The sequence below is a fragment of the Mustela nivalis genome, assembly GCF_964662115.1.
Source record: "Mustela nivalis genome assembly, chromosome: 1".
Classification (NCBI taxonomy): Eukaryota; Metazoa; Chordata; class Mammalia; order Carnivora; family Mustelidae; genus Mustela; species Mustela nivalis.
Window position 1 is genome coordinate 62,632,986 of NC_139020.1, and position 72,089 is coordinate 62,705,074.

General features: G+C 37.9%; 1 long non-coding RNA gene across 1 annotated transcript; it reads left to right on the top strand.

Moving 5' to 3' along the window:
- The first annotated feature begins 29,614 nt into the window (after positions 1-29,614).
- On the top strand, positions 29,615-56,618 carry LOC309846975. Its single transcript, XR_014302224.1, has 3 exons — positions 29,615-29,757; positions 41,534-41,705; positions 54,089-56,618. It is a non-coding gene; the product is annotated as an uncharacterized lncRNA (long non-coding RNA).
- Positions 56,619-72,089: the final 15,471 nt, after the last annotated feature.

Below are 72,089 nucleotides of genomic sequence, written 5' to 3' on the forward strand. Positions count from 1 at the left end.
ATAACTTTTCTAATAATGCCCATCATTTGTCTTTTTTAGCTATAAAAAACCACGGGGTTCATACCACTAATTTACAATTAGTTTTCAGTTCCTTCTGCTTCAAGAGCAGAGGTTTAGAACTCATCTTGTTTACTAGTGTTTTACATTTATATTTTTATTGCCATCAATTATCTTAAGTAGACCCTTTTTTGTACCCTAGAGCTATTTTTAAGTTCACACACAAACACTTTTGAAGACTTCCTGAAAGCTACATCCACCGACTAGGAAATGTTGTTCTGTCTTCAGAACAACTTATTTGGGGAGGTTGCATTGCTCCTACTAAGTCACTGAATCCAGTAGGAACCCTTTGCCTGTCCAAAAAGATATACCTGTTCCTTTTTACCCCGTATTTCCTGTCACTGGAACAGGAAATGGAAACCTGAAGGAAATGGGGAGGAAGAGGGCAGAAGGCAATGATACATTTTTCAGAACAAATAGACTATCTAGAGATTATATGAAAAAAATATCATAGCAGAAGTGAATGGAGTAGAGAGAACCCTAGGGGAACTGATAGTTAACCTCAAAGTTAGCAAAGAACGGAAGAGTGAAATGCACTCCCGCAGCCTCAGGATAAAGGGAAATGCAGTCTGGGAAGTCTAATTTCACAATTCAGCAACAGTTGCATTAATTTCATATATATTCTGTCTAATAAAAATAAGTCAACATGAACTGGGGATAAATAAATAGTTATAAAGTAAATTTCCTGGAAATTATTTACCCAATTCAGATTCTTTTATGAATTTGTTTTATTGGGTGTGTAGGTACAGTGACAAGGAAGGGACACTCAGTTCAGTGATACAAGACTTAGGAGACTTGTGTTTAAAATAAATGCTTAGAGAGGGCAGTGGTAATGTCGGCGCCATGTGTTATGTTTTTGGAGTACCCAATACATAACATAAATTCAGTAAATATTCAATACTGAAAAAAATAATGATAAAGACCTTGCTTCTCCCTGTAATGTGTTCTATAACCAAGTCAATCTGCCTTATGGTTTTGTTACAAGGATTTATAATACACTTAGAATTCCTTGCAAGATGAAGGATGCCATAATATAAGGCATAATGGGAAACAAAAGTGTGAGTTGCATAAAGACCAGGATCTGGAAACTGCCTGATGTGGGGAGGGGGTGTATGGAAGATTTCTAGAAGACAGAGCAAGGTGCAGGTCCAGCTTTACATGACAGATAGAGTACAACCAGATAGGGCACAGTATTCGAAGACAACGGTGAATAGGTAGAAGGCGGTGTGAATCAAAATGATGAGTCATGCAGCACACTGACGATTTTTATCATGTGCCTACCCTGTTCCAGGAGCTCTACCAGGTACTTTGCACATGCATCTTACTTCATCCTTGCATCATTCTGGGATTAAGTACCACTTAGGTAGGTGACCTATTTTCCATTTCACAGATAAGGAATTAGAGGCACTAGAGAGGTTAAATAAGTTCCCCACCAAAACACAGCTAGTGGTAGAATCAAATTCAGTTCCTCTTGCACGTTAAAATCCCTTCTCCCTCCCCATGTAACAACCGACATCATGCAATCTCAGCGTGAAACGCTTCCATAGTTCTAAATGGGCGTGGGTGCAGGTAAAACGAAGTGCAGAAATCATTCTTACTGACAAATCCAAGAGAGAATCCCTGGAAGGACTCCAAGAATTAGCTCACGGAAGGAACATCATCACAGCAATGTTATCATTGACTCAAGCTTTGAAGGCAGATACACCTCGTTCAATGTCTGATCTTGAGCAAGTCTTCAACGTTCAAGACCTCCACTTCCACACACGCAGGATGGCAATAATAACAATAACAATAACAATGGGGATGATTCCACCACATCTGCAGGATTGGAATGGCTATGAAAGCAGGCACACAGAGAAGGCTGGGCTCAGTGCCTGACATGTAGTATTTTCAATAAAATTTTTTCCTTGACACCAATCATGCTACTATTATTATTAATGTTACCACACCAAAGTGATCTGAGCCACTCCCACCTTTTTTTTTTTTTTTTCCTCCAATATGCTCATGTGTTAGAACTCATCCAAGAAAGGAAGCAATTGAGAATCACAGGGCTGGTGATACAAAGCTGACCAATTACAAATTCCAGAAGAGCATCTCCAAGCATTGGTGTGCTTTGTGCTCAGTCTTGAGCTAGTATTATCTCATCTAGCCCCACGGTTTTAATATGCTGAGGACTCCTAACTTTGAACCCTCCACCTAGACCCTTCCCTCTAATCCCACAGATCTAATTCCTTGTTTGACATCTCTCCTTTGATAGGCTAAAGGGACTCCAGTGTCTTGAGCAAAAGCTCAAGGCCTCGTGAATTGTTTTAGGGGTTCCTTTCCAATTCCAACTGTTGCTGCCTCTCTGGCCCTGTCTCCCCCCACCCAGGCCACAATGGCCACACCAGCCTCCTTAAGGTCCACACATACCAGGCCCTAGTTCCTCCCTCCCCCTAAGGATCTCAATAACTTATTCTTCACTTATTTCAAATCTTTTACTCAACTGTCACCCTATTAGGGAGATGTCTAAAATATCAGGCAGAGAATCTGAAAAATTTTCCATACCTGATTATTTCTGTCCTTTTCTTCTTCATGTTTCATTTTTTTTTAAATCACTACTAACACACTATCTAGTTTATTTTGTTGTAGCTTCCCTAACCTATAAGCTCTTGGAGGGCTGGCTTTTTCTCTGCTTTTCTCACTGCTTTTCCCTTCACATCTAGAAGAGTGTGTGGCTCAACAATGAACAAGTACATAATTTTGGTTCCAAATCATACCACTCTCTTCAGTTCTCCCCATATTTTGTTTTTATGCCATTGTCTCTATATCTGTCTCCTGAAAAGAGGTTTTATGTATATACATATGTGCACATAAGCATATACGTACAGGTAGGTCTTCTTGGCTGGGATTTGTTTAACTATCTGTTCCAATGTATTATGCTAATGTTTTTTTGAATGCATATAAATGCTTAATAAAATGTTTATAATTGATCTAGAAGAATCAGCTACAAGCAAACTTCTTCATTGCATGATGTATGTTCCCATTCTCTCGATAAAAATAGGGCAAAAACCATAAACACATTCTCCCATTAGTCACTATGAATAAGACTTCACATTTGCCTCATCTTTCTTCAATCTCCCTTCACGTTTCATTCACTTTTTTTTGTTGTTGTTATGAAACTAGTATTTATAGCCAAGGCAGGGCTGAGTAAGATGCAGTGATTATGGCTGATTTTATCACGGCTGTATTACTTAGCTGCAAGGTGAAGCGCCGTGGTAAAATGGATCATGAATCCTTGAAATTGACTATCCGTCACCTTTATAATCCTGATGGAAAGGCAGGTCAGATCAGGCCTGACAACTTCCCATGTAAACGAGAACACCAAAGCAATGCTCCTGACTCAATTTGTCTGAAAAAGTAACTACTCAACAATAAGCCAAAGACAAAGAAGAAGCCACAAGAGAGAAGATGGGGAAGACGGTGTAGAACTTCACTCTAATACAGGGACTGGCGGAAAGTCATCTGAGTTATACAAATGTGAACAATTCAGGTATTTAAGACACCTACATTTAGAATTGCCTCAAAAAGTATTGATTAATTCCTGCCTTTCCAATTCTTGCCTAAACTCAGAACTTCTATAAAATTTTTGAGTTGACTGTATCTTTGATATATCTAGCTTAATATCCCTGACACATAAGCAAGAACCCAATAAGTATTTGTTAAATAAATGCATGACTGAATAAATCAATGAATGGATACTTAACAGTCATCTAGTTTCTGCTTTATCTTTACAATGATGAAGAGCTCCTTGCTTCATAAGAAAAGTTATCTCATTATTGAAGAGGGTTTTAATTTTTAGCATATTTTTCCTTATAATGAACTAAAATCTTCTTTGTTGCAACTTCTATTAGAAATCATCATGGCTGGGAGTCAATATTTTTTATCTTATTATCTCTTCTGTATATCGGCTTATTGAATTTCTTACTATGGAATTACCTACTATATTTAAAATTCTTTCTCTCTACCCTTCATGGGATGCACTCTTCAAATGTTTGGAAGAAATACCATGAGAGTAATGCAAGGTCTCATTCCTAGTGACTAGAATGGGTGCTAAAAAGGGACTCTCCAGATCCCCTAATATTAGAAATCTTGTATTTTTGTTTGTTTGTTTCTCACTTGTATGGTACTACATTTTTTTCCTCCCCTTTCAGCTGAGATTTTTGGGATGTACTACATTTCTATTTTAATGTTCTCTGGGAATTCAATTCAGCATTGATTAGCAGGTATGCATTTCAACCCTGAACAATTTCTCTGAGAGCCCTGATCTCTCCGTATAAGTTTCTGGGTTTTTCTGCCTTCACCTTGGAACTTTTGTAGAGATTAATTATCTCTCTCGTTCTCTCTTTTTAAAAGATTTTATTTATTTGAGAGAGACTCAGAGAGAAAAAGAGAGAGTGAGTGGGATAGAGGGGCAGAGGGTGAGGGAGAAGCAGACTCCCAGCTAAGCAGGAAGCCTGACAGAGCACTTGATCCCAGGACCCTGGCAGACACTTAACTGACTGAACCACCCAGGTGTCCCAGAGATTAATTTTCTTAATCCAAGATTTGTTTGTACTTATCTGCTATTCAAAATCCAAGATACTCCTCTGATGGGAATGTACTGGCTTTTTGAGACAATAACAATGCTGTGAGGCTCAATCTCATCACATTTGTGAGGTACGGCAAGTTTGGCTCCATTTCTTCACAGGAAAAAATATAGAACTTTATTATGTGATTGGGCCACCAATTACTTGGAATACAGCCTATTCAAATAATGATGCAACAATAAGCCCCATTACCCCAAAGGTACCTCTCATTCCTTTATTCTTTCTCTCGAGAGGATGGTTCAGTTGTCTTCTTGTGTGTGTGTATGTGTGTGTGTGTGTGTAGGATTAACTGTCTTTGCAATTCATTTGTTTCTTGCTAATGAAACCTCTGTGTCGGTTGCTAACAAAGCAGAAAATAAAAAAAGGTAAATAGCACTCCCCAGAACAATTTGTTTCTTGTTACATGCACTCTTGTTAAACACCAACTGAGGGACTTTTTGCAGATCCAAAAAGAGGAAAAGGCTGCAAACACAATTAGCTGAGTCAAAAAGAAATAATAATTACCGTCACACTGCATCAAATGGATATTGAGACACAATGCCTGTGGGCCAGAAAGGAAATGGAGCATCACAGTTAGGGATTACAGAAACGATGGTACATACCCAGTTATAGAAAAGATGGTATATGAGCATGATATATATCACACCATAGGTGCTGTTTACCAGGAGAGTCTTCGTACTGATCTCATTAAAGGTCACAGGGGGCTCTGTTATTCCTGACCCTCACACCCAACCACTTGAGGTCAAACCAACCCTGCATACCATACCCAGCAGGAAGAAATTATTCTTAAAATATTACTGAAATCTATTTTTACTGAACTACTATATGCAAAGCAATGGGCTGAAATCTAGTGACAATATGTCAGGATAGCAATGCACTGGGAAAAAAGGAATCAGATAACATAGTTATGATAATTACAACAAACATCACATTCCTCAAACATTAATTGAGAATTGATGACAATTCACCATGTTTGGCTGAACACAATTCATAAACTCTTTAAAACAACGGAAGCAAAATGGCATTACCTTAAACCCCACAGATGAGTGAAGGAAAAATGTGGATATGTACTCATTACACCATGTTTCCTGATTAGTTATGCATCCAGAATGGAATCTTTTAATGGCTGGAAGTATGAAACTAACACTCTACTAAGTTTGAAATACTGTATTATGACACATTTTTAAGAACTAAAATAATCAATACCTTGCTGCCCATATTTGGAGCCAGGACTAAGTTATAATCTTTTAGATCACAGAGTGAAGACAGCAGTAATGAAAATGCTTCACTTCACCTAGGGGCACAGGAGGCCTACTCAGAAAAAGGTTGCTGCTGGAGGATATTTGCCGCTTTACCAGGATTTCAGGAAAGAGTATTCTTCATCTTGTTTCTACTTTACTATGAGGTCCTATAAATGGAATCTGTCCAACCAAGGTTGTGATTCTCTTCCTTGAAGGTACAGTATCTTTTTTCCTAGTGCTTCCATAATGCCTGACAATTAGCATGGTCCTCCATTCATTTGGGGAAAAATATACATCATTATTCACAGTCCTAAACCATATCATTTTCCATAAGTTTTTTTAAAAATGTGTGTTTCATGGAAATCAGTGAACATTTCAGTCTTTGTTAGGACTGAGTAAGCTGAATATCAGCCAAGTTTTAAAATTATCAAGATAATAGAAGAACTCAGTATGTACTCTAGTACTGAATTCCCAATCACTGTCATCAAGAACGATATTTTGGGGGCACCTGGGTGGCTCAGTTATTAAGCGTCTGCCTTTGGCTCAGGTCATGATCCACAGGAAGTCTGCTTCTCCCTCTCCCACTCTCCCTGCTTGTGTTCTCTCTCTCACCATCTCTCTCTTTGTCAATGAACAATCAATAAATAATAAAAAAAATTTAAAAAATCTTAATCTTAAATCTGAAAGAGAGAGAGAGAGAGAAAGAAAGAAAGAAAGAAAGAGCGAGCGAGCATTCAGTTCCTGGGACACTTAATCCTACCCTAAACCTTCTGCCACATCCCACCACATCCTACCTGCCACTTCCACAATAGGGCCCACTGGGTAACTTGAACAGTAAATAAGGAAATCTATGCTAATGTCCCTGTCCTAAAGTTTTGTAGCACATACAATGAATGACTTGCTAAACATCAATGCCTATAACATCCTGGCAAATAAAAGCTAAAGATCTTAAAAAAAAAAAAAGTCTTGGTTTTAGGGCTAATAATTTTATGCAGCTTCCTGAAATCATTACTTCCTGATCAAAGCAGACTGGGGGCAGTTCTGGTGCTGGCAGCTGTGATAACAGCTTCCTAACTGGGTAGGTAGCTTCCTGATTCAGCAGCTTTCCAGAATCTAGATCATAGCAAACACAGCCGTTCACTTGATGACCTAGTTCGATGGTATGATTTTAGAAGTCATTCTTGGGAATTCAAACTGGAATTTGTTTCTTTAGGGTTCTCAACAATTCTGAGCTATTTTTATCTTCCAATAAATTCCTAACATGCTTTAAAAAAGGTACACTGGATTCTTCCGTATGTAAATAAGAGTACTGATCACAACATTTTTCTCTATCTGCCTAGATGAGGAGGGGGATTCTCTTCTCAAATGTCTTTGAAGATATTTATGTAAATAGGATAGCATTTCCTGCAATACTGGGTTCGGACTCCAAGTCTCTTCTTGGACAGCCTTTTTTATTTTCTAGAGAATTGTAATAGACTCAGTTTGGTACAGACTCAACATGGTAACATACATACCAAGATGATAATTATTACTGTTATCTCTATTTTCAGAATTCCTGAAATCTAATAAGGCTAATTCAGTTGATCTCTGCTTACATTCATTACTGGGAAAATAATAGTATAAACCCAGCAGGATTATTAATAGACGCTGATCTTCTAAAATGGCTGATGGTGAATTTAAACAAGACTATTATGGATTATTTACTTATATCAAGAGATTTCTGATCATCCCTTATTGATAAGAATCTAGTACCCATATATTGAGCATTAGAGAATCAATGGCTTTAGTACATTTAAAATAGTTTCTCAATAATTTCAGTCACTATTCATACTTTTCAAATTTATTTACTATTTCTGGAACTCTCTGCTTCACTTTTTCTTCATGGTTATGCTCATATATAGTTTCATTCATTCAATTTTCCCATTTAAGCTTAGCGTAGCATTTTTGGAAAAGGGGTAGAAAAGATCACCATCCTAAGATTTCTATCCTTTTAAACATGTTATTCAGTGACTTTTTCAATTATTTACTCTTTACCCATACCAATGGAGTGCTGACATTTTTTATTCTTGTCATCAATAATTGCCATAAGACCCAACCAAGTGTTTGACGTCACTGTCTTTTTGGACTTAATGAAACATAAAATGTTAAACACCCCATTTCTCCAGAAGGAATTTTTTTTTTGGCAATTATATTTCCTATGTAGTTTTGTTCTGCTTTTACAAACCATTCCAACATGCTTATACATGTTCTCTGGTAACACTTATTATCAGCAAAAATGAACATAGAGGATGAGAGGTGTTCTTATTCTACTTTATAAAAATACCATTTTCAACAATAATTGGAACCTTGGATATCTATGTCCCACATTAATATTTCCTTTTACCATAAGTTATTTGGACTATATTAAGATTGGCAAGGTAATCCCATGGAATATAAAAGATAACTTAAGGGAGTAAAAGCATTAACATGAATTTAACATCTAATAATTGCTCATTAAATATTATTTAAATAACTATTGAGCTTTGTAATTGCAGAGGCAAAGTCATGTTAAATATATATAGATATATATATATATTTTTTTTAACCAGAGGAGGCTATGGTCCATATATCAAAAATAAGTTTTGCGCATTTCTATACCAGAATTTTTTTATTGTTAATTGTACTTTCTGAGATATGCTGTAATATCTCACTTCTTAAAAGCAGCTTATGGAATACACCAGATAAACACCTTCTTTCATGCCAGCTGTAGTTTCCCTTAAAATCTCTTGATATTTTCAGATTCAATTCATTTTAATGAATGGTGTGGGTTAATTTAGTCAAGCTTGTATTAGTTAAAGTGAAGGCTAAGGTGTGGTTAAAAAAAAAAAAAGAAAAGCTTAAATAGTGGCTTTAAGGGGGGAAAAAAAAGTTTGTTAATTGTTCACAGAACAGTGAGGTAAGTGGTCCAGTGTGGTGAACAGCTTTGCTCCTTGCAGTCATTCGAAGATTCAAGTTCCTGTGGCTCCTAGATGGTATAGTTGGTTAAGTGTCCAGCTCTTGGTTTCAGCTAAGGTCATGATCTTAGGGTCTTGAGATCAAGCCCCAGTTGGAGCACAGAGTCTTCTTGGCTTTCTCTCCCTATCCCTCTGCACCTTCCCCACACACTCACACACATACAATGCACTCTCTCTCTCTCAAATAAATAAATAAATATTAAAAAACAACAACAAAGATTTACACTCCTTCCATTTTGTTACTTTGCCCTTAATGTCCTATATTCATCATGAGGTCATAGACTTTTCCATGTTTTGCTTGTGAGAAGAGAGTGGAGAGACCATCAGGGAAAACACAACTGATGTCTCACGGCCTAGACTCAGGGAAGGCACCCATCATCCCCTCTCATATTCTACTGGCGAGGAGTTAACTGTGGAAATGCAGGATGGGAAATATGCTCTAAGTGAGCAACCACGTATCCAGCCCCAGCACGGGGGTGGAAGGAGAACATGAGCTTTAGCTGACAAGGAGCCGTCTCTGCTACGTCTGCCATCTTATCAATCAGTTGACCTAGATCAGCTGGTTCCCCACAATTAAGGGGAAGAGATTGCTTTTTAACTATCCCTAATTCATAGTTGGATTCTATCCTTTATAGTTTCCCCACAAAGATACTCTGCTGACGAATGTTTAAAGAAATTCCTTCCATCTTCTTACTAACTTGTTAAGAATCTGAATAGTCCTTATTTTACTTATAAAGCATGGAAATGAATTTAAAGGATAAAGTTATAGGATTATTTATTTTTCTACTACCTCCCTACAACTCATAATGGTTCCAGAGAGGAGAAGGCTTGAATTGAAAAGGATATCCCTTAGCATACTCACATCAGAAGGCTCTCAGGCCTAAGCTTACTCACCACTGCTCTTTTGGCTCTTTAAACCACTTTAGAAAGGTTATAAAGGATGTGCTTTATGAAACTTGCTGCAGCACTGCAAAATTTTTAATAACAAAGCAACCATAACAATGCTATTAAAATAATTAATTATTCACTCGGTCCCTATTTAACTCACCATAGCTGCCTAACTTCACATAAAGAGATGGGTCTTCAGAGGTGAAACGAGGCATTAACAGGTGTTTCAGGATCAGAAAGGTGATTTGCCATTAGCTACATGGTAAATGTCTTGGAAACAGCAGCAGGGATGCTGCAACTCAGTGCTGCCTGTGTATCAAGTCGTTATGTTAAGTGAAATTATTATTTTGGTTAAATAAATTCTAAGGTATTATTATAAACACATTAATTAAAGTTGATGGTGTAATGAAACAGGTTTACTGTTAATTTCTCACGTTATATAGGTGGAACCTGGAACAATTTAGCTTGAATAAAGGTCTCAAAATGATGCTTTGCCCATTAAAGGGCACTGCACCTGAGACAGAAATGTATTTTCTGTTTGGACAGGGACAATGCCCAGACCCAGAGTTTGTAAACTTTGGCCAAAATGATTTAGTACAATGATGAAGAGTGCACAGATTTTTAAATGAGAATGTTTTAATTTTATTTTTATTTTGCAGAAGTTCTGTTACTTATTTCTTTATGACCATAAGCAGTATCACTTAGCACTTCTAAACCTTAATGTCAACATCTGCAAAATGAGGATATTAACTCCCTTATACGATTGTTGTGAGAGTTAAATTAGAACTCCTATGTCAAGCATTTTGCATTGTGTCTAGAACAGTAAAGGACTCAATAAATGTTAACACTTATCATTGTTATTATTTGATTCCCAAAATATTTATATTGCCTGTCCATTCACATTGTTAAACACTGGACTTATGTTTGAAACAGATGAAGAATTGCATTTTGTTGTACATAACTGACAAGGATAATAAACATTAATTTTTTTCCCCAAGGGGAAATATATTATAACCATCAGATAATGGAATGGAGGCACAAGCAGTCTTTAAGACGGGAGATCAAAATGGAGGACATAAATAGATGACATATGGATGAGACTGTGTTTGAGGAACCAAACCGCTGATTCTACAGACTATCAGAGGCTATCCAAGAGGATGATGCATAGTTTTTCACTTCTAAATGGGAACCGAGGAAATGAGCTTTAAAGACCAGTGAACCATACATGTGGAGAAAAACTGTCTATACATATCAATAGAGGAAGACAGTTTGGACCATACATGTTTAGCATGTTTGAAGAAATGGTCATTGTGCAAATGCCTTCAAGAACTGACCTCACTAAAAAATGAATAAATAAAAGTAATTGAGACTGTTAAAATATATATATATTTCGCCTCTGGGTTTGCTATAAAAGGAACTCAGGGGTTATTACCATCTTATCAAATATTCCATTAAGACTAACAGCCCTAAAAGAGAACTGTCATTTGCCAAAATTTCCTCTGAGCTCTAGGAATCCTTTTTGTCAGTGTCATGCCTGGACCAGGATTCAATACAGAGAAGAATGAAGTCAGAACCTGGTTAATATATAATTAGCAATAAAAGAAGTTGGGGCATTTCAATAATACATCACATGGTCACATGAGAAGAATGCCAAGAAAATAGAGGGAACATGGGCTAAAGATAAATCATGTATAAGTGGTTAAAAAGGGAATTAGATGATAAGTAGAAAAGAGATGACAGCAAGTAGTAATAATGTCTTTTATTTGTATCTACTCTTTCTTAAAAGTAGTCCTTTGTTAATTCTTATAGAATCTGTGAGAGAAGTCTGGGATAAGTATCTAAATCTTTATTTTGGAAATAAAAAAAATAGGACAATGAAATGACTTGTATTGGGTTTTGCTAATGAATCAGGGCTTGGCTGGCACTTGCACACGACCCTATACTATAACAATTAAAACTCGCTACATCTGAATAGTCATAGGGGAAACTCAACTACTCCCCCCACATGCAACTGTATCCATGTTTTTCCTAATCCTATAATATTGAGGTCATAGGAAAGTTTAGAGGTTTCTCTTCACCATTTCTCCCTGTATACTAGTGATCCCATTTTCACCACAAAATGGAATATTGCTCTAAATCTTTGCTGGTACAATCTCAGGAACAGCAGAATTCACATTGTGTGAGGCTTCTTAGAAATGTTGACTTTTAGATCCCACCCCAGACCTACTGACTCAGAATCAGTATTTTGGCAATATTCCCAAGTATTTTCTATGCTCTAAATCACTCACAGCCAGTCTTCCTTTGGGTGCACCATTCAAAGCATCTCAATTCATGTTTCCCCATTTTAACTTATTTTTACTTGCACTGATACCAGGCAGAGGAGTAAAAATATAAATTTTGAAGTTTACCTTTTCTGAGATGCTGAAAGGTGTGTCAACAGCAGCCATTGGGTCTGGCTTAACCCAGCTCCTCAAGAGAATTTTCCTACCGATGCTCTGAGAAGTCTGGCCCAGTGGTACTCCCCCTGACTCTCCATTGTAGTCCTATTTCTGAGATTTCTCCAGCACCAGAGGCCTTGAAGGGAAGGTTGGGAGAAAGGGCACACTGGGACTGCTTCCCTATCATCCCGTAAGGAGAACAAACTTTATAAGTATTCATCTTTCAACAACGACAGTAAACTTAGCAATTGAGCTTGACTATGTAGTCAGTGAGATATGTGAAAATGCACGTTTATAGAATAGATTAAGAGTGGCCTGGCCTGAGCATTCTGGACTTCCCTCAATGAAGAGGATGAGCACAAATTTGTAATCTCTCAAAATTCTGGAGAAGTCAAGTGGTCTGGAAAATATATCACAGTGTTCTGAAAATTTAAAATGGGTAACAGCAGGCTATTATGGAAACTCTAACAAAAAGATATGTCAGATAAGTTTGGTTAAGTGATTCTGCTTTCAAGGAGTTTAATATCAAATTAAACAGTATCATAAAATTTCACACATGGAAAGCACACTAGGTATTAAGAGAAGCACAAATAAAGTGCAGTAGAAATTCAGACACAACTCATGTTCAAGTGACCCCTCTATAAATTGTTCCATACATCCTCCTGAATGTCTGTCTAGCCCATTCTACTTCTTCATCCCAGATTCAGCAAGTAATGTACTTTCAGCCTGAGAACAAAATAGATTAAGGACTCAACTCCCATTTGCAATTAAGTTAATTAATTAAAAAATTATTGAACTTGTGGACTTGGGCTTCCATAGATGGATGAGGAAAGGAACAACAACAAAAAAAAATCAGTCCTAAAAGTTAGATAACAGCAGTTATACAATAGCTTATTTGAAGGTACAATGATAGTGTGCTCAGGACACAACAGCTTGCTCTTTTCTATTTTTAAAGATTTTATTTATTTATTCATGAGAAACAGAAAGAGAGATTGAGAGGCAGAGGTAGAGGGAGAAGCAGGCTCCCCAAGGAGCAGGGAGCCCAATGGGGGACTCAATCCCAGGACCTAGAGATCATAACTTGAGCTGAACCATCTGAACCATCCACGTGTTCAACACTTCACTCTTGATGGAGAAACAGAGTGATCAACTGAGAGAGATTATGCTCTTCGTGATTCCTGTTAACTCTACGTGGACTCTTCCTTGCTGTGGTAGGCAGAGTAATGGCCTCCCAAGGATGTCCAGGGCTTAGTCACCAGAACCTATGAATATGTTACTTGACCTAGCAAAAAGGACCTTGCATTTGATTAATTTAAAGACCTTGAGATGGGGGGCACCTGGGTGGCTCAGTTGGTTAAGCATCAGACTCTTGGTTTTGGTTCAGGTCATGATCTCAGGGTTGTGAGATGGAGCCCTGAGTTGGGCTCCAAACTCAAAGAGTAGTCTGCTAAAGTTTCTCTCTTCCTCTGCCCCACCCCTATGCTCTCTCTTTCAAATAAATAAATCTTAAAAAAAAAAAAAAAAAGGATCTTGAGATGAGGAGGCTGTTCTGTATTATATGGGTGGGTCTATTGTAAGCATAAGGGGCCTTAGAAGTAGAAGAGAGATAACTAGAGGGTGTCATGCTTAGCAAAATAAGTCAATAGCAAAATAAGCAAAATAAGAAAGACAACCATCATATGATCTCCCTGATATGAGGAAGTAGAGATGCAACATGGGGGGTTAAGGGGATAGGAGAAAAATGAATGAAACAAGATGGGATTGGGAGGAAGACAAACCATAAGTGACTCTTAATCTCACAAAACAAACTGAGGGTTGCTGGGGGGAGGGGGTTTGGGAGAGGGGGGTGGGGTTATGGACATTGGGGAGGGTATGTGCTATGATGAGGGCTGTGAAATGTGTAAACCTGGTGATTCACAGACCTGTACCCCTGGGGATAAAAATATATTATATGTTTATAAAAAATAAAAATAAAAATAAATAAAAATACTAAATTTTAAAAAAAAAGAAGAAGAAGAAGAGAGATATAGAAGAGTATATGACTCCAGGAGGGAAGGTCTGAGTGATGGAAAGTAAAGAGGCTTCAACCCCAAATCCTAGCTTTGAAGATGGAGAAATGAGCCCTAAACCATGAAAAGGTAAGAAATGGACTCTTCCCTAGAACTTTCAGGAAGAAATGGAGCCCCATCAGCATCTTGATTTTAACCCAGTGTGACTTGCATCGGACTTCTGACATACTGAAGGATAATAAAATATATTTTGTCTTAAGCCCCTAAATTGGTGATAACTTGTTAAGGGAGTAATAGAAAAGGAATACATTTGCTTAGCCTATTATACTAGCAAAGAGAGGGCTCTTGCATTACTTCCTAAGATCTAGGTCTCTACTTTTCAGTTAAAAGAAAGGGAGTGTGTGTTAATACACATTGTTCCTATTTCTACTAAGTAACATCAAGGAGTGTTAGAAGAAAACACACAAAAGGGACATTTACTTAACGGAATTCATAGTTAGAAATTTACATCTTTTTGATCCAGAATCCAGTTAACTCATCAAAACATTGATGTCATATTTGAGTAAATGTGATAGAACAAAATCTTTGAATAAAAAAGATGATATAAATTACCCTACTACTATAAAATGACTTTCTAGTCATATGAGATTCCCATGAGGTTACATGGCTATTCAAGATTATATCCTGTTTTCTGCTCTAGTAGGCCATGCCCAACTAGATTACACCATGGCAGATACAATCTGGTTTAGATTCATTTGAATTGTAAAATTGTTCTAGAGAGTGGTTAGTCCTATGGTACACCTGAGAAATCCATAGCATTCAGCAATTGGGAATAATGGAGGAAGACATATGCAAGTCCTTACAGTACTCTAGGGAGGTCGTACAAGAAGAGCTAATTTGGGACCAGATGAGATCTCACAAGGATATACCAAACAGAAGTAACATTCTTGAGCTAATTCGGGTCTGAACTAGACTCAGAGGAACTTTGGATGAAGCCCAGGCATCAAGAATAACTAAATGTAAGACATAGAATTTTTATGACAGATCTTTTCCTCTTAGTTACTCATGCATCAAGCACTATGTTCAGATGACAGTCCCAGTAAAGAAATCAGTAATATTTCTAGAAACAGAGACAGACATATTAAATTATATGCCATAACACAAATATTCTGATCATATTTCAGGCAATTTTTCAATATGAAAGTAAATTGCATTTTAGCAAAGCCCTGATCCCAGGTATTTAACAATATCTGATCCCAGGAAGATTTTGTATAAAGATTCTAGGAAATACAAGAACTGTGCTACAATGAGGATGAACTGTTCGATTAGAAATACCATCAGTGAATTCAAAATTAATGTTACTTAATGAAAGAAAACACTGCAAAAAAAGGACATACTGGAAATGAGAGATCAAAGTCCATATGATATGGATGTCTCAGTCCATCAAGGGTCCAGCTCTTGATTCAACTCATCAAGTCCTGAATCAGGCTCCATAATCAGCAGGGGATTTACTTAAGATTCCTTCTCTCCTTTTATCCCTTATCCCTGCCCCCTCTACCTTGTGTTTGCTCTCTCTCTCTTTCTCTATCCATATATATATATATATATATTATATGTATATATAATATATATATGTGCATATCTTTAAAAATTATTACATGTCATAAGTAGTGATGCCGTCCTCAGATTTTATTTAAAAAATCTTCAGCCTTACGGCATATTTAACAGTGACTGGTATATTCCCAGTGAATTTCTGGAGAGTTGATAAAAGAACAACATTTCTCCAGCAATGAATTAAAAACAACAACAACAACAAAAACCTCATTTCTTTACACCAGAAAAACTCAATAACAGAAGTGATCCAAATTACAGAAAGCCTGTAGCCCTCTGTAGAGTAAATAACACATCCCTGAACAACATTCTTGGAAGTCAAAAATCAGAATGTATTGATTTATCTTAGAGTAATAAGGTAATTTCTGTCATTTTTTCTTAATTTATGAAATTCCATTTCTGGAGTCAACAGCAATTTACAAACTGGGCTAAAAAGGACTTATATAGAGACTGGCCCAGCCTAAGAGGAAGAGAGAAGTTTTTATTGAAAAGGCATTTATTTAAAAGATCATTGAAGATCTTTTAAAATAGCTTCACTCCTTTTTTCATCCAAATTTTTCCCTTTTCTTGAAATCATTTATAGTGAGAAGTTGGTTGGTACAGATAGGAAAACACTTAACATATAAATAAATATGGAGAATTTTGTCCAGAATATTTTTGAGATTTCAAGATAACTTCACATGTATTTGGAATCAAATGATATTTGTCTCGTCCAGGGGGTAAATATAGTTTGTATGTATGTGCACATATGCATCAATATTTTTAAGTCATTTGTCCTTATTGCTCTCCAAAGATGGGTTGCATGCTCTGATATGCTATGTAGTTCTGCCTGATTTCCATTGTAGTTTCTCCTGTATCATCTTCAGCACCCATAATGAATATTTATGGAGTAAATATTGTATACATTGTATGATTTTTGCACTAACTTGGTCAGAGGGTCCAGGTCCAGACAGTGAGTTTTACAACAGAAAAAAAAAAAAAAAAAGTGATAATTTATTAGTTTCCTGGTCCATTCAGTGCAAAACTTGTCTAAGACAGATACCCCAAAGGCCTGTGTGAACCGGCCTCCCGTGACTTAAAACTGACCAAAATTGCAAACACACTCAGCTTATCCTAAGAAGTTATAGTTCTGAATAATGAAAAAAAAATAATAACCTAGTAGTTTGGCATAGGAAAACATAAGGTCCAATCATTCAGAATTGTATGTCAGTTCTAAGTCCTCCATATACTTGTAACTAACTGCCCTCAGACTAGACCACACATTCTTAATGTATAAAATGGGTTTGTGAATACCTCCCTCATCTGTTTATAGGTACATGAGTATACTGTCAATCACAGGGCCTGTTGCCTAATATTATTGACACTTAATATTAGTTTTCTTCTTTGTCTCCTTGGCTTCCTTTAGGAAGTATTATATCACTAACTGATCATTTTATATACTTTATTCCTCTTAAGTAGGACTAATTTTTGTTTCTATTAAAAAGAGTAATATATTAAAAGTAGTTTCTAATTTGGGCAATTGGGTGGCTCAGTTAGTTAAGCATCTGCCTTTGGCTCAAGTTGTGATCCCAGGGACCTGGGATTGAGCCTCATGTGGACTCCCTGCTCAGCAGGGAGTCTGCTTATCCTCTCTCTGCCTCTCCCCTCCACTCACTCTCCTTATCTCTCTCATAAATAATTAAATAAAATATTTTTTAAATAGCTTCTAATTTTAGTTTAATGGAAATAGCAAATACATAAATAATGTTTCATGATTTTAATTTGTCTTATCTTTCAATACTTATATTTCCAAACTAAAGAGTAATATCTTCAATTATGCTCAGAGGAATATTCTTTATTTTCATTGATCATTTTTATTGGATTCCTCAAACAATTCTCTTTTGTCTGTACTTTTCTTTTCCATTACCATATATATTTCTTGTAAAGTAGAGACATGAACTATATGAGAAATTTAAGATATAAACTCCACATTTAAAAGATGTTAAGGAAATCATTCTTCTAGGTATTTTCCAGTTCTCTTCTTCAATTCCTACTACAGAAATTTATTGCCATATTGACTAATCTAAACTTTATTCTTTTTTCTTGGGCTCTAATTCTTTACTTCTTAGTACAAACAATTTCTTACCTGTTCCTTTTTTTTTTTTTTTTTCCATTTCCACTGTGCACTGTAGAATACTTTATCTAGCGGTAGTAACTACATTTGTCTTCAGTCTTTTCCTGAAAGTATCCTTCTATAGAAGAATTAGGCGTGGCATAAATGAAATTTAGCATCAGAGTTGTTCTGTCGTAATAATTTGCCCCAAAAGGATCCATAAGCTAATTAAAGCACATGGGTAGAGCAGAACAGAAGAAAGAGATGGTAGACTTGGCAGTGATAATAGTACAGGTAGATAGTTGAGAACAGTGAGGTACTGAGTTAGAAATCAAATAATAGTTCAGTTACTGAAGGAGGAAGAATCCAAAGCCCAAGACTAAAATTTTAATGGAAGATGGGAAATTATACTTTTTTTGAAAAAGATTTATTTATTTGAGAGAGAGAGTAGGGGGAAGGGGTATGGGGAGAGGGAGATAAGGTCTTAAGCAGACCCCACACTGAGCACAGAGCTTGACGTGGGGCTTGATCTCAATACCCTGAGATCACAACCTGAGCCTGACCCAAGAGTCTATCGCTTAACTGAAAGCACCACTCTGGTGCCCCAGGGGAAATGACACCTTAATCAATAAAAGTAAAGTGAATAAAAAATACTAAAATAATTCTCACAGTAAGCCAGCATATTCCCACTTTGTAGATAAAGAAAAAAGAGAACAGGAAAATAAAGCAACACCTCTAAAATGATAAGAGCATTATTCATCCCAGAAAGAATCATCAGTCTCTAGAAAATCCCATGAAACGGCCCTATCCATCTTAGTTGTCTTGAGATATTTGAGGCATAAATGGCAGTCCTCCATTCTACCATACCTAAAAGGTATTTTTATATTTCTAAGACTAGTTTCTTTTTCTTTTTAAGATTTTATTTATTTATTTGACACAGAGAGAAAGAGAGCACAAGCAGGGGGAGCAGCAAGCAGAGAGAAAGGGAGAAGCAGGCTCCACACTGAACACTGAACCAGATATAGGGCTTTATCCCAGGATTCTGGGATTATGACCTGAGCCAAAGGCAGATGCTTAACTGACTGAGCCACCCAGGTGCCCCTTCTAAGACTAGCTTCTTGAAAAAACAGAGATGTGATGCTCTAAGACCATTTGCTTGATAAAACCTTCTACAGTAGTATCTATTCCTTTTCCTTCAAACTCGGATATCTATTCCTTTTCCTTCAAACTCGGAGGATCAGAAGAACATGTTGGTTAGAATGTTTATTCCTTTCTATTTACCACCATAACCAATCACTGGCCTGACCAATCCTTCTGAAATTAACCACTTGTACTAACTAATGCACTTGTACTAACATGACGACCACGAAAATAAGCTTCTTTCTTTCCTTTTTTTTTTTTTTTTTAAATTTTAGTTATTTATCTGACAGAGAGAGAGATGACAAGTAGGCAGAGAGGCAGGCAGAGAGGGTGAAACAGGCTCCCCACCGAGCAGAGAGCCCGATGCGGGACTCGATCCTAGGACTCTGAGACCATGACCTGAGCCAAAAGCAGAGGCTTAATCCACTGAGGCACCCAGGCACCCCCGAAAATGAGTTTTTTAGATCGCCTGCTGCAGAAAGTAGAGCTAACTCTAGTCCTAGATGCTAATCTCTGGATCCACCACTACATTTATACCAAGGCTTTCCTTTCTCTTGGGTTTCTTTCAGCCAAAGACTCAACATGATGATGGCAGTAATTCAACTGCCTTTTTGAGGAAGATGGGACTCTTCAGATGAGTGGCTATGGACCAAAGAATATAGATGTTTGGCCAAAACATCTTTAGAGCTGTACCGTAGTCTGAGATTCTTCCTAGCCAATCTGTCTTTCTTTCCTTTCACAGACATCAGACCTACATTCTGGTTTGAAGCCATTTTTTTTTTTTTTTTTTAATATATTCAGTTCTCTTCCCTTAATCCTTTGGAGATATCTCCACTATAGATCTCCTATACTTCCATGTTCATTTAACTGCTTCTTGGAGGATCCAAACTAATACAACCACCCAAATCCCTCTTTTTGCTAAGCTTGCCACACTCTTTGATGGCTGTCACACTGGACTCATATATGTCCTTTATACTCCTTCCACTGTCATTATTCTACTACTGACTTTCTGTTATCTTCACTCCAGATGTTTTCAAACCCAAAATCATAAAATAGGTCTCTCCACCCTGATATCTGTTCTGGAGCATTCTCTCACTACATCCAGTCTTTACTGAACTTCTTGAAATAGAAGCCCATACTTGCTATTTACCTGCCCATTAACAAATCATTGTTATCTAGCTTCTATGTCAACTACTTTCTTGAAGCAATGATTTCTCCCAATTCAGTAGCTATATCCTCTATTCTTACTTTCTCCGAAGTCTCACACAGGATTTGATAGAGTGGATCACTCCCAGTTTGCATCCCTCTGGTCTCCTCGCTTCTGTAGAATTCCTGTTTTTGTGTGTTTATTTGTTTTGTTTTGTTTTGGGGGGGGGTCCTTTGTTTGTTTGTTTGTTTTCCTCTAACTCTATTACTGAACTTTCTGTGAACTCATTTCCTCTCTGGAGCCCTAAATGCAAATGATACACCAAGAAACTAATTGTCAAGGGAGGTAATTTAAGAGGTTAAAAAAAAAAAGGAACTCTTATTCAGCCTGAAGACTTTATTTGTCACCCATCATTTACGACTACCAAATCAAAAGTTCTGGTTTACATTTCTCTCTAGATTGCTTGTTCTCTACTTCAATTAGCCTATTGAATTTCTGCTGTCTATTAAGTTCTACAAACTTATTTTATATCAACTGAACTCTATTTCTTCTTAAACTTGTTCTTCCTCTTGAATTTATAATTCATTTTAACAGCACCATCTTCCTACTCAAATTCTGATTTGAATTTTTACTTAAGTTGTGACTGTTCGTGCGACTTCTGCCACCTACCACAACTCCGATGTTGTGCCTCATCCAATTAGGTCACAAGAGGCATCGCCTTATAGTAACTCACAACACCAGGCTCCTCTCCATTTTCATTGCTGATTCCCAAGTTCAGGTCCCCATTATCCCACTACTAGATATTTTAATAGTATCTCATTGTTTTCCTGTACTCTTTGCTTCTACCATAAGCAAATTCATCTGCCTTCTAATAATTGCACAGTGTTTCTGAAAATGTGTTCTAATTATGACATTTCCAATATTAAAACAGAATATTTCCAAGACCTATAGAAGTGGACCCTAAGCCAGTTTCCTCAACACACCAGAGTGCTGCCATCTATTCTGACATCTGTCAAAAGTCATTTGCTGTTGTTTGATAATTAAAATACTAATGTTTGAAAATAACATATTAAAAAATTAGAAGATTCATGACTGTTCTTCTCTTTAAAAATCACCCTTTTGCTAAGATTTTATTTATTTGATGGAGAGAGAGAGAGAGTACAAGCAGAGGGAGCAATAGAGGAAAGGGAGAAGCAGGCTCCCCATGGAGCAGGGAGGCTGATCAGGAACTAGATCCCAGGACCTAGGGATTATGACCTGAACTGAAGGGAGACACTTAACCAACTAAGCTACTCGGTCATCTCTAAAAATCACTCTTATTCACTTATATGATGATATGATTTCTTGAGAAGCCATACTTACTTGTATACAATTTTGCTATGACCACATACTCCATGTTATAATGTCATCTGTCCTGTGTGCTGAAGAAGAAACTTGTAGAGAACACTTAGTCTCTAGGATCCAAAATCTCTAACTTGGCATTTCATAGCTCAATTTTGACCCAGATTGTGTTTCTTCTTTTCCTTATCACATACTCTGTGCTAACAAGGAAATAGTAATAGCCACAATAACCTAAATTCCTTACTGCTCACTTACATATGTGCCTGTCTTTTTCTGTGTTCCCTTTGCCATGTTGTTCCCTGTGCTTAGAAAGCCCTAGTGCTTTATTATACAGACTAGAGGTCTAAAATTCAGGTGTTAACATGTTATCACCTTCCTGAAAATTTGACTTTCAAGCTGGAAATAAGTGCTTTGCTCTCTGAAAATACTTTCTCACCTACTTACTCCTCTGGTGGGACAGGTAATACTTTTTGCTTAATATTCTAGTTTTAAAATGCCATTTTAATCGTATACTAGACTATAAGCTACTTAAAAGTAGGAACCATTTATTTGTATCCCCCACAATTCCTGACATACTGTTGGTATTTTAAAAAAAATTGAATAAACAGCCCTTTTTAAAGTTCTTTGTTAAGTTTACTTTACTGTTTTGAAACATCCCTCTGCAAACCTGACAATTTTCTTATGTAACACTCCTAAATCATTATTTCAAGTATTAAGTCAAACTAATCTCAGAACTTTTTTCCTGGGAATACCACTATTACCCTTTCTCCATTCAAGGAGAAGAAAATTTTTTTCTATAAACTCAGTTTTCTATTTCACAGCTAATTCCACTTTTCTCTCAATCCTCTGATGGACAAGAGTGACAAATCTTATGGAAATGTCTTAATTATAGAATATCTAATGTTCTTGTACTTATAAAATGCCTCAAGAAAAATAGTGGCTTAGTTGAATAGGACTTTTTTTTTTTTTTCCTTGAAGAAACTATGCTCACCATCTTATGGCACAGGTTTTGCAGAATGAAAAGCTATGTCTCTTGACTGTCAAGTCACCATTGAGCTTTTTTGTCTACTACACCCACAATCTATGCTGAAAGGTTAATTTAACATGAAATACTGAGCCTTAAATGGGGTTTCTAAAAAGAAAAGGAATTTTGAAATTGAGTCATAATCACATAATATCTGTTACTGTAGAGGGTAGAAAGGACCAGAAGAGGTCACTTATTTAATTGCTTTGTCCTGGGAGCAGGAATACCACTAACTTTTTCTGAAATAATGGTTATCTTCTTAAAAAACAAGGAATCTACAGTGTATACCATACTTTCATTTTTCCCCACAGAATTTATTTTCTTGTGCTGATTAACAACAAGAAAGATTTGTCACCAAACTCCTTCTGACAGAAGAAGTATGCTGAGCCCAGCTGCCTGAGATATAACCTTGAGTTTGGCATAAAATTCTTGATAACTTGATCCAGTTGGCCTTTTAGCAAATAGAGTGCAAGCATTTTATTCTACCAAAACAACTTAATTTTCCAAGGCTGAAGTTGAAAATTTTGACAAAAAGTAAAGAGGTACACAACTGTTCTCTGTTGTAACAAGAGGGGAAAACGTCAGAGGCAGATGCAAAGTGGATGCTTCTAGCAAAGGTTTGGTGTGAACTGACACCTTCCACTCTTCCTTGATGACTACCAGTCCAGAAAAGTGAAGGCATTTTTCCAGGGAGATAAAATGCTTAAGTTAACTAAAAGCAACTTTTGATTACTTCTCCAAAGGGGAGGGGGTAACTAAAACCTTCCAAGGTTCTTCTCAACTTTAGCAACATGCATTTGTGTGATGAAAGACTTTAAGCATTTAGGATACCATGGAGATCACCTTCCTAAAACTGCTGATACGCAATGGAAGTAAAGGAATTTGTCAAAAAGATTATGATTTTCTTGCATTGGTGGGCTTTAATAAATCATTTCTATTGCAGACTCCATGGGCAAATGCCATAGAGAAGACCGAAGGTCTTTTTCAGTCTCACAATGGAGTTTGTTTCTCAAAGGCAGAAACGATCAGCAGAATTTTCAAGGCAAAACGGCAGTCTCTGTGCCAAATCTCCCTAGATCATAAAAATAATAGGAAAGACAGAACCATGTTATTGAATATGGTATATATGTACATGTGTTCTTTTCCCCTCCCTCTCTCCTTCACACACACACACACACACACACACACACACACCACACACTTGCATTGCTCTGTCCTTTGTCAACCAGATCAATATTTCAGACACAAATGAGGTAAGCTCAGGGGAAGAGAGATTCATATTGAAGTGTGAAAACATTCCAGGAAGAAAAAGACAGATCTGTTTAAGAGTACAAATACACCCAATAAATCACATGGTGAGCATGGTGGGGGACTGCTCTTCCTTCTGGCAGCTTTGTAATTACTCTCTCAACAAACAACAACTTTCTTTGGAAACAGACACTCTATATGCAAGACAATTACAGCACTGGGTATCACTGCTGGTCAAAGCCCAGGCTACATATGTCACAATCCGTTAGTTAGGAGATGTATCCAAAAAGCTTCAAGTTTATTAAACCCAAGTGCCACTTTCCCTGATCACTTTTCTCAAGGTCTCCAAAGAATAGTCATCGACTATTTCTAATAGTCTATCAGTCCAGTCTGCAAATAATTCTCTTCAAGTGCAGCCTTTATAAATTATTAACCTGATCTATGGGATCTGGTAATTCTCAGTTCAGCTCCCCCAAATAATCTTCTAATCTTTTGTTACAACTCACAATTAGAGATCCTCAGAAGACTACTATGAAGAACATCATTTCATTTTACCCTGTGAGAATCTTATTTGTCCAGATTTATTTTTGAGCACTCTAGAATACATCTTGGGAAATTCATGATAAATAGAGCAATGATACTAAAAATACAAAAAGCATTCTTGGTTTTTGGTACACCTGATGTCTACCTTGTAAAATACAAAGATATGTCTCATATACACTTACTTATTTCATATTTAAGTAGGTAGTGCCTTGAATTATCCTCTAATAAGTTCACGTGTAAAAACATAATTTTGTCAATTAGTTTGTGAGGGAAGAGGCCAAGTTTTGAATGGTCTCATCCTGGCAGCAGTGATGTGCTAGAACTGGCTTACACAAGCTTCTAAGAGCCAATTTTTAAATTTTCAGAAAATTCTGTCAGCCACTATAAAAAATAAAAATATACAGACTTACAATTAGATAAATTACATTAAAAGTAAAGGTAATAAATATTCAGAACTCATTAACCCTTAATTACTTCACTATATTTTACTATTATTTGTGGTCTTAAGGCTATTAAAATCTGATACATCTTTACGTTGACAGTGATACTGTGCATCTTTTCACAATTTTGTGTTCAGTGACTTTACATTCAATGACTTCACCTTGATAGCCTGAAATCAACAATGGTGGAGATATTTATACTACAGAAGTCAGAAAATACTAGAAACCAGAGTTATCCCCTTCCCCCCAGAGAGCTGGTTGTTAAACTTGTACCATCACACCAGTAATGATTGTTGAAATCACTGAAATGATTTAAGCTTTAGAATCATCTTCCAGAGGTAAGAAAGAAACCATAGTACTAGACAAATCAATCACTACCTAACTAACTCCTAACCATTCTGAAGATAGCCATTCCATGCACAGCTCTTACTTTGTTTAGCCAACTTCTATATTGAGGTACCTGGCCTAGGCTCACTCCTAGCCAAAGATGATTATACCGAGTGTGGAACCTGATTACTGTAACTAGGATCTGGTGTGTATGGCTAATTTCCTTTCTTGGAAAACTGAAACAGAGAAAGTGAGTGACTGAGGTATGAGACAGATGGTCATGAAGTCAACTCAAGGACAAGGATATTGTGTTCCGATAGTCCCTATACTGGTCTTCGGGAAGACCTTTTTTGGGCTGTATATACCATGATAAGCTATTAGCTACAACATAAGCCTTAAAGAATTCCTCAACTTTGTGCATGTGTTTTCATTCTTTGGATCTCATTTTGTGCAAAAAGTGAGGTCATAATCCAAATTGCAGTGAGAATGATAAGTCTGACTCAATTGTGTGCTTCTTCTGTGAGGATTCCAAATGAGTTCACAGCTTAATGATTACTAACATGAGCACTGCACTGGGTACTCCACGTACAGTTTCATTTGACTCTAACAACCTTATAAAGTAATGTAGTCATTATCTCACTTTGCAGATAAAAAAAAAAAAAAGACACTTAAGAGAGCTTAAGCGATGCGCTTATTCATATAACTAGCAAATGGTAGAGCTGGTTCTAGGACTTCTCCTTTTAACCAGTATACAAAAATGCTGCAACCCATGTCAGTAAAATGTTTAGACCTCAACAAGGAACAAATAGTCAAAGACTGAAATACTTTAGAAACATTGATAAAAACAAAAGAAACACTACCATTCATGATATTTTTAGTTTTCTGACACCCAGATGGCTGTCAGAATTTTAATGATTAGGGAACTGATACAGACACTCAGGAAGATTTCAGAAAGTCACATGAATTCTCATGTGAAGACTCATTATTAGAGAGATCACATTCAGGATAGAAGAAAAAGCCTTTCTCCTTCCCTTTGACTGATCAAATGTTGCTATATTATACATTTGTTTCTAGGCAGCAAATGAGACAATGATCAACCAAGTTAATTCAAGGGACACAATTCAGGAAAGTGAAGTGAATGGACATCCTGAAGGAAGAAACACCTGATAAGGAAAAAAAAAAAAAAAGGCATATTTGGGGAAGAGAAAAGTTAAGAGATACATCAGAACTGTTTGCAAATATTTGATAAACTGTCCTGTAAGAAACATATTGCACTTACTTTTAACTTTAAAGATCAGAATTAGATTCAAACTGGAATAGTTAGAAAATGAGTATTTTATTTACAAAAGAGCATTCTAATGATGAGAACTGATGAAATGGAAAGTCATCTTCTTGATGCGGTACCAAGTTTTCTCTGTCTTTGATGGTGTTGAAACAACTGAGGAATCCTGGCAAAAGAGATTCAGGATGATCTTTGAGATCATTTCAAACTCTGATAGTTCCCAGTTTTAGGCTAAGAAAAGAAGAATTGAGATCATTGCCCCCAATCACTCCCAGTGCCCTGTCTTCAACTGCATACAATCTAGGTTTTCCAATAACAAGCTCATTCAGGCAGCTTCTTTTCAAAGGCCTACCCAGGATAGGTGGCATGAATGGAGGTGGAGAAGATACAAACCAGAGTTGAAAAAGTACCCCATCATCTTAGCTGAAAAAAAAATGCAACCTCTCTGAGCTGGGAGTCAGAAGTGGCCATTTTCACCAGGTAATACAAATTGTTAGGCAGCTATAGGAAATGTTACAGGAAAGAAGGTCCAATTAAAAGAAATGAGGGACTAGTCAAAAAAGAGGGAAACAAATTATTTAGTCATAAGACTTTGTGTGACCATTGCACTATTTACAACAGCTAAGATATGATAACAACCTAAAATGTCCATTGAGAGATAAATGGATAAAGAAAATGTGGTACAAACATACAATAGAATATTATTCAGCTTAAAAAAAAAAAAAAAAAAAAAGAAAAGAAAAAGAAACCTGCCATGTTGCCAGGGGCTGTTGGGAGAGGGAAATGGAGAGTTGTTTTTCAAAGGGTTTGAAGTTTCAACTCTGCAAGATAATCAAGTTCTAGGGATCTGCCATATAACATTGTGTAGTTAACAATACTGCATTGTACACTTAAAAATCCATTACAAAGGTAGATGTCATTTTAAATGTTCTTATCACAATAAACAAAGAGACTTTCCAAGTCAACAGAATACCAGTGCTAGAAAATGTATCCCGGGGAGTTTGGTGGTATATCCTTATTTGTAATAGGATGGTGAGCAAAATGTAGAAATACAATGTGAATTTTTCTCAACACATATTTTTAAAATCTTGGGTGAATACTAACATGACTATTATCAAGAGAAGATTGGATTACCTTACAGTATTTCTTTGACACCCACTTTCAGCAACTCATTACTCATTACTCTGGTCAATAAGTATACTACTATAATTACAAGTCTTCATTGTTTGAAGCCATTAATACAGTAACAACCAATACGACCATATCATCAAAATTTTTCTGTGGAGACTGCTATTTTTCTATTGTTGAAAATTGAACTTTTAGTCATCTGGTTTGCTGCTTTTCCCGTGCATGGGGTGACTCAGGCTCTGTGGTTAGACTACCTATACTTGAATGCCAACCTGGGCCAACTTTGGGGAAGCCACACTTCTCTTTCCTTTGTATGTACAATGGGTATAACGATTATACTTCTCTTTTAGTCTTCTTGTGATGAACAAATTACGTAACATATATAAAGTTAAATATTTAAGTCATCTCCTTGCTATGATAGATACTCAATATGTAATATTAGCAGTACTGATGATAACTGCTATTATTTTATCAGTATAAACATAAACTTTGAAGAAGCAATTTAGCTTCATTTCACCAATCAGGCTGACTTGAATGATCTCTTTCTATGTTACCCAGCCTAAGAATACCTTAACCCTTTTCATTAGGCATGGACTGACTTATCTATAAACAACAATGGCAATTATATTGACTTTTCTTCATTTTAAACATTGGTAAGTAGTGAGAATAGAAAGGTGGTTGGCTCAGATTTATTTTAAAAAATCCCCATGAAAATTTCACACCAAAATGATTGTTCCTAGGGCTCCTGGGTGGCTCAGTGGGTTAAGCCTTTGCCTGCCTTCAGCTCTGGTCATGATCTCAAGGTCCTGGGATCAAGCTCTGTGTCAGGCTCTCTGCTCAGCGGGGAGCCTGCTTCCCCCCTCTCCCTCTGCCTGCCTCTCTGCCTCCTTGTGATCTCTCTCTCTCTGTCAAATAAATAAAATCTTTAAAAAAATGATTGTTCCTGTTTGAGGCACATCATTGTGAGATGAAGTGTAATTCTGCTTCCTAGTACCTGTACGTTAGCTATTTGGAGAACGGTAGAGTGAAGTTAAAAATCGTGTCACATTTCATCTTGAGTCTCTGCAACTGTTACGGCTGATGAGTGAGGCTAAGATTTGATGACGAATGATGATGAATGACTTGGAATGATTAAAAAAAAAAAGCAAGTGTTCTCACAGAATAAAAGCATGTGTGTCTATGTGTACAGATTGACACATTCAAGTTGCTTAACAGTTTTGGCTTCTGGAACACGGTACACTTCAGAACCCTCTGCTAACCTCACTGGGGGTTGTGCTGGCCTTTCTGTTCTAGTAGCCACTAGTCACACGTATTTAGGGCTAGTGGCTGTTATATTGAACAGCACAGATTTTGACCATTATCTTCACAGAGCATTCAATTGAACAGCACTTTTAGAAGGTGAAAGAGGGAGAGTTGGAGGGAAGAAAAGGTTCTTGCAACAGGAGAAATGATGTGGGCAAACAGAATGCTACCGTTGTTCTCTAAACACTGGAGATGGAGGAATAATTAATAACGTGTTAAGCATCATTCTGGCCGTGTGGACGGACAGAGATGGCTGTCCACAGGGTAATCAGCTGTCAGGACATTGTGTTCCTTCACCTCTGCATTGAGTCAGCCTCGAAGGGCCTGGTGTGAGTGAGGCAAACCACCTGGGATTGTTGTGATTAGAGAGAAATGCATGTCAGCAGGAGGCTGGGCATCCGAAATGCCAAGATTAAAGAAAGAGAGAAACAAACAACATAAAAAAAAGTCTCCCACAGTTTTGGCCAACAGACCTAATCACAAGATCTTTTAAAATGCGATCTCTGAAAGAGATCTCTCTTAGCAACAAGCAGCAATTACCCCTCTTGCTCCTGTCCTTCTGTCAAGCCCTGGATGAATATTCATGCCAGGTTATTTTGATCACGCTTTTTTCTTGACCTGACATAATTCTACATGATTTACTTTCCCTGCTCAGGGGTTAAATTAAAAGAAAAGAACTTTTTCACACCCCACCCCCCCTCCCCTCAAGTCCAAAACTTTTTTTTTTTTTTTTTTTCTGGCTCTGAGACAGAATAGGACACAGGACAACACAGAGGAGACTGCACTAGCATGTTGCCATTGAAAATCGATGCTCATGTCCTTGGCCTGTCCTGTGGAATGCGATGTTCTGGACACTAAGCTCTGCAGCAAAGCTCAAGGTACCTGGGGGAATCTACGGGGTCAGAATTTCAGGTTAGGACAGGTCTGTGTGGGGTCTCATCCACCAACAGTGAGGGAGGTTTCCAGAGCAAATACACTCTCCCAGCCAGGCGCAATGCAGCATTCACAGCAGTGAAGCCAGACTCCGGTGTAAACCCACCATGCTGTCTTCATTACTAGGGGAGAACTGATGGGAATGGGGGCTTCTGGAGAAAAAGACACCAGAATGAAAGACAAAGAGAGATACACGCGTGCACACTAGCACACTGAACTAATCAGAAAGACACACACACGCACAGACAAATGGAAGGAGGCACTGCTGGAAAGAAAACAAAGTGATTCCTGATTTCTTTCCTGTTTATTCTCTGTTCCTGAACCCACAGTAAATTGCTGCCCAGTACAGACTTCTTCAGTTTGTTCAATGTTATGCATACTCTAAGTAAGAACTAGAAAATTCCATATAATGGAAAAAATTCAAAACCAAAGGAAAAAGGGTAACATTTTTAAGAAAGACCTCCATTTAGCTTTAATTAAGAACTAAAACCATTACAAGGACAGCGGTGAACACCAGCACAGAAATCACTAGTCTGTGTCTGAATGCTGCTTTTTTCTCATCCCAGAGAACCAAGCAATCCATTTTTGTTATGCTCTGACAAGCTGTTTGCAAAAAGAACGCTCCCCAAAACCTAAACCAAGAGCAATTTCAGGTCCTGGCACTTTTCTGGTTTAACCATCATTAAGAAGTGAATAAAAATCAAATGAGGCAAAGTAACATTTGCTGGTCTTTTCTAAGCATGCATTGATTATTCCCAGATGAAAGTGCTTGCCTTTCCTTTTATCACTTGTTAGTTTCTATCCTTCTTGGTTTTTGTTTGGTTTTGTTATTGTTTGTTTTCCATCCCTGAGGGTACAAGTACAGAATTCTGGAGGATAACAGCAAAAGTTAGGCTCAGTCCAGGCTATACTAACTTCTGTTTGCCTGGGGGCATTACAGTCTCTGGACCCAATAAGACATTGAAGGAGATATGGTGCTGGGTGGAGAATCAGAGATGTTCCGATTTGGACAGATGCACTATCTCTTGCATACTTCTTGGTGCCAGAAACTATTAGGCAACTCTAGGATATCTGGAAGTGGCTTTGACGGCTTGCCTCCTTTCAACCTTAAGAAACTCCTTTCTGTACTTATCCAAAGTTTATTACATGGCCACTATTAACCAGACATTATAACCTTTGGGTTTCACTGAGAATAATACATAGCCCTTATGTAAGAACAAAGATTCAAATAAAACCTATTTAAAATGTCCAACTTCACAGAGCTGCAATATTTGCATTTTAGAGAAAACATTTTAAAATCATTTTAGTAAGTGGAATCCATTTTCCTCCATGAACTGTTAATATTGAATTCTTAATGGCTTCCCCAGGGTTTTGGGTCTTGCTATGAAGCCGTTAGTGATTTTATCATTGTTAAAGCACAGTAAACAATCACAGTTTATGCTCATAAGCATAAAACTCTCAATCTATTACTCACCCTAGTTTTATATTTTTAAAGATGGGAAACTTATTTTCCATGCAATCTGAATATAAGACAATGCTAAATTGGTTTTTAAGCCTGGCAAATATTGGTATAAACATTCCTAAATTGCTTTAATGTATAATATCAGCATTTGAACTCTTATGGAGACAATCATGCTTTCAGATTTTTCAGGTTTTTAAATAAGACACTGACTGTTCTTTTCCTTTGTTGGAGCTAGTCTTCATTTTTGTTTCTGGTTCTTATTCTTTGTTGATGTAAGACCATGTCAATTTGTCCCTCTTCTAAGAAACACTTCTAAATCCATCTTCAAAATCTTCAATTTTCAGTCTGGCTTCCAAAAATCTTTTAGAATATATTATAAGCTTCTATTTAAATCTGGTCCATAGCAAAAAACAAACAAACAAACAAACAAACAAACAAAAACAAACAAACAAACAAACCATGAACAAACAACAACAACAAAAAAACACATGGCAAAGGTACCAAATACATTATAACTACAATATATGAATCCATTGTCTTTTTCCCACCTATGAAATGTATGTCCACTGTTTGAAAACAAACAGAAAAAAGAAACAAAAACTATGTCTACAGAAAGTAAAATCAATGTATTGTTTAACCTCTTAGATATACATCTCTCATATGTTGATGAATCTTGGCTTATTTTTTGCACAGTTATATAAATATTTAAAAACCTGTACTTTTTAGGGGTGCCTGGCCAGCTAAGTAAGTGGAGAATTAGACTTGATCTCAGGGTTTTGAGTTTGGCCCAACATTGGGTATGGAGATTAGTAAAAAATCGTATCTTTAAAAAAACAATGTTTTAAGAATTTGTAGAATACATAGAATATGAAGACTGATACACTGCTTTTATCTTAAATAGCTCTTGAACACTTTCTTACGTTATATTCTTTGTAAACATGATTCGATATTATATTTTGTCATACGATTGTGTCACAATTTCTCTAACTTTATTGCTATTTTGGGGAATTTGGCTGTTTACAAGTCTTTAAAAAGTGAATAAAAGCTAAGTAACTTGTTTTCTAAATCTTCTACTGTAGTTCTGATTATTTTATTAGAATACATTTCTCAAAAGGAATGAGAGGTTTGAAGGGCATCACATTCAAATGAAACTGTCCATTTACTTGAAATTGTATCAAGCCTAAAAAATAATTTGGGAGGAAACTTACATTCTCAGTTTCTATTCATCCTCAGTCATGTCTCACATATTTCTTAATCTAGATAGTTTATATCCTTTTATTCTTCATTGGATCTATTCCTGCTTACAATCTTTGACAGGTTCATAGAAAATGTATTAATTTTTGTCTATTCACTTCTGCATCTGGTAGCTTGTTGACTTCTTGCAGCTTTCGATATTTAGCGCATAAAACACATGGTTATAACTTTATTGTACAATTGTTACATGAAGTTAAACATTTATTTTGCCATGATCTATATTTTTTTTAAAGATTTACTTATTTATTTATTTGAGAGAGATAGAGCATGAGGGGGGAAGGGACAGAGGGAGAGAGAATCTCAAGCAGAGTCCCCACTAAGTGCAGAGCCCCCTGCAGGACTCAATCCTACCACCATGAGATTGTGACCTGAGCTAAAATCAAGACTTATGCTCAGCCGACTGAGCCACCTGGGTGCCCCACTCTGATCTAGACTATTTTAAAAATTCTTTTATTTCTAACTTACTATTTTTTGTCTCATTGAAATTCTCCTTGTTTCCCAATGTTATTGCATGTCAACAGCAAATCGAGCTTACTTTCAAGAGTTGTAAATAAATAGAGTTCTTGACTTGATCTTGATTTTGATGCTTTTACTCCTGGCATTTCTATATTTTAACTTTTAAATATGAAATACAGTGATGGAGGTTTCAGATGCTTATTCTTTAACAGGTTGAAAGAACACCCTTCTTTCACTAGTACACTAAAATATTGTCTATCATTATGCATATCAAATTCTTATCCAATTATGCTGTTGGCATCTATCAAAGTGATCATTTTTTTCACTTCATGTATTGATATCTCCTAATAACAAAAAAAGAGTGGAAAAGAAAAATGGAAGATAATTGAGTAGATTCTTTCATATTAAACCATAGTTGTATTCCTAAATTAAATCTTATATATAAATATTATAAATATTATTATTATTTTATTTTTCTTATATTATTGAATCTATTGGATATTTATGTCTATTACATATGTATATATGTACCCACACATATACAAACATACAAATGATATATGTGTGTTGGATTTTTAGAGCAATTTTGTTCAGGTTTTAGTGTATGAATTTAATATTTTTGAAGCTGAGAAGTATCATTTCTTGTTTTAGTTGTTTTTCCACACTATGAAAAAATTAATAGTTTATAAGCAATTGATCTTTGAGGTTTGTTAGAATTTACATATAAAACTGTCTGGATCTAGAACTATTTGGGGAGTTGATTCTTTGACAAAATATTAACAGCTCTGAGGTTACTGACTGTTTGATCAATTAACCCAATTGATATTTACTGAACCTAATCTATATGCCATTTATTGTACTGAGTGGAGAACTAGAAAGTAAGACATTTATGGCCCCTATTACCATAGAATGTGAAACCCAATAAGAAAGCCAGACATCACAAAAAGTAATTTCAAGAATAACTCTAGACATTTTCCCCTTAGGACTTTATAACAGTTTTCTTTAAATATTTCATGGGTTATTTTTTTCAGTGTGGTCTCTTATTATAGAAGGAAAATATACACACACATACACACAGACATTCTGGGAAGAGGAAGTCATGGACCTCTTTTGAGGATATGATAGAAGTACCATGTTTCCAGAAAAGTTCAGTCACATCTACGTACACACAATTGTTTGCATAGATTTCTAGGATTTCTGAGAACACAAGAATCCCATCCATAAATTCTAAGCTGTACAATATTTTTCTATGTCATTATTTTCTTTTTCTCTGCTTGATCCAGAAATGTGTTGAAAACACTGCATTTGCAAATAATTTTCCTTGCATTTCTAATAATTTCGGTCACTTATTTAAATGTTAGTGTATATGCTTATACAAAGCCTTAAAGTTCTTACATGTCCAAAAGTGGAAACCCACTTTTCCCCTTTTTTGAATATAAAATGAATCTCTAAATAGCACTTATTGATTTTTCTCTTTAATTCTATCTTGTCTAATGTTTATATTTAATGATCTGGGTTTTCTTTTTCTTATGGTTTGTAAGACAAAAACACTGAACATCTTTAACTTTTTGTCTTTTTAATAAGATATATCTCGGTTGAACTATTTTTACTAATCCAATCTGTGAGAATTTCCGATAATACTTGACTCATGAAGTTGTCAGGAGGATTAGTGGACATAAAACATCTAAGGAATGTAGGATAGCATACAGCATAGTGCCAGGCACATACCAAAAATACATATTCCATATCATTATCATTATTGCTGTTTATTTAATAGAAGGGTTGAAATAATTTATAGCAATCCTCACAATGAACCCATAGTCCTACTTTGGTCATTTTTAATACTTTTCCTGATTCATTCTACATTTTCTGTATTTTCCTACATTATATATTCTTACATGGTTCATAGTTTGCTCTTCTTTTCTGTGGTTGATATACCGGTAGATATTTTATTCTAAATTCTACTAGCAGTATCGTTAAACATCCCAAAGTAATCTTTTAAAATGTACATACTACAAACATGGAAAACTATAGAAAATAAGATGACCAGTAATAGATGCCAGTGACACAGATGTTAACAGTTTGTTCCACTTGTTTCAGATCTTTCTCCCTTTTAAAGAAATAAACCATTATAGATAAAACCAAAGCCCAAGTCCCCACTCCAGAGAGTACTACTATCTTACCATCCTGAAGTTGTATTAGTCCCATGCATGTTTTTATACTTTTGCTACAGAAATCTCTATTTCTCAAATTATCTGAATTAGTAGTTAAATAGTTTGCTGGAGTTACTATATAATAAAATTAAGCATTTTAAATATTTGCTCTGTGCTATGCTATTTCTTTCTTTTTTTTTTTTTTAAGATTTTATTTATTTATCTTACAGAGATCACAAGTAGACAAAGAAGCAGGCAGAGAGAGAGGGGAAGCAGGCTCCCTGCCGAGCAGGGAGTCCAATGTGGGGTTTGATCCCAGGACCCTGAGATCATGACCTGGGCCGAAGGCAGAGGCTTAACCCACTGAGCCACCCAAATGCCCCATCACAGGCCTTTTAAATTAATAATTATTGTAGACGTTTGACTTCAGTTTTGTAACATAATTTACTATGTTATTTAGCTCTTCTTAAAATGTTTTTAATGTTCCTTACCAATCTATTTTACATGTGACTTAACCATAAAGGATTTCTTAATTTTACTTTCTCTCTTGATCAATTGTTATATATTTTAAACTAGTTTAAATTTATATATATATATATATATATATCTATATATATATATATATCACATTTTATAAGCCATCAGGTATTAAAGAATACTTTTTTAAAAACTCTTCACAAGAAAAAAAGTCTGTGAAGGAATAAACATACTCCAAAATGTTATTCCCCCTAGATTTATTGTGGACATCGTTCTGTTCTCCATTGGCCTGTCCATTGTATTGAGAGTAGGCAATTAGCAATTAGCACTCCTGCTATCTGGCCATTCATAAAGTTTATTTTTTCTTAGTTTTGTAACTCACAAATCATTTTGGTATATTTCTAAACAAGAATAACTCTTGATTGATTTTGATGTATTATGGCAATCAGTTTTGCTCTGTTTTCTCAGGTCATTTTTAAGGTTTATTTGAAAGGAAACTTCATTCTTTTTATGTCTTATTCCAAATAAGACAAAAGTTTACCCCAATTATGTTGTAATCATTGCTTCTGTTCAAACTTTTTTAGTTTAGTTTTTTTTTTTCCCCTAATGAATACAATTATTAGCTTAAGTAGGAGATACACTCTCTACTATCTTTATCTTTGGACTCTTTGATTCATTCCCTTCCCCACTCCAAATTGATGTTTCTTCTACTTTGTTAAGTACATTGGAAGTTTCTCAAGTTAAATTACCATATTATTAACTTGGTAATAAATTACCAATTTATAATAGATTACCATATTATTAACTTTTTACAAAGTTATTTCAAATTACCCAGTTCAGATTTTAATTTCAACTTTTATAAGTTTCTCTGCAATTAATCCTTGAGTTAGCCTATGTCTTTTTCTTTCAACCTATTCTCTTTTAATTGCACCCCCGCATAAAAACAACATGCTCTTGTGTATTATTGAAAGAACAAGGAACTTTCTCAAGTTGACTTGAGAAATTAATGACTAGAGTTCTGTTCTCCTTCTGTCTCAAGCTCCCCCAAGTTTTTATTGTTCCCTAGACTGTGTCTTCTTTTCTTTAATCTTTTTGTATTTCTATTTAGTCAACCTCAGATTAAGGGCAAATTGATTCAGGTTTAGTGTTTATTAACAAATATGTTGTGTAGAGTGCCTTTATCCTCCTCTCGGTTCACTTGGGTGCTGGACAAATATTTTGAGATTCATTGACAGTAAGTTGATATCCACAACTGTTGGTCTCATTCCTGATGCCTTTTAATCCTCTGTTCTGTGTAGCTCTACTGGATTGAAATAGGATAGTATCTTATCTCAAGTGTCTGATTATGTGACACAAACAACAGATTAAGTACATAGCAAAATGAGAGTCCCCAGTAACTGCTGATAGTTGTTTTTTTTCTTGCCTCTGCACCACTCTCAAACCTAGCTCTTTATTTGTAGTAACTACACATCCCAAAATAAAAGGCATTACCGCTTATCTCCCAACACATCTCATATGTTTATTTCCTGGAAGATAGAGTCTCAAACTGGATGCAGAAGAAGGGACAGATACAAAGTGGCAAGAGCAAAGGAGAGCATTTAGCTGCCTGAACCAGGATCTGTTTAGTTCCAGGAGTTACTCAGTTGTCTGATACCAATGGTTTCTGATCCAGGAGGCAGATAATGAAAGTGAGATTTTTTTTTTCTATCCAGATTCAGGAGGGCAGTAGCCTTCTGTTTCTAGCTCCTCACTGATAGGTGACAGGCTCTCAACCCTATGAGTCTCTGGTTTAAGAAGATGGAGAGACTGATAGCTCAGCTTTTTGATGGAGCCTAGTGTTTCAGTTAGTACTGGTCTCCATGTTGAGTCAAGGAGATGTAAACAGAATAGAAGCTCATTTCCCTGTAATGTAAGAGAGTGGAGGTACATTAGGCTGGTAAGGAAACTTTGACCCTCAAGTTCCTTCTATCCTACTGCTCTGCTGTGTGTGGTCTCCATTCTCAAGGTCCCATCGTAGTCCAATATGGTCATTGTCACCCTATGAACTCACATTCTAATCCATAGGAAGGAGGAAAGGCATATAAAGAAAGGGAAATAGGTCAAAGGAAAATGCATGAGCTACCTTTTAAGGGATACTCGAACAAGTTGCCATGACTTTCTGGCTTACCTTTTACTGACCAGAGTTTAGTTTCAGGGTCACAACAGCCTTGTGGACAAGAGATGGCTGGGAAATAGAGTAATATTATGAACAATAATGCACCCACCTAAAAGCAAAGGTTCTAATGCTAAGGCTGGGGAGAAGAGAGATTGAGGACAGCTAGCAGGTTCTGCCACAGTTATGATTTCAGCATTGAGGTCATTTCATCATACCAGAGTCTGATAACCAGACCCCATTCTAATCCAACACAGAAACTTATTTTAATCCTTTAACATGTCAAACAATTTCACTTTATCTTTTAATAGCTTTGGGTTAGAAAATGTTCATAGAACTCCACTATTATATATTTTAATAAGGAAAGTTTCTAATGTAACTTATTTTTGAGATCCTGATTTATCCATGGGAAAAATAATTGTGATTTCTCAAAAGAAATCTTTTTTTTTAAATGCTTCTGAAAGAGTTTTTACTGTGTCTAATGCAATCCTTCAAACCAGTTAATATAGCCATATGCTGTTTTTGTTGACATTTGCAAGTGATCCAGTCAAACACAGCTGTAAGAAGCTGTAAGTGCCAGAAGAGATTACAGGTGAGGTGTGATCATGGGCACTGGAAATGGTCCCTAGACTCCTAATCTTTTCTCACCTCTGTGCCTGAAGTTCCACCTGATAGTCTCCATTCAGCAAATGAAAGCCATACAATTTATATATCAAACTATCTTCCCGAGAAAAAGCAGTTTTAATCACTCTAAACTTTCCTTTGTTCACGTGGTCATTTATCTTTAATTAATCCCTACACTATTTCTCTAGCAAATATCCTCAACTTCATCAAGACAAATTTCCCATTATTAGTACCACAGGAATACTTTCTCCAACAATTGCTCTCCATTCTCTAATCATTAGATAGGCCCCACCTAAATTATCACCAACTATTTTACATCCAAGCCACAGACCATTGCTGAATGAAGTCTAGATCACCAGAAATTGATTTTTTTTTAATGTCAATTCTGTCTTTGTGGTTATTTGACTGTACTACCCATTCATTTTACTGATTCCGCAGCTCACACTATACAGTGAGCAAGTCAACTTTCTTCAATTTATTGCCTCTTATTTTCTTAGTCATTGGTAATTCACCTTCCATCATTTATGAAATTAGCTCTCTTACTTGTTCTTTTACTGCATTTTCCTGCCCACTTGTCCAGTGCTTTTATATACTTTCCCCAAATCCATCTCCTTAAATCAGGGCAGAATAATAGTATGAGAAGGTATTCTCCTACTGTTATGAAGTAGAGTATGTCATATGAGATACTATATGAGAGATATAACATAACATAATGGACTGAATATAAATATATGGATATAGATATAAATATTGGATATGGATATAGATATAAATATTCAATAGAGAAACAGATACAGATATGGCTCTATCTCTGTTGGTTCTGTTTCTCTGGAGAACCCTGAGTAATACACCTTATAAGAAGAGATAATGGAGTGTTCTCTCTTTCTCTCTGTCCATATGTACCAAAGAAAGGCCATGTGAAGATAGAGCAAGAATAGCATCCATCTATAAGCCAGGGAAATGAACTGGCACTTTTGTCTAAGTCCCCCAGAACTGAGAAAATGAATTTCTGTTGTTTAAGCTGCCCAGTCTATGGTATTTGGTTATGGCAGCCTGAGCAGACAAACATAGGCATATGGAGATCCTGGGGAGAAAGTCTCTAAACCAGACCATGAGCAGAGGAAGATGAAAGGGAAGGCTTGAAGACCTCAGCCTGATGGGTCTAAGACAGCCCAAGTGTTATCCGCCTATTCTCTGTGACCATCTGGGAGAGACTCTGCTTGGACTCAAGTGACCCAGGAAAAGCCATGGCAAGGATCAGAGATGGCTGTTCTCACTCCCCTGAAAGTCTGCCCCCCTTGGCACCATATGGGGAAATTCTGCTATTCATTACATGCTATTTCCTAAATTTTGATCTATGGAAGAAGATGAAGAATGGGCTAAAGTGTGAGACTCTAGCTGAACAGGACAAAAGCTAAGAGTTTAATGAAGACATGGGAATACTCTGAGTCATGATATTACAGAACTAGCATTTGGTTCAGTCACAAGTATTTGATGCACTTTGAACGTAAAAGTGCAGGGAAAAAAGACTAGAAGGGAATCCTCTAACACATTAAGAAGGGTAATGGGTGGCTGGCTGAAGAGTTGTTTCCTAGCTGCTGTGTTCTAGGGTGTTTTTCTCTCATTTCATAATCAGAACAAAAGCAAACAAAAACACAACTTGTGCCTACTTAAAAATTTAACATTATAGGCTAAAATCTCTAAATCCTAACTCTTATGAGTTTACCTTCTTGTCTGCATCACTGCAATTCTGTGACGTTGAATAACTCATATGTCTGGCATACCACAGACACCTGAGTGGTTACCAGTGAAGCAAACTACCTTTGAATAAGTTTCTACATATTTTCATTTAATAATCTGCATTATTTCACAGAACTCTTTCCTGCTTCTACCACATTACCAAGGAAATACATTGGAATGAAAGCACAAGCATTTTTTTGTTTTGTTTTTTTCTTTCTTTCTTTCTTTCTTTCTTTCTTTCTTTCTTTCTTTCTTTCTTTCTTTTTTTCTTTTAAGAATACATCCTGTTTTGAATCAACCATGATTTAAATTCTTAACACAGCAGGAGTTTGGGGGAATTTCTGTGCATCAACATTTTAAAAAGATCTCCATCTCCACAGGCAGATGTAGAAGGTTGAATATTTAGCATTTGTTATTAGAAAGAGAATTGCTACTTATATTTGTGATGTAGGTAGCTGAATGCTGGTTAAGAATGCACTCTGCCACTCAGCTGGCTTAGATACTGTTGGAGGTGCCTTGGCAGGAACAGGGTTCCTTTTTCAAAGCAGTAATCTATTAATATCAAACTGCTGCGTGGCAGAGAAGCCCTACAGTCTAGCCTCAGCAGCCTTAGTTCTGCCCCCAGCAAGCAGGATGGAGGAAAAACACATTTACTTGCCTGTAAATGGCAAGCAGTTTGGCCTTTTCCAAATGGTGAGGAATTGATGGCCATGCTAATTGCCCCCACTCCCCCAAAAAACAACAACAACAACAAAAAAAAAAAACACCAAACAAATCTGGCGACCACTGATCATATAAACTCTGTTGTCAAAAACAAAACTGCAAGCAACAGATTGAAGGTACAACCGTGCAAAGAAGTATCTCAAGAGGGATAATTACAACACACATGTACACACAGAGAAAAACAGAACGAATTTCTTGCCCCCCCCCCATGGCCCTCCCACCCCAACCTCATCCTAATCCTCTTGTAACAAGACAGGAGAGAATGGTTGCATGCTAGAGTGCCTCGAAAATTGGCAATTAATAAGAATGTTGCCTTGACTGTCTAAGATTTCCATCCTGCTAAATGTTTAAATATATCATTCTATTTGCCTCCACCCACATTCTGTCTGCTTCAGGGAAGAGTTCTTGGTCCTTTCGACTTCCCTGACTCCAGATGTGCACAGGGGACCTTTTTCCTAAATGAAAAGATTTGTCTCTGTATATACCTGTCTTCATAGTTATAGAAAGAAAGAGTTATAACTCTCTGAGTCAGGGGGAGCTTCCTTGGCAGATGTGTATCCTGGGAATCTGCTGTGTTTCTTTTTGATCCTTCATCTCTGAGTTATGCCGTCGGTGTGTGCATGGGGGGCGGCTGTGGCTTGAAAATCATAATCTCCCCCACTGTCTTGTTCTTATTACAGCTTATTAGGATGTGTCTAAAATGGAGTGTCTCGGCACTTTCCCTACATAGAGCAGCTTATACCTGAATCAAGAAAGAATGAAAACCAAAGGGCCAATGTTCTTTTCCCTTCGCTTATGTTACATCCAGAGTCTGGGATTCTCACTGCTGACAATAGAGATACAGTTATCCAGGTATATTTATTGTCTCCTCTGAGCAAAAGCTGAATGCGGATGCAGATAAAGGTACAATGGGGGAAGGTGGGAGGTTGGGTGAGAGTGAGGTATTCCCATTTGGAGGTGGGGAATGTCTTTAAGAATTCTGCCATGTGATGCTGTTCATTATCCAGCTCACTCTAAAGAAATCTGAAGACTGCATCAATCTAAATTTAAGCTCTTTTATAAATTGGTTTATTCATTCAATAAATATTTATTGGACACTTATAATATGCAAAGCATTCTGGAGGATGCAAAATGAATAACAGTCTTTTTCCTCAAATAGCATATGATTGCATAGGGGAGGAATATGTGTGTGTGTATATATATATATATATATGCAAATAACTATGTTATTTTATTCAGGACTCTTTCAGTTGCAAATGATAGAATCCAAACACAAAGTCACTCACACAGGAAGGAAATTTATTGGTTCAATTAACTAAAATGTCGGAGTGGATCTTCAGGCACAGCTGAATTTAGGGCTCCATCTGATACCATTTCTCTTAATCTCACTCTCTTCCTCTCTCATCTGGTTCAGTTTCTTGAGATTTGGATTCTGTGGACCAATTACTATGGACAGAAGTGTCGTAATTGCTCGGTACTAGTCATATAAACTTACCAATTACTATGGACAGAAGTGTCGTAATTGCTCGGTACTGGTCATATAAACTTAGCACCTAAAATGGTTCCTGGACCTTGGTGAGTGATCAAATATTTGCTAAATAAATAGGTTGCTTTCAATAGCTTGGTGAGATTTGATAGACAAACCACAGGTTTCAAGAGGTTGCTGAATGCCATTGTGCAGAAGAAAAGAAATAAGAGAGTATAATTAATAACTCACAAATACCATCCGTGAGAGGAAGGAGAGAGAGGGCTGTAGGCTCATCAATATAGACTATCTGTTGGACAGCATCTGTTTTTATACATAAAGGGAAAATATATCATACTTCTGTGCTTATGAGAATAATGAAAATTAATAATACAGCACTCTGTGTGTGTGTGTCTGTGCGCTCAGGGTGCAGGAGGGTCGGAACAAGAGCACAGGTGGAATTATACTTCAGAAATGGGAAAAATAACGTGCGTCCAAAGAACGAGGGGTAAAAAAAGATCAGTGAGGATATAAAGATTTTAAGGCGGGAGTGGAAGGCCACTGAATGGTTCAGAATCCAATGGCTTTGGGCTCTCAAACAGAGTAAGAGGAGGAAAAAAAGGAGAAGAGGGAAGAAACTGCCCTGCTACTATGATCAAAGGGAAAGGAGTTATATAAAAATGGATTACAATGATCTTTAAAGATAGATAATGTGAGTTGTTATAGACTGAATGTCTGTGTCCCCCCAAAATTTATTTATTTTTTTAAGATTTTATTTATTTATTTGACAGAGATCACAAGCAGGCTGAGAGGCAGGCAGAGAGAGAGGAAGGGAAGCAGGCTCCCTGCTGAGCAGAGAGCCCGATGTGGATACCGGGCTTGATCCCAGGGTCCTGGGATCATGACCTGAGCTGAAGGCAAAGGCTTAACCCACTGAGCCACCCAGGCGCCCCCCCCCGCCCCCGCTCCAAAAATTTATGCATTGAAACCTATTCCCCAGTGTGATGGTACGGGGAGGTGGGGCCTGCAAAAGGTAATGAAGTCATGAGGGCAGAGTCCTCACGAGTGGGATTGAGGCCCTTATAAAACAGACCCCAGAGAGCTCCTATACCGCATTTACCACTAGAGGCCAAGGCTAGAAGACAACTACCTACCAATCAGGAAAAAAGATCTTTGCTAGACACTGAATCTGCTGATGCCTTGATTTGGACTCCCCTGCCTCCAAAATTGTGAGAAATAAATTTCTATTGTTTAAAAGCCATCTGGCTTATGGCATTTTGTTACAGCAGTCTGAGCTAAGACACAAGTTTTAGCAAACCTAATGAAAAGACAAACAATATCCTACCCTATCTGTAGTCCTCAGTCAGAACAGAGAAGGATCCCAAAGGCACAAAGTTGGCAAACATGGGAACACAAAGTTAGGAACTGAAGTGCCAGACCATAGGGTCCCTGTTAAGTAAAGAGACAAAAGAAGCTTATGAACTATGAGAATGAGAAATGGTCAAGGGAGTTGAGATCACAGGGAAAAATCGGAGTAGACAGAACAGGAGCTAGGAAGTAAAAGTCAGAGTGAATGAGTCCCAGAGGAAACATGTCCGATGTTGTCTTCAAGTGTGGTTGTGTTGCCGGGAGACTAACACGGAAAAGGATGAAGGTCACTGGAGATGAGGGGACTGAGGCACTAAAAGGTCCAGGTTTTTGAAAAATCTAGAAACTTGTAACTGTGAAGTCTTAAAATCACACAGACAAACCCCAGTCCTAGTGGTAAGGGACTTGGAGTGAGGTAAAAAGAGGCCAGGATCATCCCTGGGGCTGACTGTTTTGTGCGACACCATTTGTAAACAGTGCTAATGGCCAGTGACAGGTCCGCAAGCTGCCAGCCAGGTGGGAGGTGTGGAAAGGGCCATCAAACCTTGCCTTGTGCACTGGGAGGCTCTGGGCGAGGGGGTGGCTTTAGAGGCATATGGGTTTATGCTTTGAACCTTAAATCCCTTTTTAAATACATAATGGCAGAAATTCCTTGTCCTCCACAATTCTAGAGCCAGTCCTGTGACGTGCCACCAAACTGGGATAATTTCTTTAACTATGAAATCCAAAAAAAAGTTTGCCCCCCAGTTTCAAAGCACAATGACCTCTGGGATGGCATCTTTCCTCTCCAGACCATTTTTAAGCATTTACATTTTTAATTTGCTTCATAGGTTTTATTAATATATGATTTTAACTTATTCATTCATTCACTCATTCAGTATTTTGTCTCTAACTCCTCCCTTCAGAATGAGTCTTCACAAGGGCAGGGATCTTGTCCAGTTTGTTCCATTTTATGTTCCCAGTTCCCCGATCTGTGCCTTCCCAATAAAAGTTGAATTTCTCCCACTCACTGTCTCTGTCTCCTTCTCTCTCTCTCTCTCTCTCTCTCTCACACGCACACCATATACATCTCCAATACCAGTAGTGTGTACATACCCAATTATCTAGGCAATATTTTCTGATAAATTTTCAGAACAAAAAGATAAAAAATAAAGTTGATATAATACGTAAGAGATTAAATGTTTCTTCTTCTCTTGTCAAGTTGTTCCTAAATCATTCACTTTAGTGGTATTTAAAGGATATAAAAATGCAAAAAGAATGAGGGAAGGGAATTCTATAGTTCACCCCACTACCTTTCTACACCTGCAATGATCTGTTTTAGTACATCTTACTCTTGCTTAAAGAAAGCAGAGCTTTTTCTCTTTCTCTCTTTCCCCATCCTTTCTGCTCATTGCACACCACATACACACACACACATGCCAACCACATATCCAGGCTCAAATCTATTTGTCCAATCTATGATTTCCATGTGAGTATTCGAATTTACCCTCTCTTCTATATACTTCCATTGATTTGCATGATTAATGGGAATAATGAAATTTCTAGATTCAGTACTATTCATGCTGTATCTTATAATCATCACCACATTATTAAAATAATGAAAACAAAATGCTCAGCTGTTTGGAGTGTAGTGTTAATGAGGTCAAGGTAGTTGGTTCCATTTCTGGGCAGGCTAGTTAGTATTTTGCAGAGGAAAAAAGTGGTTTCATGGTTATAGATGCACCCTTAACCTCAGCCAGCCATATTATAAAGTTATGTCACTGGTCACAAGCTGACTGTGGCAAGAGAAAGGGAACGAACTCAGGCAAATCCACAATTTAGGTAATATCAGGGTCACTCACATAACTGGCTTCATTATCTTAGAGCCATAATGAAAGAGTCAAGCTTGGTCAGCAAGTAGAATTAACCTTAAAAAATGGCTAGTAAACATATTTCAAGAATTTAAGTACAAATCAGGCAGAAAAAGTCAAAGGGGGTAAATATTAAAGAACAGGCACTATTTGGGATGGAAACATCAGGAGTTGTGCTAAACCATTTAAAGACACTAACTCATTTTAGGTTCCCCCAAGACAGTTGCACAGGATGTGCACGGCTCAACTTTAGAAGGAGCCTCACACTTGTATTATGATGTGTATTGCCCACAGAGACTATGAGAGAATAAATAATTTGCCAAGTCACACAGTTAGCAAGTGTTGCTTAAACTAAAGAAAAGCTCAGAACAGGGAAAACAAAATATCTATTTACTTTGGACAGGATAGTATATTGAAACCTAGAAGAAACCATCTGGGACCAGGAAGGATTCGTCACTGACTTCAGGAAAGCCTATGAAGAATGAAGAACAGTTTAGGGTCATAGGGGATAACCTAAATGTTCTAGAGCAAGAGAGAGACTAGGAAAACACTGGATCTCACAGGTAATATTAATCCATATCTATGATAAAATATCTTGATTTAGAGCCTGCATTGAAAAAGGGAAAAAGATTCACTCATGATTTTTTTTTTTCCAATACCTGGGATTTTTCTACCCTTCGCTTAGGACAGTCTAAGACAGGATGTTCTTGTGTTTTTCATGATGTTTCTCTATAGAGGGAAGAGATATTTTCAAATGTAGATACTTAAAAAAATGTAGATTATTGGGCCTTGTCTTAGCTACTCAGTCTCTAGTTCCCCCTGAATATATATATATATAAGCACATCAAAATTTGGGAAATAGTGCCCTAGCAGATGAGTGAGGTTAAAAAAAAATGTCCTCTACTCCTAGAGCTCAGATAGGAACAGATGAAAAAAATTTAAAAAAAGAGAAATCAGGGACAGCCAATTCAAGCATAAACACCAAGTATCCTTGGACTGTCTCCTTTTAGATGGATCCCTATTAGGCTTTCTTCCCCAGAACCCAACCCATGTTAGAAGTGGCAACAGCTGACATAGGGGAAGAAGAGGATCTTGAAGTCAGAATAATCCAGATGCAAATCCCTGCTCAGGTAACTCTAAGAACATCGTACACGTCAGCTAGCCTCTGTTTCCTTACTATACTATGAGGATAAAAATACCCCCCCAGGGAATTCTAAGGATAAAATGAGATGCCTCTGTACAGCATGTGGTATAATGCAAATTTGCGTTGATGAAAAATATCGATACCATCGTTGCTAGAGATGTTAGAGGAGACAACAGCATTGCACTTGTTTCAGATTGGGCAAGGGAATCAGTCAAAATGGATTTCTCTTTGGTGATGACAGTGTTGCATTACTCAACTTCAAGCCTGAAACAAATCTGGCTTTGGTTGTATCTTAATAGTAAGTAGGGTTATTGTAAACAAAAAGAGATATTTAAGAAAGTCGTGACAGGGAGGGAAAGGCTAAGGCAGCCTTTGATTCCCGTGGGCTCCTTATGCTTTTTCTCTGGGGGCCAGGGTTGGGAAGCAGTAAGAATGAGCCTTTAAGGAGAAGAGAGAGAGAGCCTCCCTGGCTCCTCGGAGAAGAGGAGGACAAGGTCAATGAACCATTTTGAGTTGCTTCATTCTCAGGACTACAATTAAAAGAAAGACATCAGCAAGTGACTGTGTAAGGCTGGGATTGTGGAAATGCTGCTGATAGAGTCAATGACTTTCACTCTAAGAGACATTTTCTTCATGATTTTATGACAGGGATGAAAGCATCTGGCATAAGCTTCAGGAAAGGTATAATCTTTTAGTTAGCTTGGAGGGGAAAAATAAACAGCAACAAGTCAAAGGAACTGCTGGTTAGGCTTGGCAAAAAATTGCCACTTCAAGGAGCATGATGGAGAGAGGCGGCTTGCATGCAGGAGTGTGCGTTGCCGCTAATTCAGGATGTCTGGGAAATAGCAGTGTGCTGGTTAATTGGACATTATGCTTTCCCAAGTGTTTCCGTCATTACGCAGCAGATATGGATTACCAATTTTCAGATAAATGAGATGCATGTAGAATCTTAAAATATTCAGATTGTCCAGTCTACTGCCTCCATGTTATAGATGAGGACATTTAGGGCCAGTTAGGAAAAGTAGGTGTTGAAGTCACAGCTAATTAGTAATGGGCCACGATCAGAACCCAGATTTCCTCACTTTCAGGTCAATGTTTTTTTTCCCTATCCAGGTGGTTACCGAACTCTTAACTATTTTTGAACATGTTTTGATAGTTGAGAATCTTAAGTGCCATGGAAGTTGTCATTACTGCTCTTTTCTCTGCACTAGGCTAGAGGAAAGAAATTATAAACACAGGAGATAGGGCTGAATCTCTGCCCACTTAACACAACCCCAAAACTTCCTGTTGGAAACAAACTATCGATTGTCACTTGTTTATTTATCTTTTGTTTCTCTCATAAACTGTCATTGTGTCAAATACGGAAAAGAAAGTGATTAGGCTGCTTGGGCACTGCAGAAATTTTTGATGGAAATTTAGAAATGAAATAGATGCCTAAGAAAACATTTTAAGGCAGTATGATTAAAAGAAGGCCCGTTGCGTATTATTAGAGGGAAGGGCCAGAAGGCTTAAATTTGGGCAATGTCAGGCTATCCACAGTGTGGGGTAGCCTGACAGCTGAAATATTGGAAGGCAGAAGTTCAATAATACCCCAGAGATAATTTGGGGGAAAATCCTCATTTATTGAAGTTCTTCGACTTTACAACTCATACAACTTGTAATCAATCCACCTCATAAAATTTATAGACACTCCACCTTGAGATGGAGACTGGTGTGGAAATATCATTTGGGGGTGTTGCTTATATTTAAAGATATAAAGTGAAAAATGAGTTTAATGTTTACTCATCTGCCTATGTTTTATCTTACTAATACATGTATATCCATCTCAAAGATCTAGAGCTAGAACTAAGGGTTGGGGAGACTGAGGTAGATTTCTAAAACAGGCTTCTCAAACTACAATGTGCATATGAATCAGTTAGGCAACTGGTTAAAATGCAGATTTGGATTGAGTAGGTCTGAGGTAGGAACTGCTATTCATATTTCTGAAATTTTCCGAGGAGATGGTAATTATGCTGGTCCATGGACCATATTTTAAGTAGTCAGTGTAGAGACAAGTAATAGAGCAACGGAGCTCTATTACTTAGGGGAATCAAGTCTATAGTTCATCTATTTCTATCTGGAGATGTAGATAATAACTACTCTACATCAAAGTAATGAGACTTTGATTAAGAACTTGTAGCTCAAAGCCAATCTGTTTTGGTGCTACAAAAAAAAAAAAAAAAAAAAAAAAAAGTGTGTGTGTGTGTGTGTGTGTGTGTGTGTATTTCAGACTTGCTCTCACTCCTGCCTGAACTACTTATCTTCCACATTGGATTCATAGCCATTATTGTAAGACTTCAAGCCCTCACTTCACTCCCTTTGAGAGAATTTTTCTATAGCCCCTGTTGTTGTACAATAGACAATGTAGGGCCTCCTAAAACAGTTTACATGGTTCTCCCAGATCTGGCCATAGCCTCAAGCTTTATCAGTGTCTTCCTCACTGTCTAAGCTCTAAACACACCAAATATCTAAATGTCCTTCAAATAGCATGTTTTCTCTCTGTCTTATGTTCCCTCTTCCTGAAACACTTTCTCTTCCCCCATGGAAATTCTCTTCTTCACTTACTGTATTTCCATGTATCCCTCCAGGGAAGTGTTCCTCAGTGCCCAATATCTAAAAGCCTCTGTATAGAACCAGTCCTACAGCTCTCATCCTACCCTGTCATAACACCTGTATGGGCCATGGCTTACTTGAAAGTCTTTCCCACTCTACTCAAATCTCCTTGAGGACAAGACCATGTCTTTTTAGCTCAGTATTTTTTTTTTCCAGTATTCCTGGCTTTACCCTCTTTAGGCAAACAGTTTAATCAGGATTGAATAAATAAACAAGTGGGCAACAGTTGCAATTCTTGGATGGGAGAGAGAGGGATGGTGTAAGGCATTGTCCAGAAAGAGCAGAAGTGTTGGCTGGGGTAACTAGTGGGGTTTGGGCAACGAGAGTATTTTTCTGAAAGAAGAGGCCCATGAACACGAAGCATCCCGACTGGGCAAACGGAACTGGGAAGGGAAAACAGAAATGAGGAAGTTGCAAAGGGGTGGTGAAAAGGGGTAGAGAAGACAAAAGCATATGGACCTCGCTGTGGTTTCTCTGGGTATTTAGACAAAATAAGACAACATACTGGACAGACAGAAAACCTGCAGTGGGAACGGAGGAATTATAGAGGTGAATGGAAGCTGGAATCAAGTATCTTCCCAAATCCTTGTAGAAGCCGAGAATCACTGCACTGGAAATCATGAGACTGCTGACAGTATGGATTTAGGAAGCATTTAATTGCTTAAATACTTTAAGATTTGAAAACAGGCTTGTAATCGTTTACAGAACAAAAATAACATTTTCTGCGACCCATGTGACAATTAAGGGCATATCTGTGAAATAGACTATGTCCGGAATAGAGTGGGCAGGAAGAGAAGAGATGAGAAATGAAGGGCTCCTAAAATAAAACTTGCCCAGGGCTTTGTGCTTGCAGGATGGTTATTCATATACACAAGACAGGGAAATGCTTGTTAGTTTTTGATGGTGACACTTCCGACACTTGGATTTGATTTCTTAAGATATCCCCTACAACTGTCTTTTTCAAACCTTCTAATAAGCAGTGACCCTTTTGTCAAATAAAAATATTATCCTTAGGACAGAAACAGATACTTGGGTTGCAAAGATGCCTGTGGAGATAAACATCATATGTCCAGCCTTACACACTCTCCTAAAATCCCATCGGCAACCTCATAGGTCCTTGGCAGAACATCAAGGATTTGGAATATACTCTTACAATCCTTTTTTTTTTTTTTTTTTCTGTATATCAGGTCACATATCAGTCCTCTCCAAACATTTAGCAACTTATATTTGCATAGGGGTGCCTGGGTGGCTCAGTGGGTTAAGCTGTTGCCTTCAGCTCAGGTCATGATCCCAGGGTTCTGCATTGGGCTCCCTGCTCAGTGGAGAGCCTGCTTCTCCCTCTCCCTCTGCCTGTTGTTCTGCCTACTCATGCTCTCTCTCTGATTAATAAATAAAATCTTTAAAAAAAAAAAAAACCCTTATATTTGTACAGACCATAAGGACTACTTGTCCCACCTATATTTTTTGAAAGTTTAAATTCAGTTTTGACTCTGAATGATATCTCATAATCCACATGTGTATGTAAGTATATATATATGTAAGGATATATATATATATATATATATATATATCCACATAGCATATGTATATATATTCCTATGTCTACCTCTCTATGTAGATATCTATATATGACTCATTGGATTATTTATCAGAAACAAACACAAAGATTTAATACGTATCAAGATTTAAAGTGAATAAAAGGCAACAGTACATTTTTTCAGTTTTGATTTTGTTTGTTATCAATCACTTCCTAACGGAGTTTTGTGTTTCTAATTTACTCTGGATCTTTTCAAGTCAATGACCTTGCCAGTGAGTGATCAATATTGATCGATAACGCATCTGGCCTTCATGACAAGATCCTCTAGAAGAGATTTTTAATAAGCTGCTCAACCTTCACAGAGTACATAACGGGCACTCCTTAAATATTTGTTGAAGGATTGGCTGAAGGAAGGAGTGTTGGCTTTTGTTTTTCTTTCTTAAATTTTTTATTTTATCATGCAAGCTATTATTGGGTCTGAGTTATAGAGTAAATTGCTATGGACCTGTGGTTGAGTGCCAACTCCAGGCAATTTCTTGTTTCCTGCGAGGCCCCATTTTCTTTTCTCTTTCTTTTTTCCTTTTTCTTTTCTTTTCTTTTTTTTTTCCTGCGTAGTAGGGGCTAGCAAGTAACTTCTTTAAAAATTTTGGATTGCCATTAAGATGTCAATGGGTATCTTTGGGCATATCTGCACTCTTTCTGAGCCCTAAAGCACATTTCCCACAGGAATATGAAGGAGAAGAGCAGACCTTTTCTGGACTTTGTTCTTTCTATTTAGTATTTTTTGTGTTCAAAGCTATTCTGTCTGAAGATAGTAGGTGGTTTTATCCCCTGATACTCTCCATGATCAGGGATATTTGTCTTCGTTACAAGCCAGGCTTCTAACCCCACTTTCCAATGAATATTTTATTAACATTGAAAGGATTTAATTAACTATCTCTACTTTCTAGCAAAATCACACTTTTATTTGCCTCTGTAATTCCCATCAAAAAAGAGAAAATTTTAAACAAGACTAACTTTTCAAAGGTCTTTCTGTGCTATAGACTAAATATTTGCGCTGCCGCCCATTCCTGTGTTAAATCCTAACCACCAATATGATGGTATCAGGATGTGGGGCCTTTGGGAGGGGACTAGGTCATAAATGGAATTAGCACCCTTATCAAAGAGACCCCAGAGAGTTCTATTGTCTCTTCCACCATGTGAGGACACAGTGAGAAGTTGTCTGTGTATGAGCCAAGGAGTGGTATCTCACCAGATATCAAATCTGCCAATGCCTTGATTTTAGACTTCCAGTCTCCACAGCTATGAGAAATAAGTTTTCATTTTTCATAAAGTACCCAGTCTGTGGTATTCTGTTATAGCTATAGAATTTCATGAAATGAAATAAGGCAGTCTGTTATCAACTGTTCGAATTGGGACCATCAGTAGACCTCCCATCGCCCCCGCTCATTGGTTGTATGCCTGAGCTTTGCACTCAGAGCAGGAGATAATAGATGAACAGCAAGATGAACAGCATCATACATTGCTTATCCCATACCACGAGGATGCATTTCATAAAACAGACCTGTAACACAGGATTTAGGAACCAACTGCATACGACAATATAGCAGGGTTTAATTAAATGGTGGTTTAACACTTTTGCTTTCCTTTAACAAAATATTCTTTACCATCTAGCTGTGCCCAGATTATACATAAGTAAAAGGGCGGTAATTTAAGAATTTCTGATTGATTAGGGAAAAGACTATAGGGAGCAGCATTTGTTGAGTTCCTATCACATACCATATGAATTTATCTAATCTTCATAACAGCTTTGGGAAGTAGGTATTATCACTTCCACTTAGAGACCTACATTCTAAAAGCTCAGTCAACTTAATCACCTGTCCAAAGTTAAGCAACACAAAGGCAGCATGTAGTTGGGGTTGGAAACCATGTGTGATAGCTTTAAATCACAACTTATTTCTCTAACACCAAGAGATGAGAAGATAACTTGAAAAAGGTATAGTTTTACATTTTTACACAGAAAATATTTATATAGGGATTGGATTTAGATCTAATAGAGAACACCAGATTCAGGATAAACTTCAGGTTTAACCAGATACAACATTTAACCCAACTGAGAAAACTATTAAGTCATTAAATACATATTTTGTAAATGCCCTTTGCATGGCTGGTGAAGCGCTAGTTGATTTACAACTGTAACCAAGACATAATCTGTCTATAATATCGCTGGCAGCGGTCACAGTGGTCATTCAGCCTTAAATAGTTCAAGTTCTCAAGGCCAATTATCAGCCAGCAAAATGATGCAGATGAATGCTAGATATTATATCTCTAAAATCTTGTTTGACTCTAAAGAGCAATAAAAATAATAAAGCTGAGACATCAATTCTTTATTCTAGCTTAAATCCTGAAAAATTGAACAGCATGATCTTGAGTTCATTGTATTTTCTGAATCTGATGAAACTGTTTTTTTTAGTCAGGGCATCTGTGTCAAATTTCAGCCATAAAGCAAACATATACACATCTATCAATATGCCTTTATCTGCATTTCTATATCACCTCTTAGCTTACTGTACTCAGGGCATTAAAAATTGCCTTCTATATTTTATTGGTAATAAGATGACACTGATTATAAGACATACTGATGTTCTAAGAGTCACCAAGAAAGGAACCCATACAGCCAATTAAATTATAGCATAATGCATTCTTAGCATCAACTCAAAGATGTAATTTGATTTTAGAAATACTGCTTTGTGAATAAAATATGTGTCTTAGAATTGATGAAATATGGTATGACTTAGGTAGTTCTCCTAACATGCTATATTGATTAAGTATTTTTTGCATGGTTGCAATTTATAAACGCAACTCACTACTGATCTACCTTTCATACAATTCCAGTTCTACTGTTTGTGCACAGACAAACTGGCCCTTTGGTTGATCAAATAGACTCTGGTATCACCCTGTCTAGCTTCAAGATGTATCTCTACTGTTGACTAGCTATATGTCCTTTGGAAAGGTTTTTTTTTGTTGTTGTTGTTGTTGTTATTTGTTTCTTTGTTTTTAACATTTTGTTGGATCGTATTTCTCTTCTGTAAAGTATAGATAATAACAAAAACTAACTCACAGTGCTACTGTGAGGATTAAATAAATGAAACTGTGCCTTGCACATATTAATTGCCTAAAATGTATTTACTATTAATACAGTTGTTATTATGATTATAGAGTACATGAAGATGTGAGGCACATTGAACTCCCTATGCAAATCTTTGCAGTGCCCGGGGGACTTCATCTCAACTTCAAGATGCAAACCTTTACAAGCATGCAGCTGTTCCGGACATGGAGAAGGCATGCACAGCCCATCATCATGCCAGTTACGTAACCTGCTATGCAAGCCGCATCCTTCCAAGTCATGTTTTCCCAGAGGACAACACAGTTATGCACAGAAAACCTGCTGTCTCTTAAGTATATCCACTTTCCATAAATTTACAATTAATATTAATCCTGATCTTGAAAATAAGCTGTGAACCAAAGCAAATCGCCTTAAAAACAGATTTTCATTAATGAGGAGATTTACTCTAAGTTTCTCCCCGCCCACCTTCCTTACTTGGCTTTCATGAAAATTGCAATGCATCTTTCCCTGGTGAGATCCATTCCATGACTGCTGTAACATGGTTGAGAGCATTTTGGTACTTAATTAGTGCAGAAATACAAGTAAAGGCAGAACCCCGTTCACCTCCCTCATTCATATCCTTTCTGATGAGTTACTGTGACATTGCATACCGACCAAGCTCCTATACATAGCCACATGTCTTAACAAGCCTACCAGCTCAAGGCCTAAGCCATCTTTAACCTCCCTTCTCCCCTCATGCACACCTTGAACATCAACATACATGTGTGCTCACTTCAAGCTTTCATTTAAGATCGAGCACATTTAAAGAGTCTACGAATTGTCCATTTTTCCATCTTCTGCTTCTCTTTCCCTATTCCTTCTCTTTGATCACACTTGCCGGAGCTGTGTTTTTGCAGAGAGGTGGATACATTTACCCAGGGCTCTAGCAAAAATGTCTATTTCCTTTTCTGTAGGTACTGTAGTTTCGACACCAAGCAAAAATAATGTATCTAGCACCCTGTTTCCAAATACATCTCAGGTGGGTCAATACAGTTTTATTAAAGAGGAAAAACCTACGTCACTTATAAGGGACACAAAAAAATAAAGGCACCATCTCATCTGTTCCTCTTGTTTGTCTCTTCTCTATTCACTTATTCTTAAACAAAAAGAGAACAGGGAGAGACAGCATGGCAAGTGTAATAGACCTAACTTTCTAAACTTTCACCCCATATATTTTCATATGGAAATAGGTAACACATGTTAAATCATGAGTCATGCATTGTCTATGTGTCTATGTCTTAGCCCAACCAATACTTCCTTAATTTGATCCTTCTGCATAAGAGCCCTAGTAGTCCTAGAAAACAAGGAGATAATCTCATTGCATTAGCTTTTGCCATGCTAACCTAAAGAAAGGGTCAGTTAGTAAGGCAAGTAAGTAGCACTGGAGGTAGTGATGATGCACACAGTCACAGACTCAGAGTGGTATGCAAGATCTTCCCAGCCAAGGCAGCACAGCGGCTTACCATCCATAACAAAATCGGGAATTACAGTGTGGGTCATTCACTGATAACAGCCAAGGTAGACCAAGGCCCTTTTGCTTCGTTGGCAGTGTTTTCAGCTCCAGCCATTTCTAATTTTACTTTTTTAAAATTTAATTCACTTTTTCTTTTCTTTTCTTCACTTTCTAATTCACTTTCTTTTCTTTAGGATCTTTTGCCCTGAGTTTTCTCACCTATCAAACCAGACAGCTTGCTACATGTTCTGGACTCTACTAAATCATCTATGATCCCAGTTCTCCAAGACTTTATGGCTTAAGCAAGCAACCACTAGACAAACACTGGGTATAAGATGATTTGGATCTCCTACCAATGCAAGAGATGATGAGCATTCTCTATTTGTCTCTGTTTTTCCCATTTCTTTCTCCCTTTTCTGCCCTTGAAATTTTTCTTGCTCATGTCATGTTGAAAATATCAGAGTCTAGCCATTTATTTATTTTTCTTAAGATTCTATTTATTTATTTGACAGAGAGAAAGAGATCACAAGGAGGCAGAGAGGCAGGAAGAGAGAGAGGGGGAAGCAGGTTCCCAGCTGAGCAGAGAGCCCTATGCAGGGCTTGATCCCAGGACCCTGAGATTGTGACCTGAGCTGAAGGCAGAGGCTTAACCCACTGAGCCACCCAAGTGCCCCAAGTTCTATCCATTTAAGCATGGCCTTAGGACTTCAGATAAGGAGCTGAGGACTGTGTCTGGTTTTGGTTTATCACCCATAAGAGTCAGGGCCATTGGATTTAAAGTACACCACTGAGGCAAAGATCTCCTTGTCCTTAGTCCTTAGCATCTTTCATTGTCTTGACCGTGGCTCTAATGGGCCAGCATTACACTGGTGAAGCTCTGAAGCATGGGGCTCAAGAAGGTTTACCTAGCGGATTGGATGCAACACTGGAAACTGCTTACGACTTTTATGAGACTGACAGAGAAAAACATTACTTACTCATTTGCAACAATGGAACAATATTTTAACAAGTAGTTGCTATATGCTACTTATGGACTGGATCCTAGGGATATACACCTTCATCATCACTACTGTATTTTCTGAGTATTCACTACCAGATGCTGTTCTAAGTTCTTTACTTTTAATAAATACTAAATTAAAAAAAAAATTAGTTCTTACACCCAAGGAATCATTATGTCCTCTCCCACCCTAGGAATTTCCCTTCCTGGGGTTTTGAGACTGAAAAAACAGCTAGAGTTCATCACTAATTCTCTCTGATTGGAATGAAAGCATAATTATTTGAGATCTTCTAACGTACAGTCAGCCTTATCACTGGCAAGCCATTTTTGTGCATTTGATCCATTTCCTTTTATTTTCAAACTTTCAAGGTAGGAAACATAGAGGGAGCAAGGTAGGGCAGACACCACAGCAGGAGCCTAACATACCTAGCAGTTGGCCTTCTGTTAGTCACAGCTCCCCTGCCACCCACACTGGCCCGGTTGAATATAACTAACGAGAAAGACATATCACACATGTGCTTGGAGGCAGAGATTTCCAAGAATATGTGCATTGCTTTCATTAAAAACAAAAACAAACTAGAAAAAAAGAAAACCCACAAATGAATGTAGAAAACAGTCCTGTCCAGGCTATTTATTTTTTGGGGGAAAAAGGTGTGAATCAGGGGACATGACATATGACTCCAAAACCAGCCAAATAGAAAGTAGTGCAGAAGGGAGTTGTAGCCTTTGCCTTTCAGCAGCAGACCATTTCTTCTAAAATTATTAATGTCAGAAAAAGAACCAACAGCAACAACAAAAAGCAGGAGACGAGATTCTGCGGGCAAAGCATGAAGCTGGTGAGATGCGCGTAAGAAATGCTGAACAACTCAGCGGGGCCATTATCTATTTGTTTATTAAGTTTTCCAGTATAGTAGATTGATCTGAAAATAACAGAACGTTTATGAAGCATGAAGCGTTTCCTAAGCTTTCAATTAAAGTGAAATAAAACAAAATGCTGGATGTGTGTTCATTGCAGGAAATCTCATTAGGGCTCTGGTCATCACAGCCAGCCACGGCCTCATTACCTTGTGTTCTTCCCTCAGACCACTGCCCAGCAGCTCAGCTCAGGCACCAAGTGTAAGTAATAATGCAGCTCTTCTCCAGCATGAGCTTTGTTCTCTAGGGTGGAACATACCACATATCACAGTGATCTTTTAAGACAAAGGCCAGCACTGTGACCCCACTTTATAGACAAAGAAAATTAAGTATATTGACTGGCTTTCCATAGGCTCTTTTGTACAAGCGAGGAACAGAACACACAGCTCAGAAAACCATGTTGACTCCCTGAAACACTTGGAAATTCTGTGCTTGCATTCTTGTGGTTTTTCCCTAGGGGCCTTTGAACTCAGGTTGGCAAGCAGAGAAAGGAAGAGCTCAGGAAATGTGGAAAAAGGGATAGAGAGCGAGACAGACAATGAAACAGACCAGGGACACATGTTCTGACACGGGGAGCACTGAGCAGAGGACTGTGGGATAGGATGAGGCCGAGGGAGACAGCATGGGAGCTGTGATTTAAAGTATAAAATATATATTGGGACTTAGTCCCTATTTCTGGCAGGGAGTTCCTAAAAGCCTGGGAATTTCCTAAGCGATAAGAGAGACAAAGGTGTCTTATCATTCATAACAAGTCTCTTTCAGCCACACCTGAGCTTATGTTAATGTAACTTTTGGAAAACCCCTAAGGATGTGTGCTGGTTGCCAAGGAAACAACCAGGTGATTAGAGGGAGGGTGAGGACTCTCAGCCCTTCCCCCACTCTGGGAAGGAAGAGGGCCCGGAGATTGGGTTCAATCACCAATGACCAACAAATTCATCAATCTTACTTATGTAAGGACGTTTCCAGAAAAACCCAAAAGGTCAGGTATCAGGGAGCTTCTGGGTTGATAAACTCATGGGAATTCGGGGAGAGGGCATGAAAGCTCCACACCCCTTTCCACATACATCACTCCATAGATCTCTTCTATTTGGCTATTCCTGAGTTATACCCTTTTTATTATACTCCAGTAATCTAATGAGTAAACAGTTTTCCTGAGTCCTGGGAGGTGCCTCACCAATTAATCAAACTGAGTAGGGGTCCTAAGAAACCTCAGATCCATAGGGAGCCAGGTCAGAAACACAGGTGATAGCCTGACTTGTCGAATAGAGTCTGAGGGACTTGTAGGAAGTTGAGGGAGATTGAGGGACTTGTGGGAGGGAGCCCTTAACCTGTGTGATCTGATGCCTAACTCCAGTAGATAGTGTCAGAATTGAGTTAAATTGTAGGACATCCAGCTGGTGTTACAGAATTGTCTGATGTGTGGAAAAGCTAAGCATCTGGCATCAGAAATGAAGCTGCGTTGTCGTAGACGTGAGAAGAAAGGAGACACACAGGAGAAGAGTGGTTTTCTTTATAGGAGCTTCAACCCTTCTCTCAAAGGGAAAGTCAGCAGGGTCAGTTCAATTTCTGAGGCCCAGAAACAGAAAAGAGTCCAAATTAGAGTAATTCACAAGCAATCTGGACCCAAAACAGCAATCAAAGCCAGCACTACGCGATGGCCATCAGCTCTTTTAATGATTTTTGTACTCTTTTTTTTCTTTTCTTCTCTTTTCTCTTTTTTTGACTAGTAAAATCTCCCTAAACCTCAAAATGGGACTACTCAACTTTGTTGTCTGCTCACCAGCACCTGCCTTAGAAGTAATTCTACTATTTCCAGCTCTCCAGAAACAAAAATCATTTGAAGGCTGAATTGCCATAACACTTGAAGAAATTCCAATTTGGGGCAGTTTCATCCCTTCCTGGAAGGCTCCTGGAAACCCAGACCCAGTGGAAAAATTACACTTAAACCATGCATAGTTATAACCTACAATGGCTCCAAAGGAAAGAGGCAGTATAGAATAAAGCCTCATGGTGTCCCACTTTCTTATCTTTCCTAGTGTAAAGCAAGATTTCTCCTATCATCTAAACAAAGCCATGGCTCGGAAACAAACAAAAGGTTCATTTTTGTAAATACTACCAGTTTGGAATAGTGATGCTAGATTATCCTAATTTATGAATAAGAGATGAACCTCCATGCATCATTTTAGACCAAAAAAAAAAAAAAAAAAGCTTCAATAAAAGATTGCTGTCTTTTAATAGAAATGTTGTCCACTTCCCCTTTCACACAGGTCTAGAGCAGTTAAAGGGAATGTAATTTCTGTAGACACTCATATAAATGTGAATTGGGCCAATAATTTCCGTTCGTCCTTTAGTGAATTAGAGGATTGAGTTACCCTGGATATATGTATACTCATTTCTTCCATTCCCTTTAATGGTACTTAATCTCCTCTTACTAAACTAATGTGAATAATAGGACACAAGGACCCAATGCTTGTTTTCTTTGTATTCTTGCACTATTTCACACTCAATACAAATAAATAATTTAAAAGATTAAAAATGGCTCAGTAGTAAAGTTTTAAAATTGATGAAAGCTTTATCTAAAAGTCTAAAATAGAACTCCACTTCCTCCTGAACTTCACTCTTACCCTAGCCATGAAACACAGTGGGGCTTAGAACAGCACTCATTTAAAAGTTCACCAGAAATGAAGCAGCTGCATTTCAGTCCTGTCTTGGCCAGGGAGTAGCTCTGTGATCTTAGGTAGGTCATTTAGCTTGGAGGGAGACTCATATATAAAGACCCTCCAACCTCCAAAAGACCATACTCTACAAGGAGGCAGCTCTGGTACACAGTTTAGCTTCTACCACTTCTTAGTGAATGAGCTTGGGCAAATCGCTTAGTCACCTCTGCCTTAATTTCTTTAGCTGTAAGAGTGCACAGACCTCATAGGGGTTGGTGGGGATTCACTGAGATAAGACCTATGAAGGGCTTACAAGGGCGCCTGGCATACAGTACAGCATTCAATGACTTTTGGCCATTATGATGATGATGACGCTTCATCATCTCCAATAGTAGTAATTTCCTGTGTGCCTGGCGTGTGTCTTTAGCCAGCCACTTTACTAACAGACAGATCTGGTAAGTAATGATTTGGAACAATCAGCACTAGAGGCAGGTTTGGGAAGGAGAGTCTGGCTGATTGCTGTTATGTTATTTTTCTTTCTTTTATGACCCATAACCAGTAGTTACTGGAGCAATATGTATTCACAAATTGCCATCCCAGAGAGTTGGGAGGGAAGGTGCTATTTAAAGGCTGCTCACGGTGTCTAGATTGGCATTTTGTGGTTACTACACAGAAATAAACGGTGGGAGACAGGTCAATTTAACTAGTGTGGTCTGCTTCTGGTGTCCCAGAACTATTCCAGGTACTTGGGGTAGATGGGGTAAATAAATAAATAAATAACTCATATATTTATCCTAGTTGCTTAAGGTTTAGTCAGGCATGCAAAAGGCACTCACATTTGAAATATTAATGTTTACTAAAATAGCATAAATATGTGCATATGGTATGGCGGAGCCAAGTATATGCCTATCTTCCAAGGGATAGTCTAGGAAAGGAAGGCTGTGTTTTTTCAGGGAATCTTCTTGCTTAATGACAAGTACTTGATGGATGCTTGCAAATTGTAGAGTACATAGAAGGAATGGAGAATTACAAGAAAAGAAAAAAAAAAAAAAGAACATTTCAGAGGCAGAATTTGCAGCATATCAAAGGTGATATGAAGAAGTCTTGACCGGCTAAGGGAGGCATAACTTCTACTAAGTAAGGGGCAGTCACGAGGTTCCACATTTCAGACTTTTGGTTTTAATCCAGAAGATATTAGTGAGACATTACAATTTTGTTTAGGGCAGACTACTGAAATAAGCAAAGAGTCCAACTGAGCCACATGAAATTGCCGGTATTTGACAGTTTTTGACCTACCCAAATGGTAATTTCATGTGGTCCTATCTAACATCTTAAAATCAATCTGTCATTTGGATAAGAGGCAGGAAGATTAGCTTGGAGGCTAACTATATCATCTAGAGGTGAAATCTCCCTCCTGGGCTTTGAAAAAGGTGGATATTTTGGACAAGGGGAAACGAATGATCTTTCCTGATATATTTTTGCTAGAGTTCTCTTAACCGCTCTTTCCTCTTTTCCCGGTCCTACTCTTGGGAAGGCAAAGCATTTGTTTTCTCACATCCTTTTGGGTCCAATTATGTTGATTCTGATCTCTCTTAGCTACTTGACCTGTGGACCTTCTAGAGAATAGAGTGAGGCCCCTTCTTAGGGGAGCAGTGCAGATGCTTAGCTTCCTAGGCTAGGATTGCTCTACTGGATTTGGTAGGTGAACTGTAAAACGCATGGATAAGCACTGTTCCTGAGAACAAACTTCCAGGCTTCTTATCAATGCTCTTTGCCGGATTTGGAAAAGTGCCATAAGTTTAAGGAAAGCAAATCTCTCAGGGATAGCCTTGGTTTAAAACGTATTAGAGAGAAAACACTGGTTCTGATTTTAGAAGGTTTATGAGGTCCGCCTCTTTGGAAGGGTCAAATTTAAGAACTGTGTAAGGACATATGCATAATCAAGTGGGGGACAGATAGTTGCTCTACTGTTTTCAACTTAAAAAAAATGATGTTGAATTCTGTTTTCGGATTAGGGAAAACTGAATTTTTTTGAGCCATTCCAACCTACTTCTAATTCTGCAGTATACATGTATAATACCCAGCATGACAAAACTAGGTCACCAGCTGATGAATATCCAGTCAAGTGAAATGCTCATGATGTTGTACCAAAAAATAACCATCGGAGTTCATAAAGTTGGGATGGCAGAATATTTAGGTTTTATGCTTTTTACCTCTAGATTATACTTAATGCCCAAGATTTGAGCCGGCTTGCTCAAAGTCATTAATGATATTTTTATCATTAAAAATAGTAGCAGTCTTAGGGGATCCTTCAGACTACCACAGGGATTTAGAAAGAGGGTAGAAAATAGCACCCTACCATTTCAGCATGTAATCACCTGCAAATCTGTTCTGTCTCCTATCTTTTTCATCTATTCAGATTTGATAGTCTTGTTCAAGGTTCAAGGTAAGCTTGGGAAGGGATGGAGCAAAAGTCAGGCCAGGATAGTGTAGACATTAGGGACCTAAAATGCATTTCTTGCTCCCCTCTGAAGTACTTGAGAACCGTGACCAAGAAGGAAGATGGGAATCCGCTTGATCTCATTTCTCCTCTAGTTAACTATGGAACTGATTTCTTTGTGTCTTGCAGGAAATCTGGATTTCCTGTCTTTCCTTTGGTCAGTGACTCCGAAGGCAGCACAACACTGTGTGTAGGGTGTCAGAACAAATACCTTGTTAATCCACCTGCTAAACAAAGAGGTAGGGTAAAAAGGGACATCCAAGAGTGAATGTGAGTGTGCGTGTGTGATAACACTTCCTTTTCCTGTGCTCATTGCAAGGTATCCCTCCTCTCTTCTCTCTCGGCTCTTAATTTATAGAAAAGAGAGGGGTGAATAGATAAGAAATGGAAACACTTTCCTTTCTCATTCTATAAGATCATCCATTAGTCAAACCTAGAGGCTCAAAGTGAGTTTCCAAAGCTCTGCCCGGGCCTGATGATGTTTGAGAGGATATGTGCCAAGCTTTCTCTTTTCTGCTGACACATTAAGCTCTGAGTGGTCCTTCACAGGCTGAGTGAAATGGATTTAAACCTTGGCCCAGAGCTGCTTAGCAGTTTAGGAACATGGGCAGTTGCGTTCGTAGCCAGAAGCATAAAGAACAATACAATTGCACTTTTTTGCTTCATATTTCCCTCACCCATCTTAGCATGAGACTATTGTTTGTTAAATGGGTCATGTTTATTAGTTTTGTTTCACCAGCCTGATGATGAGAGCCTAGAAGTCAGAGGCCCCACCAGATATTTCTTTGTATCCTTCACAGTGTGTTGTAAGAGTGTGTTGAATAAACCCTGAAGTCCCACAGGAATAGAACAATAGAGAAATAAAGGGGGAAAATGAGGAAGGTAGAAGAAACTGGAGACAAAGGAAAGGGTGCAACACAAGACAGAAAGGCAGTTTGCAGAAGGCACCCAGGACGAAGACAGACATGGCAGGGTTGTGGTTGGTGGCCAGTAGAGAACAATATTTAGAGATGTTCTCCTTCAGTCCTTCTTCCTTTTTGTTTCCTATTCTCCTCCTGGCCTCTGCCCTTTCTCTTTCTTTATGTGCAGCCCCAAAAGACAGGACAGCAGTGGACAACAACTCAACAGGGTGGCCACACTGTAGATTATGTGTGTGGCAGGAGAAGCCTGGTCAGCCCTAGGTTCTTCTAAGGACCAGCAGGGACGGGTCTATAATCCTGTACTATCCTGAAGGCCAAAGAGGCCAAGGGTACCCATCTCCATCTGTGGCTGACCTTATACATCTCTCTGTTCTTAATTTTTACTCTTCAGTAAGGGCTCCTAGAAGGTAGTGCAAAGAGTAAAGAAATGCATCCAGAGTTATAAAAGATCTCTGTAACCTTGTTAATTCCCTTCCTCCCCAACCCCAAGAAAGGATGCCATTTTGGCTTCCAATACTTGTAAATCATTGTTCATTAAAAGGCAGTATCCTTTCTCCCCTGGACCCTTTCCAAAGAGATACACTGAGCCCAGTTCTATGAAGTATTCCCACATGGGACAGTCAGCTTTGTTGAGAAACAGATGATTCCACTGTCTGTCCATGTTACAAAGAGCAAAGGTGGAAAGCATGACCCTCACCCAGTCAACAGTGAGACTGAAGCAGGGCCATTTTCCTCAACAGAAATGATCTCAGACCAACCTGACTTCCCTATCCTTTCTGTTCTTATTCCTCTCACATAAAAATGTTGTCTACTGGGTCCTCTTTCTTTCTTTTCTTTTTTTAAAGATTTTATTTATTTATTTGACAGAGAGAGAGATCACAAGTAGGCAGAGGCAGGCAGAGGGAGGCGGGGGAGCAGGCTCCCTGCTGAGCAGAGAGCCTGATGCAGGGCTGATCCCAGGACCCTGAGATCATGACCTGAGCTTAACCCACTGAGTGGGCTTAACCCACTGAGTCACCCAGGTGCCCCTCCGTTTTCTTTCTTTTGGCATTTCCTCTTCCTTATTTTCTCAAATTTACTCTTGTCCATTCTTCTTTCTATTCTGTTGCAGTTCCACTGCTTTCCCTTACATCTGCTGATTCTTTGTCGGCTTTCCTGGAGATTTATGCTGTCTAACATCATTGGCGCACTGGTCCATCTCAGGGAAACAGTATTAGAAATCAGGGCAGCTGGGGAGGGGGCTCTATCTTATCTTGTAACTGGGTTAAGAGATAGCCCATTGTTGTGGGTATGATGAGTTCTGGTCTTTTCTTTGTCCTGAATAGCGCCCTAACAGCTCTATTACCTCTGCAAGTAGGGAGATGCTGTTTGCTTTCAAAGCAGCAGGGCCTGGCTAAAAGCCTGCCGATCCAATAAAAGTCTCAATTGTGCTGGACCCTCTCCACACCTCCTCCCACCCCATGCTTGTGAGGTTCGTGATACAGAAGTTAATGTTATTTATCGGAATAATACTTCTTCCCAACTGCTTCGATTGTGGTGTCCTGCTAATGACAGTGGGAGTGAAGCGACCTCAGGGTTTCCCTGTATGCTGTGTGATTCATTCTCAGAAGAGAGAGCTGGGCAGAGGGAGAGGGGTAAAGTATGGGTATGGAAAGCAGTCTTTTCTTTGTGAAGGTCACATTTACCTTTCTGTATAGTTCTGAAATTCACTGTCATTGAGAAGCTGAGAAGAGGCACACTGATCATTCAGATTACTCTAAACGTGTTCACTTGATTTGCCTCACTCTTGCTTTCCCTGTCTCTGGCACAGCCATTCTGGCTGCCCCTGGTCTCTTTCCTACTTTCCTTTCCTCTTCTCTCTCTCCTAACGCGTGATTAACTCAAAGCTCTGAAGTTGGTTTTCCAGCAAATTGTGGAAGAGCTTATATTGATGAGCTAAAGTTGACCCAATTCTTAACTCTTTCATGCCAAGTCTGTTGTCAAACTCTATATTAGCAGAAAAAGAGTCATGTCTTACAGATTTGACTGGGAAAACCAGTCTCTGTGATGCTGTAGGGTCTGTTTTCCGTGGCCTGAAAACAAGTCCTACAAAGGATGCTGTGAGAGCTACACTGATATTTTTAGGTCATTCAGGCTTCTATACCCAAATATATACCAGATGGCTTGTAAACAAAAGAAATGTTCTTCTCACAGCTCTGGGGACTGGAAATCTGAGATCAGGGTGCCAGTACAGTGAAGGCCGAAGACCTCACTGTACCCTCATGTGGTGGAAGGGGCTAGGGAGCTCTGTGGGGTTTCTTTTATAAGAGCACTAATCTAATTCATGATGACTCCACCCTCATGACCAAAGTACCTCCCAAAGGCCCATGTGTTGGAATAATCATTTTGGCATTAGGATTTCAAATGGGAATTTTGAGGTGACATAAACATTCAGATCATAGCACTGATAAATCAAACCCAGAAATGTGAGATTGGCTCAGAGTCATGGATGGACAATAAATGGTTGGCAGCAAAAGGGAAAGCCATGGAAAGACATGATGTAGAAGACTGTTATTGAAATACATGACTCTAGAGAGGGAAGAAAGGAGAAATAGATGAGGAGAGTAGACAGAGAATCCTAGACAAGGGAGGTCTCAAAGTGTCCTTCCTGCCCCGCACAGCCCATCCTTCACAACCTATCTGGGTACAGTAGTCACTTCAGAACAACAAATCCCCTATTGCTGTTGATGTGAGTGATGTCTCCATTTCACCTGGGAGTTGACTCTGAAGTCCTTCTTCATTAGCTTTCTCTGCTTAAATCAAGAATGGCGACCCACTCTCAGCAGGGAGCATGCACTTGTCCCTTGCTCCTCATCTTCATTAGCAAGCCCTCAGTTTAATCCTTGATCCAGGCTTCTTTCATACCTTAGTGGTAATGTTGAGATTGTCACTGACATCAGCCTGCCTTGTGAGGGACACAGTAAGCATACTTCTGGGAAATGCACCCAGAAAGATGCTAAACCAATACTATAGAAATGAAGTCTCCATAATATTTCCACAGAACTCTAGGCCTCACTGCCTACCAAACCTAATGCCCGACTACCTTAATTTCTCCCATATTACCGCTCTTTCCAGGGCACAGATTTCTCCACAAATGATTCTCACTCAGATTCTTCATTTTCTTCCATCATTACCTCCGTTCTCCCCCTCAGTGTCTTCCCCTCCTCTCTATGCACGGCCAGCACCGAAGGCAGAGTGAGAATCGCCTCGAGTCCCCCAGGGGGCAGATGGTAATGCCACACTGGAGATAGGACAGCAGTAGGAGCCCTCATGGAGTCAATTAGGATTCATGGGAGGAGAGCAAGACTATTAGTTCTGGAACTGTGGGTTTCTCCATTAGCAGAGAGGTGTGGACCGCGGAGAGGGAGAGAATGAAGCAGAAACTAAGTTTGTTGTGTGTAGTTTTTTCCTACTCAGTTCCAGCCGAGGGTCTTGATCTTGAGCACTTACCTTCCTTCTCACATTCCTTATTTCTTTATTTTCTACTCCTACCTTTTCTCAGTATCCATATTACCAAACAGAAAGGTGAATCTGAACCAAAAATAAATAAATTAATTAATTAAATTAAATAAACCAAAAAAAAAACCCCAAATGGGTACTTTTCAAATGTGTTTCCTCATTTGCAAAATGAGGACAGTCAGAGCATCCTTACAGGGATACTATTCTATAAGGTTGTTACTTGCAGATTATTATGATTTCTTATATTTCCTAGAAAAATTTTTCCAATGGGATATCTGCTAAGGGAAATGATGACACGTGTATCTGAATGTATTTTGTATTCATCCATTCTGGAAGAAGTTTCTTTCTTCTCTCCATATGGTTTGCTGTACTTGAATTTACTGTTGGTACTGGTAATAGAAGAACCTCTTCATATACAAGGACATTTATTTCAGGACTTTGCACCAAAAATATAAAGAAAGATTTTCTTTGCAAAAGCCTAACCTGGGATGCTTTCTTTTAGAAATGTCCTTAATGATTTTGCTTTTATCATTTTCCTTTGACTGACTCAGCCAATCAGGAATTCCATTTGCTCCAGAGATCTGCCCCTATCCACTTCTGTCTGATGTTCCCAATCTGTGTTGTTGTCCAAAACAGCACTTGGAACCAATAAATGTTGTCACGGTCTGTTCCTCAAACAATAATAAAAACTGAACCACTTAAAGAAAATACAGGTTTTCTCACTGGGATGAGGGATGGGGAGTTACCAGACCCTGGAAGAACTCTTCCAGAGAACTGGAGAGAACTCTAAGGCCATTCCTCAGGGCTGATGACAGAGTAAATCTTGTTACACGCCACACTACAGTACAGACTAGAATATTTGGGAACATCACTACAGGATTGCTAAATTAGTTGTTTATCATTTTGTTAACATTCGATAAATCTCCTGTTCTCTTTTGAGAGAGAAGTGGTTTGGGTCATTACTTTTATTTTAAATATTGAAAAAAGACAGCCCACATAGTCTGGCTGGAGCTTCATTTTATGAGAACTAAAAACTGGGGAAGAAGCTCAATGAGGAACATTTTCCTAACAAATGCCAAAAGCGGGATCAGTATATGACCTTACTAATGGGAATTAAATCAAGTTAGCCCTCAATTACTGTGCATATATAATTATTAATCAACTGCTATTATTTTCTATTAAGATATGTTAAAATATTAGATCTATAAGGATAAAATTAAATGCTAGGAGTTTAAGGAACACATCTCACTAGAAAGATCTTAAATAATCTTTACTATTCTGGGTGTGGGGGAGTAGATAGAAACCACAAAAGAAAATAACAGAATCTGAAATAGGTTATGAAAGGTCTTTCTAAGAGGTACTTTCAATGCTTCAGCAAAACAACAGTATGCAAGAACATCCCAGAAGAGTGTTTGGAGGCAGGAGCTAGAAAAATAGAACACCTTATGTAATAGCAATGGTATTAATTTCATTTTCTACTTGAAAGAGTGTGAACAGAGAACAAAATAGAAGGGGAAAGAAGCAAAAAAAGATAAAAGTAGAAACTTGACATACAAATTGGGAGATTAGATCTCATATTTGCATAAATAATTAAAGAAATGCTTAGGAACAAATTTGTCTAATATTCTATTTAAAGTTTTTTGCACATGAAGAGGTAAATCCCACTGTTTCCAGAAGGTAGCATACAGGTATCTTGTGTGAGGTTTTGTTTGTTTGTTTGTCTGTTTTTTTATCATGTATGCTTTTAAATTTGGGGTGAATTAAGAGTAAATTCTATTTCTGAGCTCCACATGTGGGGCAAAAAGAAGTGATACTGGAGAGTAGGATGACCACACATTGAAATAATTCAGTAGAGGCATAAAGTTGGAATGAGATGTGGTTGCTCTCAGGAAGTTATGAATATTTGGGGATGGCATTGGAATGTCTATGGGAAAGAGGTTTCTAGACAATTACCTGTATTTAAATGAACAGAACTACTCCAGGTAATATCTGGAAAACAAAACCATAAAGATACCAAATGTACAAAAGAGAACTCTGGGTGAATAGGAAGTCCTTTATGTGGAGATGGGTAGTTCAGAAGAAAATAATTCAGACAATCTGCTTGCTGACCTGTATCATCCCCTTGGGAATCAAGTTTGGGCACCTTGTAGCATCCAGAATCATGTTTAAAATAAAGCAAGATCCATGAGTAAGTTTTCTATCACAAGGAACCAAAGCCCATACTTTTTAAGCAAAACATTTTTTTTTCAAAGATTTTATTTATTTATCAGAGAGAGGGAGAGAGTGAGCACAGGCAGACAGAATGGCAGGCAGAGGCAGAGGGAGAAGCAGGCTCCCTGCTGAGCAAGGAGCCCGATGTGGGACTCGATCCCAGGACGCTGGGATCATGACCTGAGCCGAAGGCAGCTGCCTAACCAACTGAGCCACCCAGGCGTCCCTTAAGCAGAACATTTTTGAAGTCTCACTATTCCTTGCTCCTGTGTTTCCTCTATGTTTAGTGAAATGTACTAGAAAATGACAAACTATCTTGTGTCAAGTGGAATCAAGAAAAGAGAATGACATCCATACTTGGGCCAGAGCTGTCAAAGAGGAGCTGCAAACCCAGGTGAGTAGTGAGAGCAGACAGAATGGGGTGGAAGAGAAAGAAGAAAGTAAGAGAAAGTTAACATGAGAAGGTGGAGGGTGGTGGGAGGAGAAGATGCAGAAGAAGGAAGATGAGGAGGAAAGGAAGGAGGAAGAAAAAGAAGAGGAGGATAGGGCAGCCAGGAGAGAAGACAGGGAAAGCAGGACAGGGCACTGGGCAATAGTGGGGAGAAGAGTATTAGACCTGTGTGGCCAAAGACACAGACTTTCACCCCTATTCTTGTTTAGTTTTCTTAAATCTTAGAGCAGACCTTTACTATACCATTTGCACCATATCATACATACTAGATCTAGAGAAGTGATCAAATACCAAGACCTGGAGAGGAATGAAGAATAGATTTTTTTTTTAAGTTTTTTTTTTTTTTAATTCTATTTTTAGTCCTGGAATGATGTAGAAGTATCTTAGATCATCCCAAATTCTTATCCCAGGAATAGAAATTAGGATGACTTCATGTTCAAAAGACTGCAAAGCATCGCTTGGGATAAGCTCCCATGGCACTGATTTTTTTCAACTTACCATTTACTTCTCGTCAAATAATTAACTTTGCATAAACTGTTGTGGCTTTACTGATTGACACTACACTCAAAATTTTGACCATTTATAAAACAACTAGATGTATTAATGCTGATATGACAAAAGTTAAAAATCAAGATGGAATAAAAAGTAAATTAGGATGGAAACGACTTATGGGAAAAAACGTGCAAAAAGATAATATTAAGGTTTAACTTTGAAGAAATAATAAGAGTGGGAATAAAGGAAGCAGATTAAGGGAGATTTGTTGATGCCACAGCTGTGCAGCTGGCTCTTTCCCACACTTGCAGAGATTTCCTTTCTTAATTGATAGGAAAAGATATAAAATAAAACATAAAGTGTAATAGGCAAATCTTCTGCCGGAGTAACTCAAAAATAACATAAGCAATTATTTGGAATAGCAGCAAAGCAGAGGATAGCAAATAATATTGATGCCGATTATTAATAACAATCATGTTAAGACTATCTGGAATTTCAGTATAAAAGTGTCAATGCAGATATAAGAGGGAAAAATGTTTTTCATACTTCTTAACATACTTATTAAAGTTTGCCTACTGCTACTATTTAGAGTTGGGATGGGGAAGGGAGTACCATAATGCTTTCAATATATACAGTCGTCAGAGGTCTTAATCTGACCCTGATCACAAAATCTATATGAATTATTTAAAGGCAAATATTACCCTTTCAAAGGCTCTAAAAAGACCCTACAACTTCATAATGTAGGTCAGAGTTTCCTATTTCAGTGCTGGTTTAATTAGAATAAGGATGGCATCTACATTATCATGACAAATACACCCCATGTAATAAGATGCATAGACGGAATATGATTTGAGCTGCCTGAAAACTAAAATCTTTGATATATCAAAGTAGTTCGTGAATTTCAAGAAGATTCACTATTCATAGTCTAAAATGTTCCTTCACGTTCAATGATATTAAGAAAATTGCTAGTTTGTTTCTTTTCATAGGATGTAGATAATGCTATTCAACTCTTCTGCTACCATTTTATGGATTAAAGAGCACTGACACATCTCCAAATACTTTTTTCTAACCCCAGGGACCAGAGTCTAAGGCTTGTTTAGTGAGCTATTAGAGAGCCCCAGACAGGCAGGCTGGTTCCACATATCTGGGATGCAGAGGCATATAGTACAGCAAATCATTAGCATGCTTTATATATGCCGTCTTAACTATCAAGACATACTTTCTCAATCCCCAATATCAAGAATAACATTAATTCTCTTTTGGAGCAATCATAGAAAAGAAAAAAAAAGAAAATCTTATATGCAGAAGACACCTTGCCCTTTCTTACTGCCTATTCTCACTTCCTAAAGGCTGGGTTTCATCAGACAACTTAGAGTTCTCTCTGAATCTTCTTTCAAAATTGAAGGGTTGAGGTTGTTAAAACTGTCTTTTCTTTGAACTTCACACGCCGCCTGCTGAATTGGGGACAGGCAAGAGCATTTTTATTGATAGTACTAAGGACTTCTGCTAATTAAGACCTGTTCACCTGAACCAAGCAAGTGGCCACACACCATTTAAGAATAAATGTTCTTTCTTCCCGATCTTCCCTGTCTTTTTATGCATTACTTAAGATGAGCAGAAGATGTTTGACTGGCAACTTATTCTGGCACTAATTTATGCTGCACAAGGGAAAGAAGCTAGAAATAAAGGGAGATACAATATTTAAGGATTTTTTTTTTTTTTTTTTTTTGGCTACAGTCTGTTTAGCTCATTTTTTAATGTAGGAACACGTAATCATTTAAAGATGAATTTAAGTTTTGAATTGATGACCTTTTTTTTTTCCATAAAGATAACAACTAAGCCACATCCTATTTTTAAAAAGATCACTAACTCAACCACTGCTTAAAAATTATATATACCGGGGCGCCTGAGTGGCTCAGTGGGTTAAGCCGCTGCCTTCGGCTCAGGTCATGATCTCAGG